The sequence below is a fragment of the Lactuca serriola genome, chromosome 6, assembly GCF_051521515.1.
Source record: "Lactuca serriola cultivar US96UC23 chromosome 6, Lser_US96UC23_V15, whole genome shotgun sequence".
Classification (NCBI taxonomy): domain Eukaryota; kingdom Viridiplantae; phylum Streptophyta; class Magnoliopsida; order Asterales; family Asteraceae; genus Lactuca; species Lactuca serriola.
Window position 1 is genome coordinate 144,763,788 of NC_136413.1, and position 72,089 is coordinate 144,835,876.

Here is a 72,089-nt window from a genome sequence, read left to right on the forward strand (position 1 = left end):
ATTTCATGAAAAGTTGTTACCATGTTTTATAATAGTTTTTATAAATTCCATTTGTACTTAAGTAACTTCCGATTATCATACATATATTTCTTTATACTTTCTTGTTTCCCCACATTTCACACGTTCATTTTCATTGTTTTTCATTAAAACCGAAATCTTAAAATTAAAAATGATTTACTAAACATTTAAATTCAAATTAACGATTACAAAAAGCAGTATACGTGAAACATATTTGACTCGTGCTATAAAAAGAAAGTCGCTTTCGATTCATCTTGCATTTACAATTACAATTAATCTTATCTTCAATTATTTTTTAGCCTTTTTTAGAACAAAGCACATTACAATTTACAAATCGAGAAAGGCTGCTTCAAAAGTAAAGTTATCGTTTTGCTTTGCTATAATCAAAAGAAATATTATGTCTCATCACGTTTAACCTTTTATTATTTTTTTAAGAGATAGAAAATAAAAAGCACAAGAGAGAGTCTCGAAACTTGAAAGGAGGTCACGTTTATCTTACAATTACAATTAAACCACATATATTTCACAGTTTGCATATTTCATTAAATTCCATACATTCGATTTTACGAAAATAAAAAAAAAAAAAAAAAAAAAAAGGAGGGTTTTTGGTAATTTGATAAGGGGTTGAGAGAGAATTACGAATTAGCCCATGGCATACTTTTGGGTCCAGCTTCTTGCTGTGGTTTCGTACTTGTTTCTGTCTGTTTTGTACATGTGCGCTATTTCAGGGACCAACGGGTCATCCGGGTTTGGGTCGGTCAACAAGGAGCATATTGACAGCAAAACCTAATTATCATCATTATCATTACAAACTTTAGCTGCCGATATTTATTTAAACATTATTTTTTAAAAGATAAAAAATAAATAAATAACCTTGGAGATAGTTAGAGCTGGGCTCCACTGTTCTTTTAAAATATCAAGACAAATGCTTCCGTTGCTATTGATGTTTGGGTGGAAAACCTTCGTCCTGAAAGCTACCTATAAAAGGGCATAAATGTATGGAAATGACCATTTTACCCTTGAGGAAATGTGGAAGGAGAGGGTTACCTTAGGTGGCTTAAATGGATAATCCGGAGGGAAATGGATAGTAACAAGAAAGACTCCACCAGAATAAGGACTATCTGGAGGACCCATGATTGTTGCTTGCCAATGAAACATGTCTTCTGCCACTGGGCCTAAAATTAAATTTACAAAGAGGTAAGAATGCAATCAAGAAACAAGAATTGATGATTTTCTTTTTTCATATATAGAAGATACATAAAGATGATTAGATGATACACCCTTGGAGATTTAAACAGAAACAAGAGAAATGATAGGGATCAGAAGTGAAGAGATTTAGGTGTTGTTTCTTTTTGACTTGATGGACTTAATAGGGACATGACTTAATGGAGATGGTAGACAAGAAGGTTTTTGGATGATCTGATTCTGATCTAGAAGCTAAATGACATGGTATGCCCATAATGATAATCCATTTCGTTGGGGATTCACAGGTGAAAACCTTGATAAAGCACAAATTGATCATGATCTATATCATATATCATCAAACGAGCAAACCTAGATAAAGAATTGATTCTCTCACACCTAAAACAGACGACTTTTCTCGACATATTAGACCATCTACCTCAAAATTTCAACAGAATCGCGAAGCAAAAACCTGTAATTTAGCTTTTCCACCAAATCAAAGCAAAATTCGAGCCACAGAAAGCTAGAAGACTCTCAACACAGAAGATTAAAGATCAAAAACATACGTTCACCAAAAATAAAAAGAAAAATAAATCGAACACAGGATCTAACAGATCGATATCTATGACGTACCTGCGCTGCAAGAGGTAGGAGGATCTTTCTGAAGATCCTTGAGCTCTTTCAAGATCCGCTTCGAAGCCATCGCTCAACACCACAAGGAAATCCTGGATTTTCAGCAATTTATACAAACCCTAACTCAAATTAGAAGACGTAATAGCTACTCACGTTATATACATTAGAGATCGAGGAGATAATCGAAAGAAAAAAAGCAGATTCAATCACCTTGAAGATCCCCTCACCCCTGGTTATCAAGATTCCGTGAATAACCGGAGGAAAATGATTGTGTTTGTAGAAAATGGCTTTATATAGATACCCTCTTTCAGAGGGTGAGTAAAACGACGGAATGTAACGTTGATATTGTTATTTTCGGTAAAAGAGTTATACATGTGTGTAAGATATAAAATCTGTTACTATTATTTTCTGTAGTTGAATAAAAAATAGTTAATTTTTAAAGATATTAACATAAATTACTACATGATTTTCAACTAAATTATGTATTGCTGTGTTGTTTTATCGAAATTGTATTTCAGTTTTGGTATGTTTATTTATTTTTTGTTATCTTCCGGTTGTTAGCATTTTTGTGTCCAAAAGCGACGTTTTTAACATTTATACTCAAATCAACATTACACATGTTTTTCTGTGTGCTATGTTTGATGGGTTTAACCCAAAATTTTATTTCCAAGCCATATGTTATGTATGTATGTAAGAGAAATTAAATATCCTTTTGCTTTTTTTTTTTCCTATTTATCTTCCTATCCATTTGAAATTATAACAAATATATTAAAATATGATTAATATTATTCAAATATGGTACTTGTCACTATTTCACCTAGGAGAATATTTAATTTCTCTGTATGTAATATATGTGTCTCAAATGTCGGATTTTGGATGTGTTTAGTTTGGATTTTGGATATTTTTAATTCTTTCAACCTCATACATTGGCTCATTATAATTACTTGGTTAATGACTAAGAAGACGTGTCATATGAAATGAGTTCAAAATGTACTACGTGATGGATAAAAGGAGTTTGAAATGTCATCTAACTGAGATTCCAAAAGACACACACAAAAAATAATAATAATAATAATAATAAATAATAAATAATAAATAAAAAAAAGATAATGATTTCATGCAGTCATTTAGTGTATATCCATACCTTTTATATCTTTGTGTTTCTAAATATATGGATTAAAATGAGTTTGTTAAGAGGATATAAGGAATCAAATTATTATAGATAAATTAGATAACTATTTTAGATCTTTGTGTTTCTAAATATATAGATTAAATGAGATTGTTAAGAGGATATAAAGAATCAAACTATTATGGGAATTGATTCGTACACAACAAAAAAAAAATTCCGTACACAACAATTTGTGCATTAAAGTGCTGTATTTTACAACTCCATAAAATATGAATTATTGTGTATGGAGAAAATTGTTGTGTACAAATCACTTCCCTAACTATTATAAATCAAATTTGATAACTATTTAATATCTTTGTGTTTCTGAATATATATGGATTAAATGAGTTTGTTAAGAGGATATAACGAGTCAAACTATTATGGTCCAATTAGATAACTATTTTATATCTTTGTGTTTCTAAATATATATGGATTAAAATGAGATTTGTTGATAGGATATAACGAATCATACTATTATATGTCAAATTAGATAACCATTTTATATATTTGTGTTTCTAAATATATGAATTAAAATGATATTGTTAGGTCAAATTAGATAACTATTTTATACTTGAAATAACTTTTGAATTAAAAGCTTTTTTGAACTGTGCGTAGACCATTGTTTTTTTTTTCTTTTTTGAACTGCGCCTAGATTATTGTTGTTGTGTAAAAAGAAATAAAAGTTCATCAAATGGACAAAAAAATTAATATATTATCATTATGGTGAAAAGTTTTATTCTTAAACTTTAAAATAGACTAACACGAATTGTTTTGTTATATATTTAACTTAATAAATAATAACTTCATCTGCTGTTCCATAATAATAATAATAATAATAATAATAATTTCGTCTTCTCATATTTATGTTTTAACCGGAGGTGGATATAGAATATAGAACACATTAAATTACGAATCAAATTGGATGTAGCTCCAAACAAATGGATCAAGTTGTTTGACCCTCATCATGTTATCTATGATGCCGGAGGTGGATATAGATCAGTAGGTAACAATATAATATAATAATATAACAAGGGTATATAGACTCATGATTAATAAATATTTTTGCATGAGTATGTGATTGTAAAAGATATTAAAAAACAGAATTAACCTTCCATTTTTTTTACAACAAATGCACTATTTTTTGTCAAACATGAGATTGAGTTTTCGTTATATTAACCTCGAAAATGGTTAGAAAACGAAAAAACAGAAGTAACTGATTTAAGTAAATAAATAACGGATTAAATGAAAATAAATAAATAAATAAAAATTAAAAAACATTTTAAGTAAGAGAAAATGTCATTTTAACCCAACGAAAAAACAGAAGTAACTGATTTAAGTAAATAAATAACGGATTAAATGAAAATAAATAAATAAATAAAATTTAAAAACCATTTTAAGTAAGAGAAAATGTCATTTTAACCCAACGAACTTGTCATATTTGTTTTTGTCATATTTGTTTTAAAAAGTCAATCAATTATCTTTTTTTGTATATTAAGAAAATAGATAAAACCGCCTAAATCTCACACGTCCATACATAACAGCGATTAAGAATTTGGACTTGATGCCTTCTCTAATAATGATCTTTCAATTTTTGTCTGATTTAGCATCCATATCACCCATTTTTTCATCCGGTCACATTATAATTCATTGAGTAAATTACAAGAATCGTCCCTCATACAGGTGCCAAAAGACACGTCCAGTCCCTATTTTTAAAAATTAACTCAGACTGTCCCTCGTTAGTTTAAAACTTACACGCTTCATCCCTCTGGACATAAAAAGACTATTTTGCTCTTATTTATTGATTTCTTATTTTCTTTTGCTTTATATTTAATATTTTTAGATTAAAAAAATGAAAATAGATAATCCCTTCCCCTTCCCCTTCCATAAATTCCTTCAACCTTCAATTCTTTTTTTTTTCACCCACTCTACACAGTGCTGCCACTTACCTCCATGAAACCGGCGAAATCCCAAATCAGTGAACCAAAATCGGACCCCAAACTACCATCCCTTATCTTCGTTATCCCCTCTGCCTTAAGAACACCAGTGGCCCATCGCCGCCTTCCCTGTCCTTTTGTCGCCTTCCCTGCTGCTAATGTGGCCTAAGTTTGTTCGATTTATTGGTCATCGTGTGTGTGGGTGCGTGAAATCGAGGATCATGGTTGCAACCTCCAAGAAGATCATGGTTCATGATAGTGTTCAAGGATTACAAAACCCAGTTCTGATTCTGCTAAACTCCTAGTTCTGATTTTGTTAAACTCTCAAACAGGAAGCACTAGGGTTTCGAGTTTTTCAATTTAGCATCTAGGTATTGTTTAGACTGTAGCTTATAATTGGGTGTTATGATTTCCTTTTTTGATATGAGATTTTGCATGTAACTTAAGTTTTGAATTTGATTTTTGGATTTTGATTTCAGATTTATTTTGGTTTTTGATGGCATAATCTGATTTGGTGTGGTGGGGGTTATCGGAGGTGAAAGGCAACACCCGGTGGTTTTCGGAGTTGAGAAGAAGACAAGGCAGAGAAAAAATAAGGTGGTGGTCGGTAATGGTGGTAAAAAGGGGTTTGTACCGGTGGTTTTGCATATCTCCGATGGTGGTGGGCTGATATGTTCCTCAACGAGAGAGAGAGAGAGAGAGAGAGAGAGAGAGAGAAGGGAGAGAAACTGTATATAAATGATTAAAATATTTTTTAATAATTAATAATAATCAGATTTGTCAAAAATAAATAAAAAATAAATTTAAAAGGGCATTATAGTCATTCTATGTCCCATAAGGGATGAAGCGTGCAAATTCAAACTAATGAGGGACAAAGCGTATAACTTTTTATGATGTGAGGGACTGTCCGAATTAATTTTTAAAAATAAGGACTAAACATGTCTTTTGACACCTGCACAAGGGACAATTCGTGTATTTTACTCTAATTCATTCCCTTAATGTAAAATAATGTGCAGACGATTCGTGTATTTTACTCTAATTCATTCCCTTAATGTAAAATAATAATAATAATAATTGACCTTTTAAAACAAACATGACAAGTTAAAATATAAAAACTGAAATTTGCCTTTTTTTTTTAATCTCTAAACCACAAAAGAGAAAAATGATAAAAGTATAGTTGGTGGTACTCATACAATATAAGCAAGTCTCCCACCCACCCTAGCACACAAATGATAAATATCTTCTCCATAAATAATAAATAAAAGCATAAATGGGATTTTTGTTAGCTTTCCCTTTTTAACCATATATCTTACAATAATCACTTAATTACCATATTTTCAATTCATAATTTTTTCAAATCCAACAAAAATAGAAAAAACAAACCAGAAATAAATTAAACTGACCCACACCACACCACGACACCTAACCCATGGCATACTTTTGGGTCCAGCTTCGAGCCGTGGTCTCATATTTGCTCCTATCGGTCTTATACATATGGGCAATCTCAGGGACCAAAGGGTCATCCGGGTTAGGGTCTGTCAATAATGAGCATATCGACAGCAAAACCTAATAATAATACAAAAAAATGTCAACCTACTTTATTTTTTTTTTAATCCATAATAACAATATACTTACACATTTATTTTAATTTTTAATCACACTTTCTTGCTTGATAATAGCAATATGTAACTCATAATTGCATTGTACATACAATTGCAACATGCTTGCAACTTTACTCGAGTTATCAATGATTTTATGATACGAAATATTCAAATTATCTTTACAACCCTTTTAACTCTTTTTTTTTTAAAAAGAGTGAGTTGTAAAAAAGTTTTTGAACCTTTTTAAACCCTTTTATGAATCATTCTTTTTAAAGATTTTTACTTACGTTTTAGCATTTTTTAACCTTTTGCTTATGTTTTTTCAACCTTACTAGGTTGTAAAAAAGTTTTAAAATGCTTGTAAAAAAATTGTAAAAAATCTAAAAAGTTATATAAAATAGTTTTAAATGGTTGAAAATAAGGTTATAAAAAAAATGTTGTAAAAAATTTTAAAAAAAAAAACTGTGTAAAAAGTCTAAAAATTTATAAAAAAGATGTAAAAGAAGTGTTTTTGTTAAAAAAATATTGTAAAATAAGTTTAAAAAATTGTGTGAAAAGTCAAAAAATTTAAATAGAAAAAAGTTTAAAAAAGGGTTGTAAAAAAGTTTACAAATTCATTATAGTACAGTATTTAAAAAAAAAATTAAGACTTTGCACAAACTTTTTATAGACTTTTTATAACTTATTTTATAAATTATTTCAAAACCTTTTATAAAAAAAAATACAACTCTTTAACTAATTTTTACAACTTTTTTTAAAACGATTTTTTTACTATTTAAACATTTTTAACTATTTTTAAACTTGATTTAAACCATTTTTGAACTATTTTTACAACCTTTTAACTCTTTTATATAAAAGAGTAAACTGTAAAAAACTTTTTGAAACTTACTAAACCTCTAGAAAAATCATCGTTTTTAAACACTTTTACTTACATTTCAACATTTTTCAACCTTTTGCTTACGTTTTTTCAACCTTCATAGGTTGTAAAAAAAAGTTTAAAAAGGTTGTAATTTTTTTTTAAAAGCCGTAAAAAATATTGTAAAACAAGTTTAAAAAACTGCGTAAAAAGTCTAAAAATTTATAAAAAAGTTAAAAAGGTTGTAAAAAAGTTTTCTTTTTATTTTTTAAAGTTTGTAAAAGAAGTCTACAAAAATTTTGTGCAAAAAGTCGTTTAAATTTGTAAAAAAAGAATAATTTTGAGACAATTTTGTAAAAAAGACTATAAACCAAATTTGTAGAAAAGTTTAAAACTTGGGCCGAAAGTGTAAATAGGTAAATGATTTGGTAAACTTGTAAAAGCAGGTCAAAACAAATAAACCCTAAGTTCATTACCATCTTACACAATAAATGTGATTTGTTAGCAAATTGAACACAATTTAAATAGTTTGTTTCATAAAATCAGTGAGAACCCTTTTTACTCATAATAACACACTCAAAATTCTTTATTGGTGAGTAGGTTTCTATTATAGGTTAAAAAAATGCATTGCTATTATTGCTTGGTTGTGATTCATTGGGTAGATGGTGACAAAAAATGGAAAGAGCCCACAAAATAGAAAAATATCATGAAATAGGGCCCCACTTACCTTGGAAATGGTGAGAGCTGGGCTCCATTGTTCCTTCAAAATATCAAGGCAAATGCTTCCATTGCTGTTGATGTTTGGGTGGAAAACCTTTGTCCTGAAAGCTACCTATCAAAGGACATAAATGTAACAATGGTGAAAAGGGCATTCACGTCTTTTGCACATACAATAGAGACAGAAAACAAGTCTCTATCACAATAATTGCAACTTTTGTTTTATCCAATGCGCGTCTCTAAGTCAAGCACAGTACAACCTGTTCTGTTCTGTTATGTCTAGTGAGACATGCTCTATTAGAGAAAATTGACAAATCTTGAAAAATCAAAATTATTTGAGGATATAAAACAAAGATGATTACCTTAGGTGGCTTAAATGGATAATCTGGTGGAAAATGAATAGTAACTAGAAACACTCCACCAGAATAAGGACTATCAGGAGGACCCATAATGGTTGCTTGCCAATGAAACATGTCTTCAGCCACAGGGCCTAAAATCCCATTACACAATTAAGGGATTTCAATAAAGATCCACATGTATAACTCACATTCATAAAATTTTCAATTAAGAACATATTATTTACTTAATAGTTAACACTCATTGTTCTTTAATAAATCAGGTTTTGTACATTCTACTTGTGATTTGCCTCTGAACTTTCAGCCCAGTGAAAGAGACAGCTTACTTATCAAGTTATCATCATTTCAATTTTCATGAAAGAGACAGCTAATTTAGGGATATCCAATAATTGAAAAAAACTCAAACTCCTGCTACTAAAATTTTCTAACCACCATTCCAGAAAAGTCTCTGATTACATTTATAAACCCTAATCAAGGTGGATTGGGAGGATCTCATCTAGAAACTAAACATAAAGAGGGTGATTGGATTCTGTAATCATTTTAAACCTCAAAGTTGAACTAAAAAGTTAGTTACTCCGCAGCTTTTATCAACAAACTTATACATCAATATCCTTCACCTAACTTCATAAAAAAGCAGCTTATTTACCTAACGATCAAACCATGGATCCCTAATTCTCAACCTAAATGGATAATCGGGAGCATAAAGCTACGTACATAACAAATATAAACATATAGGACACGAATCAATATCCAAAACTTCACAAAGCCGCTAAAATCAGGATCTAAACAGATCGATAGCGATGCAATACCTGCGCTGCAAGAGGTGGGAGGATCTTTCTGAAGATCCTTGAGTTCTTTCAAGATCCGCTTCGAAGCCATCACTGATCAGGACAAGGAATTCCTAAAGTTCACAAAAGTACAAACCCTAACATAAATCAGAATACATCTAACAACGATGAAATTGCGTACATAATATAGCAATAATTCTACATTAGATACGAAATAGAAGATAAAGATCGAAAGAGGAGCAAATCACCTTGAAGATCCTCCACTTCCTGTCGCTATTAAACTTGTAACTATTCTGAATAATCGGAGGAAACTACGGTGTTTATAGAAATGGGGTTTTATAAACAGATATTCTTTTCTCTTTCAGTGGGCTCCCATCGTTTGATTCCACAAAACTTGTTTTTGAACGGAATCATGGATTTTGGTTTTAATTTTAATTGATTCGAGCGTGAATATTAGATTAACTCCAATTTAATAATTGTTTTTAAAGAAAAGGATTAACCTTTTTTTTTAATAATTAAAATTTTATCAAATCTCCAAAATTGTTATCTGCAAAATAATGATATAATCTGTAAAATTGATGAAGGTAGCATTATTTGACCATTTGGCGTATGAATTGATAATGTTCTATGTGAAAGGGTTAAAAATTTATTATTTTTCGGTAAAAGTCATCTTGAAGATTATAGAATTTGAGGAAATTTGATTGACCCTGAAAAAACAATATACATGTTATAATTTCTCGAAAGTTAAGTTTGTAATTAATGTAACAACAATTTGTCTTGTTTTCATTTGAGTATGATCGGTCTGTAGGATTTAAATGCACAGGACAAGCCGGAAAAAAAAAAAAAAAAAAAAAAAAGTCTTTAGATAAATTTTACATAAACTAATTTTTTTTTTTAAAACGACGATAAATTTTATAGATAAACTTATCTAGAGCATCAACGTCAACCTTTCTTTTTTCTTCATCTAGTTTTCTTTTTTTAGGTTTTCGAATACCGGATGGTTATTTAGACTTCATCACTACAAGTTCATTAGTTTTAACTTTTAACATTCAACATTCATTCAGATTTTAGAATTTCAACACTAACTATTAATTATAATATGATAAAGTGATTTTGATGATCTATTCATTCAAGTATAAAGGTAACCTATTCAAATTCAACATTCAATTTCAGAATTTCTAATAACATAAAGACATTATACATTCAATTTCTAGATAACATTCAATTTCTAATAACATAAACTAGACAATTTATGAATTTTGCATTTTGGAACAAAAAGAATTCTGAATTCTAAAACAAAAAGCAAACAAGATACATGGATGATTAAATGTTGAATGAAATTGTAATACTTACCTGATTAGTAAGTGTCTAGTGGATTAACAAAGGGTGATTTATTGGGCTTGATCGATTAACATACTTGTTGATTCGCTGAATGATCGGTAATCGACAGAATACAATTACAATCGCTTCTGGCTTCGCTTCTATGTTGTATTCCCAGTCCCAATTCTCATGTATCTGCTTAAATTGTCGAGTGGACTTGAACAAACCTAGCATGTATTCATTTGTTGTGTCACATAGTATAAACAAAAAAAAAAAAAAATAGGCCCAATTAGAAAAAGGGTCATGTGTGTATACCTAGATTGCATCCGCTCTTCACCGGCCATTTGAGTAATAGGTTTTGCAATTTTATTCTATCGTATTGATGTTACTTATGAAAATAAAAAAATAACAATAATAATGTCATTCATGGTTTATTTATCACTTTCTTGTTATATATTGTGTTACACTTTTAGAGTTTAGACAAAAACAATTCTATCTTGATAAAATAAGATTTGCAAAAGATCCTTAATATATACAAGTAATCCTAAAACAAAAAGCATGTGGCTGCTACATGCGGTCGGTAAGATCAAATGATGGACTGACACCAACTTTTGTAAAAGAATATACATGTCGGCACTATAAGCAAACATTCGCCATGTAATTGATGCTACCTAGATGTTTTGGCGACTTCATTTTAAAGGGTTAGGTGTGGGCAGCTAGATATAACATTATTTTGGTGTCATATCACATGTCACCTATGATGTTATAACACCAATTGGGAAAATGGTCATCATGTTGTATCTTGTTATGACACCAACTTTTTTTTCCATTTTATAATTTATTTTTTATTTTTTCGATTTTTTTTTTAAATATAGACAAATATTTTTTAAATATAACATAATAAATAAACATAATGTTTAAAAATTATAAATAACATATAAAAAATTTAAAGATTAAAATTAACATAGAGACTAAATCACACATAATATTCAAAAAAAAAAAAAAAAAAAAAAAAAAAAAAAAAAAAAAACATCCAAATTCAAAAAAAAAAAAAAATACAACGCTATTCGTTATCGTTATTGTTGTCACACCCCAAAACCGAGAACGGCGGAAACATTCTGGGACGGAGGACGTCATGTATGTATCACAACAATGTGAAGTAGTAAACAAGCAACAACATCGTCCATTGCATTAATAGTAATAGTTTAATACATGTGTGTTCTTTCATAGAAATAAGACATTACAACAAGTAATCAAAATAAAAGACAAGTCTTGACTGCCTCGTCTTCGCAAAACCTGGTCATCGTACCTGTCTACTGGTGACCTGAGAATACAAGTTATTTTGAAAGTGTAGGTCAGCATTTAAGCTGGTGAGTTCATATGTATTTAATGTCATTGTTCATATAAGTTTGATGATAACATTTGAAATCGTTCAATGTAATCGTTTGTATATGTTTTGAAAACTCCTAGAAAATCTCATATTTTCTACTAGTATAAAAAGTAGTCTTCTACCAAGACTTGAATGTTTTGAAAACTCCTAGAAAATCCCATATTTTCTACTAGTATAAAAAGTAGTCTTCTACCAAGACCTGAATGTTTTAAAAGTAGTCTTTAACCAAGACCTGACTGTTTTGAAAGTAACAAAGATGGTTTTCCCCTTTATGACTACTATTAACAATATATATAGTCTACTTCATCGTTTACGTGAATGTATCACAAAATAAAAGTAATAGAGAAAATATAGCCATATAAGTATTATCCTTTGGTATTAGGATAAACACGACATCGCGACTGTCGAAACGTTCTCACCGTGAATATCCGTAGATGTTCATTTTCCTATGTAGCTAACAGCAGGAATGGTTAGTTCCTTAAATGTCTTCCTAGTATAAGTATTAACCGTAGACATCCGTAGATGATCATTACCTCTGTTGCTAACAGGTGGGTTCCGGAATGGTTAGTCCCGTAAGTATACTTATAATGGTACCAACCGTAGACATCCGTAGATGTCCATTTACCTCTGTTGCTAACAGCCGGGTTTAGGAATGGTTAGTCCCTTATTGTTTCTTACCACATAGTATCTATGTAAAAGTATCCCTATAAGTGTATCCATGTAAGAGGAATCTCTATAAGAGTATCCATATAAATCTATCCATGTAAGAGGAATCTCTGTAAGAGTATCCATATAAATGTATCCATGTAAGAGGAATCTCTGTAAGAGTATCCCTTCATATAGCATGTAGTCTAGACTCATGAATGAACTGACTCTGGTGTAATTTCTTGTAATAGGGATAATGTTTTGTATCCCCTAAACTATTCCTATAATAGTTTACTAGAATGTAATTGATGAGTGTCCAAGTAGGTTTATACACCCTTGCTACCCAAGAGTGTCGGAACTGAATTAACTGATGGAACATTTATGACTATATATGTACATATGATATATAACTAGTATTTAAACGACTTTCGGACGAGTACCCAATATCCCATCAGACCACATCCAAATCGAGGAAAAGGAAACAGGGTGGATAGCCTTCCTAAGTCTTTTAAACATTTCTTATATAACTATACATATAGAGACATGCAATTTATAATATAAAAGCATAAAAGAAGTTTTGTAAAACCTTTGAAAAGTTTAATATATAAGAATTTATGACTTGATGTCAGTTTATAAATCAAATTGACAATCGTTTGACAAAACAGTTTAAGTGTGAGAAAACCTTTGTTTGAAGCACAACTATAACATATTCAAAAAGGAAACCTACGGTTTGTAAGACAGTTTCTAAAAGTATTTCAACATGTAAAAACGTTTGAGAAAACTATTTGAAGTACATATGAAAATGTTCGTTTGTTCTTGTATATGAATGTATCTCCTTGAAATAGTATTTCTAGTATGTAAAAGTTCGTGATGTTCTCGTAAAACTATACCTATTATAGTTTTCTTTAAGTGTGTCTTGTTTATATAGTAATCTCTAGTAAAATGTTCACTTGTTATGAAAAGTATAATTTTTATAGTGTCTAAGATGGACACATATACATACAGTATAAGCAGAGTGTTTGATTTATACATATATAACAACATTTTTAATTTCAAAAGATATGATGTTATCGTGATACATTTTGCATATGAAAGTTTCCTTATAATAGTTATAAATCACATATGATTTCGTTCATAAAAAGTGTATAATGAAACTTTATATAACACACGAAAATTATCGTGTGTTTTACTTGTATTCCCCCTTAAAAGCATATAAAAACATTTATAAAACATTTAAAAGTGTGGATTATAGGGGTATGAACTCACTTGATAGATTGAAGAAAGCGGGACGAAAACCGAGCAGAACTTCTACTCAAGCAAGCGGATTTCTCGGGATTATCGGGAATCTCGGGAGCGTAAAACTTCCTTCCCAGCTTAGATATGAAAACCGGGCCTTTGGGATGACTCTGAGGGTTAAAACGCAGAGCTTCGGCGCGAGAAAGGGAAGAATTGAGCAAGAATGGCCAGCATCCTCGCATCCCTTTTATAAGGGCTGAAAGCCTCGCGTACGCGGGGCGTACTAACGAGGGTACGCTGGGCGTACGCAGCGTCAGGCATGACCGCATCCTCGGTTGAAGCATCGGAGCGACGTGGACGAGCCGAAGCCTAGCATCTGAGTACGCTGGGCGTACGAGGGTATGCTGGGCGTAACCTGGATTGGTCCGATGACTCCTCCTTCGGATAATACCGGATTTTGAATTTAATTTATATTTTAATTATTTAGTAAACTTCAAAAATTCATATCTTTCTCATACGAACTCCGTTTTCAACGTTCTTTATATCCACGCGAAGGTGAGACTACGATCTACAACTTTTGTTTAGACTTCGTCGGCAAATCTTGACTTTATTTTTAATATTATATTTTAATAGGTCGGAACAGGAAAAGTCCGTTAAAGTTCCATAACTTCCTCATCTGACGTCCGTTTCAGTCAGACTTTTTACCATTGCGCTTCTATCGTTGAGACCTTCGATTCTCATTTAGTTTGTGTCGGCTAAAAGTCTCTCAATTTCTATTTCGAGTTTTTAGTTGTCTATTTATATATCCGTAACTTAGAAAAATCATAACTTCCTCATTCGAAGTCAGATTTGGACGTTCTTTTTATGTACATTTACGGTTTAATGTTATCTACAACTTTCATTTAGATATTTAAGGCTAAAAACTATTGTATTGAAACTTCGCATTTTTCGTTTAATCGTTGTTGTCGGTTTTGCCGAGAATCTTCGGTTGGTCATAACTTCTTCGTTATAACTCGGATTTTAGGGTTCTTTATATGTATGAAAACCTTGATACGATTCCTACTACTTTATTTAACCCAAATAAGATTTTAGGAAAGTTAAATTTTGATCTAAATTTGACTTGTGATCCATCATATTGTCTCGAAATATCGGGTTGTCACAATTGTTATCATAGAAGATATAATCCGTCAAGTCCTCTCGAAGTTGTCTGTGTTTATTTGCGTCATGAATGTCAACAACGCGATGCAAATAATCTGTTGTTCCTGGTTGAAAATGAACGTGTCTGGGCTCCGTTGGGATATAGTGTGCAATATTTCGCCATTTATCTTCTACTACCATGTTATGCATTATGATACATGCATACATGATATATCGTAGACTTTCTAAATCCAATGGTCGTGCTGCATGTTCGACTATATGTCACTTCGCCTTCAGCACTCCAAAAGCACGTTCCACATCCTTACGTGCTCCTTCTTGTCTTCTCTTAAAAAATTGTCTCATTCTTCAACCGGGTGGCGGAATGCCTTCACGAATGTGGAATACTAAGGATATATTCCATCTGTAAGGTAATGCCCATATTTGTATTCGTTTCCATTCACCGTTAAAGGAGCATCCGGGGCTTTTCCATTCAAAAGATCGTCAAATATTGGCGACTGATCAAGAACGTTGACGTCGTTGTTGGAACCCGCAACCCCAAAAATTGCATGTCAAATCCATAAATCTTGAGAAGCGACAGCCTCTAAAACTAACGAAGGTGACCCGTGATGACCACTTGCGTATTGCCCTTTCCATGCTACCGGACAATTTTTCCATTTCCAGTGTGTGCAATCAATGCTTCCGATCATTCTGGGAAACCCATGGCGTTCTTCATGCACCGCATACAATTCTTGCAAATCATGCAACGAAGGTTTCCGCAAATACACGTCTCCAAAAGTTTCAACAACACCCCTTGACAATGTATACAAACTCTCTCTTGCGGTTCTTTCGGACATTCTCATATAGTCGTCCATGGTGTCGAGCGACTCCCTCATAGCCATCAAACGAATGGTCGCAATATATTTCTGCAACATTGTAAACCCTCGTCTACCTCTAGCATCATATCTTAATTGAAAAAATTCATACCTAAACATAAATTAACTATAGTTTAAAAATATATTGCATATGTTGTAAAATTAAAGAAACATGTAGTACATTTTTATTTATTTTGTATAAAAGTATAGTAAAGAAACGATACCGGATTTCCAAGGCGTTGACGATTCATAAGAACACATCTCTACTCAAACGAAATTAGAAAAATGTACTAAATTGAAAAACTCGACTTGAAACTACTAAATTAGAAAAAGTTTTACTAAATTAGAGCCTCAAATTACACAATAAAAGCTCTACTGGTTGGCACATGTCACTCACCTCAATTTGATTCTCCAAAATTTCAAATTTTCGGTTCTATTTTCGGATTTTTGGTTATTTCCGGCTCTAATACACGAATCTGGTTCCAATTATGAATTTCCGATTCCAGCCAATTCCATACCCACTTTACCCGGTCCGAAACCCGGAATCAGTACCGGTATACGGGTTCGGTTCTCGATTTTTATAATCTGTCAATTCCGGTTTTCCAGTTCCGGGTCAACCGGTTCGGGTTTGGACACATTTTAATCCCTAGTGCTGCCCAGTAACCCTGTTGAAGCCCATAAATGACAATGTACTTTGAATATTGAATAAATTCAAACAAGTGTACACTCTGCACCACCCTTACTTGTTCAATGTTTATCAAGACTGCATTGGTCAATAATTAATCCATTTCACTTAAATAATATTAGTGATACAAATCATCAACATAGGCTTGGGCATGTGATTGTGAGTGTGGGGTAAGGTAGGTGTATTCCGACAAACATACCAGAGAGATGATATTGCACAACTTTAAGTTTTTAGGTTTATGGGAGATGCATGCATTGGAAGGCAGTTGCGTTGTTGATTATCCTCTAACTGATATATATTGTTGGGTTGTAAAGGCTAATTGCTGATTGTTTTTTGTTCCACTCCCACAAAAAAATAATCTTTGTTAGAAAAGTCGTTCTTTGCATGGTCTGGGTGCAACCCAATAGGAAGAAATTTTTTGGGCCCAGCCCATAAACACTTTAATGGTCAAAATCTAATACTTTACTTTGGGTCAAAATCAAGTAACCTAAATTTATATATGTAATCTTGATATAATTGTAAACATTGTTTTGAAATTAATAATAAACCCTTTTTAGTTCCTATGTGAATGTAGCATGATTATATTAATCATATGAATCTCAAAAATCTTGTGTATTCTCTTTTACTTATTATATTTGTTTACATACGTAACATCTTTTATGTCATGTTTTGAGCAATTTGGCTACCACCTTTAACTTTTATTTTTATTCTAGTGTTGAAGGAAAATATTGTACCAAAAATTTTAATTTCTCAACAAAGATAATTGTTTAAATTAATGGCAAACGACATATATTAAACCACTTAGTTTTTATCCAAATTAACGTAGATAAGTGACTCATTTATTCAAAAAAGAATTCGACTTATCACTAAATTGACTATCATCTTGTTTTTTGTAACGTGTCATACTCATAAATTCAAAAAAAATTGACTGTGTCAGTAAATTTAATACGTAAAAAGAAATAGAATAAGGTCAGTAATTTAACATTTAATATACCAATAATTCAGATATTAATATGTGAAAGATGTAGAGTAAAATAAAAACAACTCATGCACAAAAATAATAATATAATTAACAACCAAAACAAATAAAAAAGTAGAAATTAAAATCAAATCTTGCATACAAAATAATATCATAAAAACTTTGCAAAGATACAACTACAACACATTGATGCCATGAAGTAATCAAACTCCAATTCATTGAGATAATGAAAGAAACTCCGGCCACCGGAGACTCATCAAACACCCGAGGCCTCCATCTCCAAAGCCTCAGGCCTTGGCGGTGTTGAACTTTCCGGGAAGCCTGTCCGCCTAACACCCTCCACCATTTTAACCACCTCCACCATCTTCGGCCTCTGATCCGCCACTCTCGCCACACAAGACATCGCAATCTGCAACATCTCCACCATCTCCTCCTCAATGTTGGGGTATTTTAGTAATTCAACATCAAAAACTTCACCCGTCCACTCTTCCCGGACCACCGAGTGGACCCACCGGACCAAATGGATGACCTCATCGCCGCTAGTGGTGTGCACCGGTGACTTTCCGGTCAAAAGTTCAAGTAAAAGAACACCAAAGCTATAAACATCCGATGGTTGAGTGGCTTTCCGGGTGTCGGTAATTTCCGGTGCCCGATAACCGGCTGCCCGAGCAATTGGGGCAGCAATTTGGGACATGATTGTGGATAAACCGATATCGGAGACACATCCGTAATTTTGGGAATTTAGAAAAATGTTTGATGATTTAATATTGCCGTGAACGAGTTTTCCGCCTGAATCAGTGTGGATTCGGGCAATGCCCCGGGCAGCTCCGATAGCTGCCCGGAGACGGGTTTCCCATGTTAATGGAACCCGGTCTTCGCCTCTTTTACCTATAAAAGTTGAAGAACAATTAGTCGACGAGGAAAAAAGGTTATGATTTGACTTTTGAGGGTAAATGGGTAAATTTTATATATTTGAAATTGACAATAGTGGATATACGACAAAGGGAAAGAACAAATGGACCAAAATATTTATAGTAAAGATTCCCTTATCTCTCACATGGATTGATTCTTATCAATCAATAACTTATTTCTCTCTATCATGGATAATGCAATATTCCACCTAATAATAAAAACTAATTAAAAAACAAAAAAACATTGTTTTTTCATGGTTTATTCTTGAATAAGACTTGTGAGGTTTGATCTTGAGCCTTTCGGTTTCAATAAATTCTAACATGGACAGGATTATTTCGACTTGAAAAATCATAATCAAATAATTATCCATTTAATTTATTAAAATAAAAAATAGTCACGTAATTTTATACTTATCTTCATAATCAAACTCAACGCAAATGCATGTTACATGCTTAAAATCTAATTATTTTGTCATTAAATAATCAGAAAAATTATTGGATTATTACGACACCCTTCTAATCACCATAATTAAAGTATCATAATGCAAACATAATTTCATAATTAAAACAAACACATAGTTAAATGAGTTCAAAGATATTTTATTATTTTAATAAATAATCATAAAACCATAAACTATTTTTGTCCAACAATCAAACCGATTAATCAAGCACCCTTCTACAAAAATCAAGAACCATTACTAAAACAAGAACACAATCAAACGAGTTCAAGAAATCTAATCATTTCAACCCTAAAGCAAGAACACAATCATATTTGGACCCCAAATAATCAGAAAATCATAAACATCTTTTGTCAAACACTCAAAACGTTTATCAAGCACATTTCAAAGAAAATCAAGAACCAAAATCAGCATTAACAAAACATCAAAATGCAATCATAATATCATAATCAAAACAAGAACAAGAACAAGAACACAATCACATAATTTCAAGAGAGAAGAAAACATACCATGTAACATTGCAGCAATACTTCCTTCACCATAGTACTCACAAACAGTAAGTTTTTCATCTTTTGAATAATAATAAGCCCTCAATTCAACCACATTCTCATGTTTAATACCCCCAACAATCCCCATTTGCTGCTCAAATTCCCTTTTCCCAACACTCAATTCCTTCAATCTTTTCACCACAACCGAAGTCCCATCTTCAAGAATCGCCTTATACGACATTCCGAAAGTACCCTTCCCCAAAACCTCAGCAGAAGCTCTCAACAAATCCTCCAAATCAAATGCATAATTACACCCCTCAAAGAAAACCAATCTGTTATTCGCATCTTGGGTCCTTGAAATCGCTTTCTCGGGTGACATGTTGCCTTTTTCGAGTTTTGAAGAAATCCCATCTCGATTCGTCTTTTTTAAACAATAAATTATCCAAAAGATTGCGAAACCAGTGAAAACGACGGCAGAAATGGCTACGATTATGGCTAAAAGTGCTTTTTCGTTTAGCTTTCCGCCGTTTTTAGAGGGGGGATTTGGTTTATGCGTCGGCATAACAATTGGGACTTCATCGGTTGCATAGATTAAAGACAAATTGTTGCCGGAAAACACTGATTTTGGAAACTTGTGGAGTGATTTTGGGACGACGCCGGAGAGATTATTGTTTGATAGATCGAGAACTTGCAAATTTTGCATACCCAAATCAGGGATTTCACCAATGAGTGAGTTATTAGCGAGATTTAAAGCAGAAAGATGGGTTAAATTCGAAATGGAACTTGGAATTGACCCTTTAAATTTGTTGTTTGAAAGATTAATAATGGTTAGATTCTTCCAAACGGAGAAATCAAGAGGTAATTCACCAGAAAATTGGTTAAATTGAAGGTATAATAACGACAAGTTCTTGAGGTTATAGAAGTCAGAAGGAAAAGTGCCAGAAATACCATTGGATCTGAGGCTCAAGATCTGTAAAGCTGAGAGTCTGCTAATGGTGTTCGCCGGAATGTCGCCGTGAAACCCAACTCCGGGAAGCCGGAGAGCAACAACACGTGACCCATCTTCACTGCACGTGACTCCAGTCCATTGATTACACACAGTACTTGAGTTTGAATCCCAATTTAGTGAACGTGAGTGAGGAAAATTGTTCATGAAATCCAATAATGCTCTTTTGTCATCTTCAACAACAATGGCGTTTGCTCCAAACCAGAGCAAACCCATTAAACAGAGCTTGAAAATCTCCATTTTTTATAAACAATTTCTGAACGAAACTCACAGAGTAATAAATACAGCTGAAAAAAGATAAAAAACCTAGTGAATCAAATCGAAACCCATTGAAGGGAAAGGTGAAAAATGTCGACTTTTTTTCAAAAATGGCGAAGAACACAACAAACCCACATGTAAAAAGGTTGTGAATATTAAAAAACAAGTGAAGAAAAAGTGAGCGATTGTTGAGAGAAAATGGGGTTTAAAAATTGGAGGATTGTTGAAGGTGAAGGGGGTCTGAATTGGGAGGGGTGATTTTTAATTTAAAGTAAAAGGGTTTAGAAACAGCAGCACAAAAAACAGAGCTTTTACTTTTTGTTGGTTGTATTTTTGTTTGTTTCTTCTTTAACTTTTGGGTAAGAGTTGGAGAATCAAGAATTTCATCTGGAGGAGGAAAAACAGTAAAAAAACAATCAACTAAAATGGAATTTTTTTTAATACATTTGGAGCTTCAAGATCGATTCCATTAATATGAAATGATATAAATACCACTATTTGTTTTAAGGTTTAATGTGTAAATAAATAGAAACACTTTTCCACCATTAAACATTATTGTTCACAAAAAGAAACAATTCATAATCATAGGAAAGACAAAAACACTCGAACTTTATTTCAAAAAATATTTTTACTTTTGGTTGTTGTAGTGGTATCCGTATTTGTGAGCAACTATTTATTGTAGTATTTAAAAAAAAAAAAAATAATGGTATTTTATAAAATACCATGTAATTTACTAACCATAGTTTTTTTATTTTAACACTTTTACCATTTGACAAACAAAAAGGGTAGGTTGAGGAGTACTCATTGCCATGAGGACTTGGTTGGAAAGAAATCATTGCCCTGATAGTAAAAGAGTGGTTCTTATCAAGTTTTCATCATGAAAACTGAAAAAAAGTAAAGAAAATAGTACATACATGTATATGGCACATTGGCACTAAGTGATTGATGTGTAGTCCATATATTAATTTCTATTCAAGTCGTATTAACTTTTTTTTATATTTTTTTTTTGATGGTTCACCATGTGTATAGTTTGTAAAATGGTATCGACCAAAAGATAAATTGCATACATATGATTATGATATGTTATCTATATCTATATCTATAAATTTTATAAAAATAGTTTTTTTTAATCTCATATATTTGAAATTTCCATGTATTTTTCCTTTCATCACATTCATTTGAAACTCTCATTACTTTTCAATTTCTTTCTAATAATAATTATAAGTGGTTAATAAGATTAAATAAATATCAAACCTAAAGAATAATCATATATAAATTAAATTTTAATATTAAAATAATATATTTACTTCTACTTATAAAGTTATGTTTTAACTTTTAACATATTATACTTAATAATTAGTTTTAATATATTGTTGGATGTAAATGATTATCATTTTAAAGATATAATTTTGGAATAATTTGTATAAAATATTTAAATTATTAATTTAAATATAACATTACAAAGTCAACTTAAATATAAATTTATGTTTATCTTAAACAACCCAAAAAATATTTTGTAAATAGTTAAAATTGATAAATTGTAGTGTCTTTCTAATAATGATTATAAGTTGGTTAATAAAGTTAAATAAATATCAATTCTAAAGTATAATCATAAATAAACTAAATTCCAGTTTTAAAATAATATATTTACTTCAACTTATAAAGTTATGTCTTTAACTTTTAACATATTATATTTACTTTATTAGATTTAAAATGTTGTTGTATGTAAACAATTATCAGTTTAAAGCTACAACTTTTGAAAATTTTAGACAAAATACTTAAATTGTTAATTTAAATATAACATTTCATTGTTAACTTAAATATAATTTTCAGTTCCACTTAAAAAAATCAAAGAATATTTTGTAGATAGTTAAAAGTGATAAATTGTAGTGATAAATGTAAAAACTAAATTGTAATGTCAATTTAACTAAAATATTTGCTAAAGATATTTTTATAATCATTAAAATTTTTCAAATAAGTAGCTTAAAATAAGTTACAATAACAATAGTTGAAAATAATTATATATAAATGATTATATTGTTACCTTTAAAATAAAAAAACAATGTTTGATGTTTTAAATAATTATAATGATAGAAATTAAAACATTAAGCAAATAAGTTTTAAAAACTTTATTAACAATAACAATAACTATAAATAACATTAAACCATATATTATATTTAATTTTATAAATGTGTAAATTGCAAGTAGAAATCATTCAAACGATTGAGATAATTTAGTTATAATAGATTTATATATTATCATATAATTTAAAATAATCAATTTATTATATCAATTTAGTATACGAATTATGATATATCAAATTTAACAACAACATTGTTGTTATATTTTAAAAAACATATATTTGTAAAGACTTCAACTATATATGTGTTTCTGCGTAACACGCGGGTATTCGTCTAGTATATCTAATAATCTAACGTCGTGCATTTGCTTGTAGCATAGACGAGATTAGTCGACTCTCAAGATCATCTCAAACCCTTCTATATAAGGTTCAAACTTTACACATATAAAATATTATTAATATTGTTTCACAATTGACGTTCGGTTAAGACGGATTGATATGGAATGCTTAGAATGTATGGTTTTATCATTTTTAAGACATCTTTAATTTTATTATATTATATATATAAATAATATATTTTATCAAAAACACTACACTTTAACCACTTATGTAAAAAACCAACTACTTAATATTTTTTAGAAAAATCACTAGTATAGTGATATTTCAAAAAGTTTTTAGAAATATCATTCATATTTTTTTTTCGTAAAACATCATTTTTAAGAATTTTTTTTTATCAAAATACAAAGTAATTTCTTATCATGGAACCGAGTTTGTTAACAACAAGGCTGGAATGGATATGTTTTTAACTAAAATCAAAATCGAACCGAAAATTTCATTTTCTAGCTTTTGAAATATCAAAACATTGATTGTTTAAACTTTAGAATTTTTTTTGCTCGATTTTCATATATAAGAAATCGTTTTTTCTTAAAGGCAAATATAAAACAGTTGGTATTCTCAAAATGGTTTTATTTTTCGGTTTCAAAATTTTTATTTTATTTTCGCTTTTTTTATAGTTTTAGTTTTTTAAACATCTATGTTAACTAACAACTTCATATTTTTTTTTCAATTACAAAAATCCGACATACCTACAAAATCGAATCGCAGTGATTTGAAATTATATAAAAATATCTTAAAAAGGATAATTTCTATATAGCTCGAAAAATATCTTTAAAATTTGGTTTTAGTCAAAAATCAAACTAATATCATCCTAGTGCTTAACAAACTTGGTTCTATGATCAAAATTTGTGTTGTGTTTTGATAAATGATATTTTTCTTAAGTAAATATTTTTTTGAAAAGTTATTTTTAATGTTAATAGGTTTTCTAACAAACTTTTATAAATATATATATATATATATATATATATATATATATATATATATATATATATATATATATATATATATATATATATTGTTTTGTTTTTTTAAACTCTACCTGATTTTACTAACTTAACATACAAAAGCTTTTAGCCTAAAGTGAAAACTTGCATGAATTTCTTTACAAGTATTCCCAACCAATGTTTATTAATTCTTTTTTCGAGCTCGAGAGTGTGAAAATATATGATATCAAGTTTACAATGTAATAAATCCAAATATGGATGCAACATTTTTTTTGGTACTAGTATAATACATAAAATAATTATGGATTTTACAAATTAAATAAATACAAGAGGATTAAGAGTGATGTGAAATACTTCGTCCCTATCACTGCCTTGCACCGCCTGACCCAAAGACAACTTGAAGTCACTCTAACTTTGGTGCAGAGATCAAAACACACAACAGACGAAGTCAAGTTCGAGATCACTCGAAAAATCCAATGGTTGGGAGAAGTTAGAAAATTATGGTGGTTGCTGATAAAGTTTTTGAAGCTTAACAAGTGAGAAGGTTAAAGAGGTCACGTAGGGGGAAATTGTTGAAGCAAGAAGTGACCCTCTTGAACCTCCATCCGTAGTTCCCTCTCTACCGCAATGCAGCTACTGATACCGCAACGTGAAGCAGAGATGTCATCCACAACCTTCTTTCAAAACAAAGACTTTGTATTTTTTATCTTATGTATTTACTATGTTTTGTCTAGTGTACTTTGCATGGACACTTCTTTTAATCTTTGTTCATTCTACTGTATTGTTCATGAAACTCTATAAATAGAGCTTATTTCTGTTGTTTTTGGAGTTGTCAACACATTCGCATAGTAATCTAGTCCTTGTTAAGCAGGAAAATGGAAGGCAGTTACGTTTATCTCTAAATGCACCTAAAACACAAACGAACATAAATGAACAAAAGATAAATAAACATAATTTAAACATATGTGAACATAAATGAACATATGATATAGTAATGTAATCAAATAAAATTAAACATATATGAACATAAAATGAACTTATATGGATGAACATAAACAAACGTAAACAAACAACATAAATGAACGTTCACGAACATAATTGAACGAACAAGACCATTGTTCATGTTTGTTCGTTTAACTAAACGAACAAAAAATTGTGTTCATATTCGTTCATTTATTAAATAAACGAACATAAACGAACTTTCCGCCGAACGGTTCACGGACAATTCGTTGAATGTTCAGTTCGTTTACAACCCTAGTTATTGTGATTATCATAGTTTTAGTTCTATTTGTTTATTTAAGAGTAAAATACATATGATGCATGCAATTCGTCTGAATTTTGTGGTTTATGAAAGCGGTGAAGTTGAGAAAGTTTTCAGTATGTAATTCATCTTCAATGGTGATGGAAAAGTGAAAAATAAAGAATTTGACTTTATTTATATCAGGGTGGGTGTTACACTAAAAAGAATAAGAAAAATATGTCAATACCAAATAATCTAAAATGACATCTTGTTTTAAATTATAGAAAAATATCACATAAACCAAAAAACTATAAACGTTTTTGGTTATGATATATCAGGGTGGGTGCCACATTAAAAAGAATAAGAAAAATATGTCAATCCCTTGTGAATCCTTCTGCTTCTGCTTTTTCTTCTTCACATATTGCTACACAAATCTTCACAGATTGCTGATAACTACGTACTATGAAGATAAACACTTCTACTTTGAGTGTTTTTACAGCTTTAGAGATTTCTTCTACAAATCTTGAGCCATTGGTTTCCAAGGTAAAACAATTAGGGGTGAGCATTTGGACCGGACCGGCTCTTGGACCGAACCGGTTATGGAGAATTTTGTGGACCATGGACCGGACCAGATGAGTCGTGTCCGTGTCCGTGTCCGTGTCCGGGTCCAGGTCCGGGTTTTCCGGTTTTTGGACCCGTTTGGACCGGTACAACTTTAATTGCATAGAGTATAATAAGTAATCTACATTGATGTATAATATTATAACTTGCAAAATTAATATGTTTCCGTTTCATGCCTAACTAATCTACATTGATGTATAATATTATAACTTGTAATTTGCAAAAATTAATTTTCCAAATAAAAGCAACTAACATATAAATCAAGTTCACCAACAAAAGTTAAACAATTTTAAGACAAACATACAAAAGTATTACGTAACAACAAAAATCATAGTTTAAACTTTAAAATCAATCAAACTAACAAATTTCATAAACTCATAATCTAATCTTCCATTGGCCTCTTCCTCATATCATTGTCATCCATATGTAACATATTTAAAGCTTGTGCAATCTCTACATAAACACAAATGAAAATGTTGTTAGTATTTAATAAAAAGTAATAATTGTATAAAAAAAGAATAAAGATTGTAATTGTTTTACCCAAAGCTATATCATCATCGTTCAAGATGTCACCAACGTTGTCAACTATCGGATTTGTAAACTTTATCACTCAATCTTGGGTGTATAACAAAGCTTCAACTATCAATGTCGATAAACTAGTTTGATACTCACTTACAACTCTACCACAAGTGCTAAACGCGGACTCAGAATTATAGTATAAAATAATACTAAAAAGCTGAAATATTTCAGCTTTGATAGCTCTACTTTGAAGGATTGTAACTCAATGAATATAATATCAAAATAAACAAAATTATAGTCTAAATTCATCTACAAATTGTAAACTAAATTTTGGAAAAAACCGTAGATCAATCCGACTTAAAACGAATGAGTTATGGGTGTTTAAAAAACGTCACAGATTATAAAATCTTGCTAAAAAGCTGAATTTTTTCAACTTTGATAGCTCTACTTTAAAGGATTGTAGCTCAGTGAATATAATACCAAAATAAACAAAATTATAGTCTAAACTCATCTACAAACTATAAACTAAATGTTGGAAAAAATCGGAGGTCAATCTGACTTAAAACGAATGAGTTATGGGTCTTTAAAAAACGTCACAACTTACAAAATGTTGCTGAAAAGCTGAATTTTTTCAGCTTTGATAGCTCTACTTTGAAGGATTGTAACACAGTGAATATAGTACCAAAATAAACAAAATTATAGTCTAAATTCATCTACAAACTGTAAACTAAATGTTGGAAAAAACCGCAGGTCAATCCGACTAAAAACGAATGAGTTACGTGCATTTAAAAAACATCACAAAAATCTTAATCATGTCCAACCGGTTCTAAACCCGGTAAAAACCGGACTGGACCGGGAAAAAAACCGGACCGGACCGGCAATAAATCTTAGAACCGAGAACCGGCCCGGGGGTCCAAAAAAACGGTCCGGTCCGGTCCACCGGTCCAAATGCTCACCCCTAAAAACAATAGTCACAATTCTATGTTTTTTTTGTTTGATGTGTTATAGTCTAATAAAGATTATATTTTTATTGCATGAATTTATTGAAAGAAGTTGAAGTGCTGAAGGGATCTCATTTGAAGTAGACCACAGAAATCAATCTGCTAGAACAAGCACTTGGACATAACTACTATAAGATGAAAATAGAAAACACAAGTGGGAGTGTTACTCAATCAACTGGTGTTGACAATAATGTAGAATACATCCCCTAAAAACACAACAAAACTCCCTCTCTCCCATTCTCACTCAATCTGTGTATGTGTGTTTGTGGCAGGGCACAAATTTGTCTGTGTGTTTTGTATGTTGTTGTGTATGTGTGATCTGAGTGGTTATGTATTTGTTTGTGGTTGTTTCTATGATTGGTCAAAAACACAACAAAACTCCATCTCTCCCATTCTCTCTCAATCTGTGTATGTGTGTTTGTGGCAGGGCACAAATTTGTCTGTGTGTTTTGTATGTTGTTGTGTATGTGTGATCTGAGTGGTTATGTATTTGTTTGTGGTTGTTTCTATGATTGGTCAAAAAATGTAAGTGTGTTGCTAAATTAGGTAAAATATAAAGTACATTACCCAAAATGGTGTGAGTGTTTGTATGTGTATGTGTGTGTTTTTTTGTATTCATATGGCTATGTCTGTGGTGTTTTTAATGTTTATAACAGCAAATAAGAGGCCAACCACCTAAGCTTCTTGAACATTTCCAATTGAGAAATCCAACAAATAAACGCATGCATCATCAAGGAAACCTTTAAAGTTCACAACTGAAATAAACCCAAGGGCAAAATGGTCAAGTTGAATACCAAATGTGCTCAAGCCATCCGACTATGTTTGCCAAAACTTTTATAAATGACACAAATAACAAACAATTTTGTCAGAATTAACCATGAAATCTACAAACTAAGTCAGTGGCAAAATGGTGCATATTTCATATCATTTTTATTAGTGTTAAATGGATGAAATAACAATTTATTTCTATTGATTTGTGTATTGTAACATCTTATGCTCATTTTTATTTTTGTCTTATTTCAACATTTTATTTTGATGACAAGTAACAACTAACAAGAGTAGTCTTGTAATTTGTTTAAAAAAAAGACTTGAGGAATACACCTAAAAAACAACTATCAAGGCTACAAATAAACTTTCTTTTAAGTTTTTTTAGTATACATACAAGAGGATATTACATAAGTCAAATTTTGAGTTTTGTGTATCATATAAAGGTCTTAATGGATTAAGACCTTGAGTTAAGCTCTTAATAGGCATGTAAAGTCATAAATTTGGTAACTTTATGACTCTAAAGTGTATTTTGGCCATGGATCTGAAGTTGGGAGATAAGAGCTTAATTCATTAAGCTCTTGATGAGGTTTTTGGGCTTGCGAGGGTATGACGGGCGTACTTGGTCAACCATCTCGATGGTGGTCAAGTTGCGAGGCCTTGCATACGCGCTGCGTACCTCAGGAGTACGCCCCACGTACGCACCCTGGGTTGACTCAGTTGGGTTGATTCGGTTCGGTTGACTCAGTTAGCTTAGTGGGTTTGACCAGTTGACTTTGACCAAGTTTGACCTTGAGGGTATTGTGGGATTTTGATGGAATTGGTCAATTGATGAAATAGATGTCGGTTAGAGAGCTGAGATTTGGAGTCGAGACCTCATCAGCTTCTGTCCATTTTGCGAGATGAGTTTTCCTTACTGTACTTGCAGGTCGAAGGCATTAAGGCTGGCCCATTGGTTTGATAGTCGTCGATTTGTTGAGTAGGGGATATATATGCATGTTTATGCTAATTAATGATATGCTAGACTGGTAGATCTGTAGGACTACCTGTGACTCTGTTGCATAATTATATGTTTATGTTTATTTTCTGGTATATGTCGACATATTGTGTTGGATTGGGTTGAGGTTGTACTACTCTATGTAGTAGCCAACAAACCCTAGAGCATTCCAAATATGAGCCGATGGCTGGGTAGGGCATGCCAGACTCATACTAAGGGTTCATGATCATTCCAGATACGAGCTGTGGGTCGGGTAGGGCATGCCAGAATCGTATTGAGGGCTTGATGGTATTTAGTCCAAGGATTGATTTGGTCGGGGAACAAGCCAAACATAAGTTGTAAGCCTCGAGGGTAAGCCAGACTTATGATGCGGGCTCAGGGGTAATCCAAACTTTTAGCTGTGGACCCATTGCATGTTGTTATTGTATATTTATGTTATTTGGTTATGTGTTGGTATTTTGTGGGAACTCACTAAGACCATCTCCAACCTGCTCCCATGTTTCCCCCAAAAATAGAGTAATAAATGTGGTAAATAGTGTTTCATCTCCAACACTACTCTATTTTTTACCCCATTTTTTCCCCAAAAAAGTATATTTCTAGTATATTTCATTCTTCCAACTTACATAGATTGTCAAATACACCCCTTCTACTATTTTGGTTTTAAGAAATATATAATCTATAATTTTTTCATTACAATAATACTAAGATTATATTTATAACACACTTATAAACTTTTGTAAAATACGTTATCATTTTTTAAAATTTCAATATGTATTTAACTTTTTGTATGAATTTGATGAACAAAAAACAAACTTTATATTTATAATTAATTAATATAATTTAATATATAAAAAATATTATAAGTATTAAATATTACATTTAAATTATAATTAGTAGGTAAAAATAAACTAGAAATGTATAAATATATAAATAGAGGGACTAAAACCGACAACATAGTGTTCATCCCCATTTTGGGGGATATAAATAGTATTACACCAAATGAATAGTATAACACCATATTTCGTGTAGTACTATTCATATCCCCCAAAATGGGGGAATAAATGGGAGAGGGTTAGAGAAGAATGGGGAAAATGGGGGAAAAATAGAAAATGGAAGTGGGTTGGAGATGCTCTAAGCGTTGACTTATAGTTTTGGGTTATGTTTCGGGTACTTCAGATGACCGCAGGAAAGCGAAGACGTGACTGTACACATCCTTACGTTTTGGACCTATGATTTGGGAACTCTGATGTTGAAATGGTTTTGAAAACTATATTTGTAAACAATTTATGAAATTGATGGATTTTAAAAAAGTTTTAATTTATCAAGATTTTATGAGTGTTATAGGGGAGGCTCTCAAGGACTTAAGGTCCTTTAAATAGGGTCTAAACCCTGAAAATTAGGGTTTAAGCACTACGACCTTATGCCATGTGTAGAGACCAAGTACGCCCTACAAAGGGCATTAAAACTCGGCCTCTATTGTTCTTGTACATCCTGTATAGAGGGAAACTCTGCACCGTACGTATGATTAATTTTGCCAAAATGAAATATGGTAAGGTTCAAACTGAAAATACCCGAAAAAAGAGCGTTACATATTTATAAGCCAAAAACCACATGTAATCTCCTAATCAATCGAGTGGATTTTGCATTAGGGTTCCATTTGATCCGGTGGATCTTCAGATCTTCAGAACACGCATTTATGATTTTTCTAAGCGTTTCGGTCGAGTGGAAGCCATGATAAAGGCGCACTCGGTCGAGTAATTCTTTATTTGCAGTTGATTTTGAAAAGTTTTGACTTTTTCGTTTTTGTTCAATCTTCCCAAAATTTGCACCGTAACTTCTTGACATGATTCATTTTTCAAATACCCATACAAACACCAAAAAATGTGAAATAACACGATTTCACAAAACTATATAAAAATGTCTTAAAAATAACTAAATGCATGAGATATAACACTAAAATGCAATGCAAATGTACAAAGTGAATATGCTAAAAGATGCATGAAGTGCATCTGACAAATTTACCAAAGCTTAAAATCGTTTCTTATCCACAAGGAAGAAAAGAAATGAAACAAATTGCGAAGATAAAAACATAATTAAACATTAATGATAAAAATAAACTTTCAAGGATAATCTTGACATTAAGCAAAAACAAATTTTGATCCATATAACAAAGGTTTATTTTTAACAAGCGATAAGAATACATTCTTTAAATGCTAAGCATCAAAACAACCGCACTAGATGCATTTAGGAAACACAAGTACTCAAACCATATGTTTGTACTTAACAAACTTATCTCTTCCTCTAAAAAGACCGAACAAAATCACAAGTTGCGAACATTAACCTCAAAATAATAAATGATAGAATCATAATTTAAAAGAATGTATGATTTTGTATCAAAGATTGCTCTGATACCATGAGAGCGCAGGCAATTTCGCAATGAATCAGTTGATGCCTTAATTTCATTGATATATCCAACTATTTACAAAGTGGGCTACATAAAAAGGCTATACAACATACAAAGAGAGATGAGCCTATACTAAATACAATACATACATACGTACACACTAATAAAATGACCTCAGAACATAAACCTCTACATATTTCAACATAAAATCAATAAAACCCTCGTTCTTGCACAATGCATACATGTTTATGCTCTTCCACACGTGAAACATTAAAAGTAGTGTTTCTTGCAAAACTAGCTAGGGAAGCAAAAACCTTGTAAATTGTAATTTCCCATCCAAATGGAGCATAAGCTACATTTTCTTTGATAACCCAATTTTTCATTTTAGTATAATTGTTTAATATCTATTTTTAAATGTCGATTTTAAAACTACTTTTCTTTAGATAAAAAGGAACTAAAAAAATATTATTTTTATGTAAAATTCATCTTTTAAATTATATAAAACTTGTGATTTTTATTTCCACACGAATGGTGGTGATTTGAGAGGAGGGCCCTATCGAAGGAGACAACTGAACCCTCTAACCACCCAATTTGGTTCTCAACCACCCTTCTTTTTTTTAATGGAATCCACCCTTTAATTATTAAATGGATATGTTTACAATTATAAATAGTTTTAGCATAATTATAGCTAACTCGTACTATAGATAGCATCATATCAATACGATTAAAAGTATATATAATTTGTAATGATATCAAAATATTTTAAAACAAAATGATAACATTAATAAAGTTTTCTAATCAACTCATTAAAAGTTGAAATAAACAAAACAAAACTAATTACTAATTCATATATAAAATGTTTAGTTTCCAATCTCTATTTTTTATAAAGCGATCTTTATAATTTCGTGTTTAGAGGTTATATAAAATAAAACGCAAATTGTAAACAACAATCAGAGTGGCGCAGCGGAAGCGTGGTGGGCCCATAACCCACAGGTCCCAGGATCGAAACCTGGCTCTGATAAAGAGTAGCTTCCCATTAATTTTTTTTAATGATTCTTCACACAAAAATTCTACAAGAATAACAGCATACTTAATAAAAAATCCAACTTTTGTATTGATATTTTAATTTTGTAAATGTGAACATATTTTTGTGTAAAGGAACGACAATCACGTAGTTTTCACAAACATACTTATTTTCAGCGATTTTTTTTTCATGTGATGGTGTCCTTGTATAAATAAATAAATAAATAAATAGACTGCACATTTTTATTATAGATATACCAACAAACTTTTTTCACGTGGTGATGTTTTGTGTAATATCGTAAAGTTGTACAGCTTCTTTTTATAGACTTGTCGATTTTATTCACTTGAGAATTTTTTTTATATAAAATAAAAAAGAAAGATGGTGAAAATAAGAGTTGTTAATGTTTTGGAGCAAACAACAGTGTAACAATTTCGATTTAAGTTGTATTTTATTTATAACATGTTAATGTGTTATGTATCATGTATCATGTGTAATTGAACTTAACTAAATATAAAATGGATGGATAGTGATAGTTGATATTCAGGTAATAATAAAAATAAAAATTGTTATTTAAAATATTATATCTTTTAATCATATTTAATACGTTAAATATTTCAAATAATGAAAAAAGGACAAAAAGATAGTATACAAATGAACACGATTGATATTAAACTTATCTATTTTAATTATTATCCAAGTCACATGACTTGAAATTTTGCCATCTTCAATTAATACAATGCAACATTTCAATTAAACCTCTTCGCTTGTAATTATATGGTCTATAGGAGAAGTGACAATATATATATATATATATATATATATATATATATATATATATATATATATATATATATATATATATATATATATATATATATATATATATATATATATATGAGAGCTTTAGAAGTGTCTTTTAATTGTATATATTTTAGTTAATAAATAACTTAAAGACGTGAATACAGGTGTGTATATAACTATATGTATATTATAATCATTTCAAAGTAAATTAACTTAAAGCATGTAATAAGTTGTTTCTAAAATTTTATTCAATAAAAAATGAATTGAAAATACATACCATTCTTAAATTTTATTATTTTGAATGTCTTTATTGTTTTCTTAAATCGAAGGGAGGACAGTGAGCTCTAAACGACCTGTCCATTCTTCTCCAGGTTTCAGTGTAATTGACTTCTCAACCGCAGCACCATCAACACAAATCGTTTGTCGGTACTCTTCATCTCCCATATCTGTTATCGTTTTCGCTTTCTTCTCCCATGGGTTCCAAACCACTACCCATTGTTTCAATAAAATTATGTCATTAAATAATATTAGATATATGATAAATGTTATGTTTGACAGACTGGCTGAAAACTAATGAATAGTTGAAAAATTAATTGTTAGCTGATAGTTATAATTCATATGTAGTTCATCAAATATAACATAATGTTATATAAAAAGTATATGTACCAGCATCAGGAAGACCTTCCTTACGAATAAGAAAAGTCCGTTTCTTTCCATGATCAAAAACCCCGATTATATGAGGAGAGCCAATGTAGACACGATCCACCTGTATGATGATAGTTAGTAAGATATCATTTTAACAAATATTGTAACATCTACATACATATCCTTTAACCTTAATTATAATACATAAACCTTAATTATAACTTTTGTTACTTAATGTCCAACCGATACACTTATAATTAATTTTTATTCTGTTTAAAATTTCTAAGAAATATAAGAATATATTTCATTCTCTAAAACAAACTAGACCATTCAACTCAAATTACAAATTCTATGATTTGATATATAAATATGTCAATACTAGTTTTTATCCAGAGTGGATAAAAATTTCAATTTTGATGTACTTTGATTTTTTATGTGAAAGGAAAATCTGATTTTTAACTTTTATTAATTGTAATAAAAACCAAATGAACCTGTTTGTCAGTGATTGGTCGGCACGTGTCAAATCGTTGCTTTCATGTCTTTTACTTTTTCTTTTATTTTTTAGTTTTCTAATTTTTCCTTTTTGAACATCCAAAATACAGTATAAATTTTTGTGAAAGCTTTTCAAAATAATAATAATAATACACTATTTTTAGTTTTTAAAAAATTAGAGGATACGTTATTGGTAAAGTCAAGAGTTTTTGACAAGGTAACATTATTCTATTCATTTATCTACTACATATATGATTAGTATTGTGAGACACTGAAAACTATATATAAAAGTTCATTTTTTTATATAAGTGTTTGTAATGCTTTAGTAATATAACTATGATGTGGCATTGAAAAAATTAAAAGACTTTGTGTTTTCATGGATTTTTTATCGATACATAAACAATTAGAGTTTAACCTCTGATTCAAAGGTGAGAGTGTCTCCTTGCTCCGTAAATCGTTCCTTATGATTTAAATTATCAAGATAATCAAGTGTCTCCAAGCCTTCTATCCTTACTTCACTGATATCAGAAACCGAAAAATACGTGTGATATGCAATTGAAAAACTAAATGCCTTGGAACCGATGTTCCTTATGCGCGATATTAACTTTAATGCCCCATCCGAAGTCAATAACACCCTTAGCCGAAATTCGAAACTAAAAACAAAGTATTAAAACATTAGTCTTTACTTAATTACTTATAAAAGTTTAAAATAGTTGGAAATGAGCAACAAAATGTCACCTATGTGGCCAAATTTTCATATCTTCTTCTGATGGTTTGAGCAATAAGTCGATAAAAGAGTTGCCATTACAGTTGTTGTGATGGAGCACTGGAGGATTGTTGTCGATTTCCCATATCTTGTTTCGTGCAAAACCATGTTGCTCGAGAGACCCTCGATTTCCAAACTTCAAACGTATATTAGTCATGAAATTAATGTCTTTTACACGAACATTTATAGGAATATGTATAAAAATAAAATAAAATAATATCAATATGGTTTTAGGCTTTTAGCAAATGTTTATATTTTGTGGAATGTTTATTCTAAAAACTTATAAAACATCTACAATATATTGAATTCTAATATATTGAATTCTATAACATTTGATAGAGGAAATATCATCATTTCATTTTTTCAACAACTTTTCAATCTAATTCTACATTGCATAACTTTACAAAATTGGATAAAACATATTTTAAAAAATACTAAAAAAAAGTTTGTTTTTCCTATTTAACTCTGTTTTTCTCTATTTATACTTACGTAATGAAAAATAAAGTTAACAAAATAATTAAAAAGATCATACAGAAAAAATATAATATAAAAATTAATAAATATATAAATAGAAACCATAAAATACCTGCGGAAAGCATATGGGAATTCCACCTCTCACCGCTGCAGGTGGCTTGCAGTTTGCCTAATACCGTAATAGATTTAAAAGATATTATATAGTTTAAAATACCATATAAATATTAATAATAAAAAAAAAATCAATATTGACTAATTTCATAGAGGACTATAAAATATTACATATTTTCGATTGTCACCTTACTACTTCTAAACAACAGTTCTTCACCACGTTCGTTTTTCCAAGAAAGAACTTGACCTCCATGCAAACTCACCTAAATAACCAACAACCATAACAAATTTATAACTTTTTTGGCAATTAAAATACTTTTTAATAGAAAAAAATAACATAAAAAAGTAACCTGTACGGAAAACCCTATGGGGTTCTGGAGTGTAACAAGATCAATACCATTTTTGTCTTTTGTTATTTTAACCGGAGCGTTTGTATCTTGATCTCCTTCTGACCAAAAACTGTTCATTTCAATTTCAAGTGTATATATAATATAGTATGTAAAATAATCAAGAAAGATATATAAAAAAAAAAAAATAGTTTTCTTCTGAAGAAGAAAGATTTTGAAGACATATATTCCGCCCAAATGAAAGCATAAATAGAAATTAAAAAAAGATGGATTTGTGAATGTGAACTTTTGCTTTAATGTTGATGTCTTTCTTTCTTGTGACTTAGAAGCTCATTTCTTGTGAAATTTTACCAACATTCCAACCACCCAACTCATATTATCGTTTCTATTTTCTAACTCGCTTTAAAAACATAAATATCGGAATTAATGTTTTTATGTATTTAATTCATAAATCCATTCTAATTAATACTTCTACAAACAAAAAAGAAAAAAAAAACCCATGAAACTTGTCTCAAATTACTCAATTTAATATAATATAACATAATGTTCGTTTACATAAATTCCGGATTTTGAATCTCAAATATAACATAATTGAAGTCGATACAATAATGAGTAGGAATTCTCAAGAAGCAGCACATATAGCCCCTGAAAAATAGATTTAAAAAAATGTTAGGGAGAATAAAGAAACAAGAAAAAAAAAAGGAATGACTTAAATTTTTTTTTTTTAGCAAAAATTAAGTTAAAATGAAAATATGAAATGAAAGACCTGAAGACCAAGATGAGCAACAAAATTTGCCTTCATCAACATGCTTCACATCAAGTCCGATGAACCATGACCCAGCGCTGACGTCATCATGAGCATATGTACGAAGTATTGATCTAATAATAATAATAATAATAATACATAATAAGGATAAATTTATTGAATTAATTGTATTTAAATCAAACAAAAGTATATGTTAAAAAAAGAAGTGCTAACTTGTTGATTGAGATGAATTGAACCAAGGCTTGTGATATTGCAAATATTTCCCCAGAAGCATGTCGGAAATATCTGTATGCATAAATAAACTTTAATTTAACATTAATATTTTTTTAATCTAAAAATTAATAATGTTTTCTATTAAAAAGTTGCGTTAGATTGAATTATAGAAAAGTATAGATAATATTTAATATTTATGGGAGCTTACGATTTTCCATCTCCAAATTTCCACCACTCTGGTTCATACCATCTGTCGCTTCTGAAAATTATCAAAGGCAATAAAAATAATAAAATTAATTTCTAAACAAAATTCATAATTTTAAAAACAATACCAAAAAAAAAAAAAATTAAAAAAATTAAAAACTAAACCCACGGTTTGGAGAAAACACCACCGGATTTCATACACCCAATATAGGCACGAGGCTTGTTTACATGACTTGCAAGAATAGCACCAAGGGCATCTACGTAATAAATGAAAAATCCATTCTATAAACATAAATAAATAAATAAAAAGAGAAATATTAAATTACACTAGTTTTTTTTTTTTTTTTTTTAAATATGTACCAATATTTAAATAAATGTCATCATTGACTTTCACATAAAACTCTGCATCCCAATGTTGTAATGCATCAACAAAGAACAACTTAGTTTTTTTTGGCTGTTCTTCGGGTGTCTCCACATGATCATTCTGTTATTACAAAAATTATACTTTTTTTGTTATTTGTAGAAAAACAAAATTGAAAAGATTAAAAAAAAAAAAAAAAAAGTTTAATGAAGATATTTGAACACACAAGAATAAGGAAGTCATTCGTCTTTTTGTTCTCATTGCTAATATCCTTATCTGAATTATCTCCATGATTCGAGCTGCAAATTTGCAATACACAGGTCAAAATGTCAAATTACATACAACTATATATATATATATATATATATATATATATATATATATATATATATATATATATATATATATATATATATATATATATATATTTTAAATTGGTGTTGATTTGTAAAAGAAATAAATACCTTCTGCCTATAACAAATCGAATAATTATACCCTTTTCGTGTTCCAGTTTTTTAAGAGTTGTTCCTACATATGAAAAGTTTCAATGTAATCATTTGTTGTGATATACCTCACAAAGTAGTTATATTCATGTCATTTCCTTTTTTTTTTTTTTTTTTGCATTAAAATATTAAATGAAATGATATTTTAGAAGAAAGGAGGAAGAGTTAGGATGAAACTCACAAAAGGAAAGGGAATTCTACCAGTAGGCATCCATGCCTTACGGATTGCATCTCTGTTGTGTCTTCTCCCAAATCCTGTAAGAATTCCTACAACAGCTAAAAGCTTCTTCTTCTTCTTTTCATTTGTGTCTTTAGTTTCTATCAGATGCTTTGAAACATATCCTTCTTTCTTAGCTTTGTTTAGCTCCATTTGAAGCACAGATAACTTCTTTTGTTGTTCCCTATGAATAAAAACCAAACCAGATTTTAGTTCGCTGGAATTTTTCTCTGTAAATGATGAAAGATTTGAAAATGCTAGAAATACTAACCTGCAGTCTATGATTCTTAATGTGTCATCAACAGATATGGCAGACTCTCCCTGCAGACAAAAGATGAAGTCTAAGATGTCAGAAGAAATTAGGAAATCAACAACAAGAAGCGTTATGTAGTCTGATAAAATGTTCAGACTCGATGAATTCAACAGAATTTTAAACCTACAATTGCTGTGAAAACAATGAATTTTTGCCAAAATCTTGTGTTTCAATATGATTAGAACAGCTTGGAGCCCTTATTACAGGGATAACATTCTTAAAATGACTCTAACCGATACTTAGAATCTTACGCTTCGAAATCCGAAAGTTTATCTGTAAAATCGTAGTTATAAAACTGTTGATTAAGGAAGTATCACCTGACCAGTTCTCCTATCAAGCTCTTTAACTAGATAAACCCTAGATTCTGCCTCCTGCCACAATCTAGAAACATAAAAAGAAGATTACTCAAACAAGCTCGCAAACAAATTAAAGCTAAATCAATCTGAACAGTACGCATATATATATATATATATATATATATATATATATATATATATATATATATATATATAGAGAGAGAGAGAGAGAGAGAGAGAGAGGGAGGGAGGGAGAGAGCTGAGTTACCGGCAGGCGACGAAGAAGGCAGCCATGGTGGCAAACATCGATAAAATGAGAGATGAAATTCGCCATTGAAACAACGAACGAGAAGAAGATAGCCGGTTGTTGGATCCCCGGCTACGCATTTCTTCTTCGACGAAAACGCTAAATCTGATTATGATTCGTCAGTAACGATGGTCGGGGATTTCTATGGTGAGGATCTGTGTAAGATCGGAATCCGAATTCACAGATAAGACTATAATGAATTGATGTATCGATCGTTATGCGTTTCTTTGTCGATTTGGTAGAATCAGGTGAAATACAGAGAACAGTTGGTGCGGGAAAGTGACAGAGGGACAAGAAGAGATTGGTGTCCCAAAGGGCTTGCCTTTCATATAACATAAATTTGTTAATTACTATACTAGGTTAATTATATACTTAGGTGTTTGATTTAGAAAAAAAAATTGAAATAATAAGTATTTTTTTAAATAAAATTTTGAATGAAAGAAGAAAGAAAATAATTATCATAATTAGCATTTATTATATTTAAATATTTAACATATATAAATATAATTATTATGTGTCTTTTTCATTTTAAAAATTAAAAAAAAGAACATAAATTAACATATAGATATTATTTATTTCAAAAATACCATAAAATGATAAATGTTATAACTCATGAGAGATTGACACGATCTTTTATTTATAATGAGATATTGACATGTGACAAAAATGATATTTTATTTATTAGGATAGATAAATGGTTTCTAAATATAATATATCAATCATTACAAAAAAAGTAAATTACACTAATAGTCCCTGTTGTTTAGAGTAATTTATATGTTTGGTCTTTAACTTAGTTTTTAGCTCTGACCACCCTTATAGTTTGATTATGTTAGGCGCTTAGTCCCTACTAGGTTAAGACTATATTGCCCTTCTTTATTTTCTTTTTTAGTTTCTATTATATTTCTTAATCATTAATCTACTAAAATAATTATTATATAAAAGTATCATCTGTAACATCCGGAATCTAGAAGGTCTATTATGGAAATAAAACATCATTTCTAAAGGCCGACTCGTCGAGTTTAGGGGAAGAAACTCGATATGTTGGAAGTGTTGGTCGCGCGTGTTCTTGAAGACCAACTCGATGAGTTGGACGTGGTTTGGGAAAACCCAAATTTCAGGGTTAAACACCTTATTTAAACAACGCAAACCCCATATGTTGGCCTCATTTCCAGCCACCATTGTCCTAAACCCTAACCTCGAAACCCTAAGGCTTTTTTGAGTGTTGTAAGCCATTTTGAGTGCTTTGTGGTGTGTTTGGAGCCATTGGAAGGAAGGGAAGCTTGGTGAGAGATGGTGATACAAGAAGGAGTTGCTAGATCTCGAATCCTTGCTTCATTTTCGACACTTTTCTGTTAAAAACTCTCAACCTTGCTTTGTGAATTCATAGATCTCCTTCTTAGGGTTCTTTTGCATGTTTTGGTCCAAATGGAGTGGTTGTTGGGAGTTGGACGTCCCATTTGGACAAACCCTTTCAAATCTAGGTTCCTAGGGAGCTCTTTTGGCATAAAGGTGCCAACTTTATGGTCTTAAGGGATCCATGCATCCATTAAGCCTTTCTTCTAGCTTATTTTGAGCTTTTGAGCTTCTTTTAGCCTTGCATAAGAATAACGTTGGAGACTTTACTCATCAATACAACCTTAAGGGACCAGATCTACAATTTGAAGCCTTGATGATTTAGTGGTTTAATAGATTAAGTGGATTTGCTTACTGAAGAGCTCGACAAGTTCATAGGAGAACTCAACGAGTTGGTTTGGGGTGTCCCGGTTCTAATGAAAAGGAGGGGGAAAACTCGACGAGTTTACGGGAAATCGAAGAGTTGGATTGATTCTTCGCGAGTCTGCGGTTTGATGAGAACTCGCGAGTTGAAGGACCAACTCGGTGAGTTGGGTCACATGGACCGTTGACTTTGACTTTTGACTTATGCTTTTGACCACGTTTGTCCCAAGGGGTGTTTGAGGTAACCTGAATTGTATTCGAGGAAATTATGGGCTTAGGATAAGACCCATATGTGTCACACCCCAAAACCGTAACGGCGGAAACGTTCTGGGGTGGATGACGTCATGTCAAGTATCACAACACATGCATTATAGTAATCAAAGTACAACAAGACATTGCATTAATAGTAATAATTTTACATGGTTACATTAATACACCAATTCAAAGTAATACAAGTAATACAAGTAATACAGACAGTTATATGTAAGTACAGCGAGGCATTAAGCCATCTTCATCAACAGCTCCGAGATGTACCTGTCTAATGCTAACCTGAGAATACAAGTTATTTGAAAAACGAGTATTAGCATTTTTACAAATGCTGGTGAGTTCATAAGTATTTAGTGACATTTCATTCAAATAACTTTATAAAGTAATAGTTTAAGTGTTTACAGTGTATTAGAGTTCTTTCCAGAAAATCCTATATTTTCTTTAATCAAAGCAGCCTTCTACCAAGACTGGTCAGTGTTATGTGGTAAAAAGTGGTTTTCCCTTAATTGCTATCATTATCAAAATACTGAATTTGATTATTAAAGAAAGCAAGAGACAACAGGGAAATAACATATGCCTCAGCAGTGAGGACTGTTGACTAAGGCAAAGGAATCATAGACTCCAGGAGAGTATCGAACGAACGACACGCCTGGTTCAGTCTAACAAATAGAGACACAGACCCCAGAAGGTACCAAATGAAAGGTACAGCTGGTAAGGTCCAAAACAGTGAATACAGACCGCAGATAATATCAAATGAAAGATATGTCTAACAAGGTCTAAAACAGTGAATACAGTGGATACTGTGAATACAGTGGATACAGACCCCAGACAACATCAAATGAGAGATACGTCTTGTAAGGTCAAAACAGAGGAGACAGACCCCAGACAGTATCAAATGAAAGATACGTCTTGTATGGTCAAAACAGTGTGACTCTGAAACTGAATTACCAGCATATAGTGTGAATTGCTGACGAAATACCGTTACCTTAAGGCCATGAATTATAAGGCAACCTGGGATACTCGTAACCATACTGACTAGAGTTCCAGACGCCCTACAAGCGTCTATAAGATGTGACATTTTTCACCCGTTGGCTTGGTAGGCCGGGACTGTAGCTAGCAGTCTGGGTGCGGGGTTGTCAATCCCGTATAGATCTATACACACAATGTCCGCTCTCCCTACAGGAGACTCTGGTTACAAACTAGACTACGGAGAAGGTCGTGTCCTGAAGATGTATCCCAAATAGTGGGTAGAGACTTCCAACTAGTGGGTTTCTAATGTAAGTGCTGAACTAGAGGTAGAGACTCTTAACTGAATTGACTGAAGTAAACCCGTATGTCTATGCTTGTGTACATAATATATAAGTAATGAATCAAACGACCTTCGGATGGACATCCGATCCCACCAGACCACATCTCAACGAAGAAAAGGAAATAGGGCGGACAAGCCTTCCAAAGTCCTTTAATCATTATTTATATGCATCTATACAGGCACAGACATACATCTAACTACGACTGAGTGTGTATCAAGTAGAAGTGGTTCTTGTGAAGTAGGAGTGTCTAATATATTGTAACAATTGGTAAAAATAGGAACGATCTTACGATGCTATGTTTTGATTATTAAACAATATGAGTATTTTATCAAGAATGGTTGAAAGAATTTAACCTCTTTTATTTAAATAAGTTCTTGTGAAATATAAAACAAGTAACTAATGATAATTTCGTTATGATGTATGACTACGAACCATCACCGGTTTGTGAAAATTAGCATATAACATCATTTGAACGCAACAAACTTAATTTTTGTATCAACATATATCTAGTTGATAATTAAGTTAGGTTCTATGTAAAACGTGTGCTTAATAGTTGTGGAGGATCTAAATTTGACAAATATACGAACCAAAGTGACAAAACGTGTTTAACGATATGGTTAACCGGTTAAATGTCACGAAATTATACATTGCTCAATAAATTTTATATTTAAATAAATTAAAATATAAAATGAATTATTATAAGGTATAATTAAAATGTATTTAAGTGTTTTTGAATAAAAAGAATAAAACATAAACATTAAAGTTCAAATACACAAAAACTACATTGTTATTTTATACTAAGTATACATGTATGTATTTGTATATATGTATTATTATCTAGTGAATGACTAGTTATGGGTCATGACTTAAAGTGATTTCATGTAAGTTTTATGATGTCTAAATCAATTAAGATAAGAGAATTGGTGGAGATAAGTGCCAACTTAACTAATAAGTGCTTAATCACTTGAGACATTTTACTAAGAATGCTTATTAATCCCTCTTCTAATTTTCGAGATTAAGACCTTCCCTCTCCTTAACTAGAACTCCTAACTAACTAAATAACTAGTAGTTAGTTAGTTAACTAACCCTATCTCTAAGCAACCACCCAAGCAAGTGGCTAGACAAGATCACATCACTTAAACTCACATCCCATCACAAGCTAGTCTAGGTTTTGTCCCCTTATCCTCTTCCACCCTTTCCTCCTTCATAATCACGAAATTTCCTCTTCATTTTACCCTCATTTGACCAGCCAATACTCCAGGGAATTACTCTCAACCTTCATCTCATTTTCAAGCACAAGAACTTCCTTCCAAAGCCATGAAAACCATGAACTAAAGGGCTGCTGTCCTTTTTGTGTTTCAGCCACCATTTCACCCATCTACACCTTCCTTTTGCTTGATATTTTTACCACCAAATACCCCTGGAAGTTACTTGTTATGATACTCAAAATTATTGATTCAAAACAGTGAGTAAACTACCCTTTTTCTTGCTCTTTTGCTGTGAAATTTCGTGACAGCAACATAGCCAAAAGAGTGGTTGTTTTGGAGCATCAAACCAACAACCAAAAGTTCATCTTCAACCTTCCATTCTTCAAGTATTCACATAAGGTGAGTTCATACCCCTACATTTTCATGTTTTATTCAAGTTTTAAGGGGGGGAATACAAGTTAGAACACTAAACATAACTTAAATTTAAATGACAGCTTTCTACAGAAAAGTTGAGTCCTGTTCACGGACTGTTTTGACCATCTTAAACTTAATATCTTTCAAAACTGTACAATATGCAAATAGTTCAAGTTTATACCTTTCTAAGGACTACTCGCACGCGTTCATACGATTTTTCTACAATTTATGGCGATTTTTATAAAACTGCCTATCATTTCAGAAGTGATTTCGGACCAGTCTCTGAAGATGTTCATTTTAACACTAGTTTGAGACCACTAAAAATCATAATAAAAATTAGGAACAAAGTAAACTCATTTTATAAACTCTCAGAGGTGACGGATTCAGTTTTTGACTTACGATGATTTTTCTATGAGTTTTCTAAAAACAGGGACAGTAAAGGGTAAAACTGTCAAAAGTGGTTTATAGATTTATTAACACCTTCTAACATTTTTGAGCAATGTTTATACATTAAGGAAGTTAAAACACAACCATTTAAATATGTTTAATTACCATTTTTACAAAAGTGATAAGTACAAAAAGGTCTTTAGTATCAAACTTAAGGATTATTTCATGCAAAGTTTCTAATAAAAACGTAAGAATATGAACAACAATTACGAAACATACAAAATCATCTTTTAAAATTTATACATATATATATATATATATATATATATATATATATATATATATATATATATATATATATAACCATATACATATATATGTTTTGTTTACAAACTTGTCTTCTACATCAAAAATTACACTTTTCATAACAAGTGAACATTTTACTAGGGATTACTATGCAAACGAGACACATTTTTAGAAAACTATAATAGGTATAGTTTTATGAGAGCATTACAAACTTTTACATACTAGAAACACTATTTCAAGAAGTTTACTTTCATATACAAGAACAAACGAACATTTTTTCACGTAAATCTATTTTATACTAAGTTTTGTGAGACATCAACTTCACGTACGTTCGAGTACGCATTTCAAGTCCTATATTATATACCAGAATCCCTTGGAGGGGGAGCATGGTGTTTGTGTATAGATTACGGGCTTGACAACCCGCACCCTGACTGTTAGCTACAGTCCACCATTTGGGGTGACAAACGTCAGAACATTCCAACGCCTGAAGAACGTTGTGTATAGGCATTTCTAGTCAATAGCATGGTTATAAAACTCACATGGAGTATTAAAAACACATTGATTTACGAGGTTTTCAAACATATTGGTTATTTTACACTTACATACATTTTTAGAAACAAACATTGGTCTTGAGAGAAGGCTATTTTTATACTAGTAGAAAATATAGGATTTTCTAGAAACAAACAAACAAGGACAAAACATTTCTTTTCATACAAACATTTTCATTTAATACTTATGAATCTCACCAGCTTAAATGCTGATCTACTCTTTCAAAATTACTTGTATGTCCCAGGGATTCAGTAATTTCAGGTACTAATATGCTTTTGAAGAAGAGATGCTGCGGCGCCAGTTTAATCTCATATTTTGACATCATATTGTAATTGGTTTTGAACATGTAACTTTTGACAAATGTAAACTTTCAATTATATATATGATGGTTGTATTGCTTTCTTTACTATGTATTCATTTGTTACGTTACCACATGAAGTCATCCGCCCCGAACGTTTCTGTCGTTCAGGTTTGGGGGTGTGACATATATGAAGTAGGAGCGGTCGCAAGTGAAGTAGGAGTGTCGAACAAGTGAAGTAAAAGCGGTCGCAAGTGAAGTAGGAGTGTCGAACAAGTGAAGTAAAAGCAGTCGCAAGTGAAGTAGGAGTGTCGAACAAGTGAAGTAGAAGCGGTCGCAAGTGAAGTAGGAGTGTCGAACATGTATAAGCGTATCACGAAGTAGAGACGACTATAAGTGAAGTAAGAGCGTCTATCGGTATAAGCGACTACAAGTATAAGTGGAAACGTTACTAAGTAGGAGTATAAAATAAGTATAAGCGAAGCAACATTATCTAATAAGTAAAAGTATACGTCGTGAAAGAGAAACTTTGATGAAAAACCTTTATATTCGGAGAAAATCACAATTTGTATCCTTTTGTAAAAACATGTTTGAAAACCTTTGGAAATCTTTCATAAATCAGTTTAGAATGAATTTATACAAAACAGTATAAGTAAGAGTTTTGAAACGAATGAAAGCTTTTAGAAAACCATTATAGTGTCCTACTCAGTAAAATAGTGTACAGTGTCGTAAAATCTTGTGCATGCGGGTTATCAATCACATGTGATTGATATGATAACTAGCATGTTTAACTTGTATTCCCCCCCCCATAAAACATGTAAAAACATTTAAAAGGTTCATTCAGGGGTATGAACTCACCTGGTGTAAGTAGGTCCGACAAAGGTGCCGTTTGGGCATTTAGTGTCACGCAAGGACTCGAACACACACAATGACCTATTTAACATATGATTGTTGGATTAATGTCTAAGTCCATAACTATAATTGGTAAGACTTGACCCGACCCGACATGTTCCATTTGGGTTGCATGGCATCATGCACTTGGATAGACTAAAATGAGAGAAATAAGACACTTATGGTTATTAATATATTATAAGTTCTAGTATATTAATAATAAGAATAATAAGATTATTTAATTAGTATTGATCAAGAATTAATCTAGGATTAATTAAGTGATCAAAAGAAGACTAATTAAATATATGGGTTGATTGTGTAAATCATCCATACTTGTATAGTGGGCTAATGCTCCATGGATTATCTAGTTGGGCTAAAACCCATATGATTCTCCATGGATGCTCCATGGTGTTTTGAACCCATAGATCGTGGAAATGAAAGGCCATGTCAATTAGGGTTTACATGGTGTAACCCTAACTATATAAGCATCATATTATTCACCAAAATCGGTCACTAGATAGAGTAAGAAAGGGCTAGCCGATTTTTATGAAGTGTAGAATTCTCTCAAGTTATTCCAAGTGTATTTGGTGTTGTGTGAACCATTTGAGGTGTCACACTTGGGGCACTTGGCACTCAAGCTTCATGAAGACTTTCTACATCAAAGAGGTATGTATTATATCTTGTTACATTCATTGTTTTGTATGCTAGATTAGGATAATACCCTGGAAGTTCTTATTTGCATGTATAATAGAGAAAACATAGATCCAAGGTATTTAGGGTTGCATGTTCACTTAGTAGTGTTAGAATGCTCAAAACCCAACAGTGGTATCAGAGCCTAGGCTTGTTTTCTTGTTATACTTGCAAAACTGTTTAAAAAATCAAAATTGTTGCTGTCTAATCATCAGACTCGGCGAGTCCATCAGGAGACTCGGCGAGTCCATGCCTAAAAAGTGATCAAATCGATCCAACTCACCGAGTTGGTTCATGCACTCGACGAGTTGGACCCCCAGACAGCATAAATTCGACTTTTTTGGCTGGAATTGGACTAGGAACATTACCCTAAGATGTTTTTGGACTTATAAACTTGTTTTTGATGTGGTAATGTTCATGCTAATCCAATTTCAAAGATAATTGTCAATAGATTCATGTTTTGTATTAGTTTAAGGCTTAGACTAATTACATGAAAAAGTTTGATTTGAATTATCTTGTTCTTATGAGTTGCTTAGATTAATAGAAAGTTGAGTGAAATAGTTGTTTTCAATCCAAATTAATCTAAGAGTTGATTCTAAAATGTGTTTTTGTAACTTGTCCTCAAGTTATATGAAAAGTCACATTTAAGTTTCATAAAACTCATAAAAGTTGGCAAAGGTTACAAAAATGAAGAGTCTAGTTCTAATTAAATGGTTTTATGACTCCATAACTTGTCCTCAAGTTATGGAGGACCAAGAGTCTCTTAATTAAATAATAAATTAAAAAAAGTGCAACCTTAATTAATTCCATAAGTTATAAAATAAAGAAAAGTTAATTCTTTTAGTAGTTTAAAGTCTTCCATAACTTGTCCTCAAGTTATGGAACTTGAAGAGTTGTTGGATTAAAACTACTTTAAACACATAAGTTATGGAATTAATTAGTTTTGAATTGTTTCAAAACTTTCCCTCAAGTTTTGGAATTTGTAAAGTTTTCCCATGAATACTTTAATTCCAAGTTAGCCCTTAGAATTTTAAAGAGTTAAAATTCAACCCTTATACTTTAAAATATTATAAGTTAATAATATATATATATATGTATAAGAGTAAAGTCAGTCTTACCGCTAGTACGCCTCATTCACGAAGCCGGTCTATAAGGTGGGTATAAGGTTGTTGCCTATAAAATGGCAACTTAATGGGTGTCCACTCTCACCCACCGCTTGCTTGACTGGTGGAGGGTCGTTAGCCGAATGGGTTTGACAGGACTATAATTCTCCCTTCATTAAAAGTATTAATGATAAATTCTAAGTAACTAAACTCTTAATAATACCCAATCTTAGTTACTTAGGAAAATGTGAATAAGGTGCTAATCCATGAAATTACACTTTGCACTTTGTTTAAGTCGGTTAGTGGAGCGTGTGTGGTTAACCGGCACACTAACTCGTATTTAACAAGGTAGGTAAAGGGTAACTTAATGTTTATCATAGTATCGATGGAGCGTGTGTGGTTAACCGGCACATTGATTGAGGGGTAAACACTTAAGGGTACCAAGTAATTTTCATGGTTACTTCACACGTTGTTTTGTGATCCTCGGCATCCCAGTCACAAAACCTGAAGGGCACACTCGAGATTGAAACATGCCATTGAACAGTTCAATGAATCTCAAAAGATCTAGGAGTTTCAAAACCATTTAAAACCTAATAATACATTTCATTTATCTTGGTGGAAATTGGTGAATCGTCATTCACCTACCTTCAAATATTTTATAGCTTGGATTACGGCATACCTCTTCTAAGTTATAAAATAGTTTGTTGGGTCCTAGCCTTAATATTTCATACTGGGTGTCATATTAAGGACTTAAGATCAACTATCTTGAATATCTACCAAAAGATGTCTGGTTTAAACATTTATGATCTTCCCAAATCTCTTGAAACAAGCTTTCCTAATGAAGATGATGTCCCATGGATATCATACTTCTTCACCTCTTCAAATTATTCTCCCTAACCCACAAGTTCTTGAAAAGTTTAAGGTCACTCAGGCCCTATTGGCAAGGCAAGGTCTAGGTGTGGTCACATCTTGGAGATGTAGTCACATATTGACAAGCCGGGAGAGTTGGGTGTCAAAGTCTTGAGAAAGTTGGTGGTTCAACTACTTTCTAAGTCACATAGTGAGTTCCTTTGGGACACCTATGAAACAGACTATGAAAAGACCCTTAATGATCTTATATATTTTTTAAGATCAACTTCCTTAAAACTTGATGGACATTGAGAATAGTGACACAGGAAATCCAGAAAAGCATTCTCTTCCCAATGGAAAGGGATCGGCCATAGTCAACTCGGTTGACCAAATGGTAAAGAGAAAAGCTAAGTCTGTGATAGTCCCGTGTACCATTATCAAAGGGTCCATATGTTTATATTACCAAAGAAAGGGGCATTGGTTGCGAAGCTGACAGATTTACCTAAGGATGTTAAAGTCAATAAGTTTGACTCTACTTCAGGTAAAGTCCACTATCTAACTCTGCTAAGTTTCTATTCTGAGATTCTTATTACATGATGTGACTGGGTCACATGTTGATGTTTTAAGAATCAAAGAAAAGTAAAGGAACTTAAAGAAAGAATATGTTGAATCTGATCGCGTAGATGGATTTCTATCGCGTGGTTTGAAGATCGGATTCTTGAGCTACTTCTTAGGAGTTATGAGATATTGTTTAGGAATAGATAACAACAAGTTTTCATATGGATTGTAAGGATAAGTTTTCCACAAAATTTTAAAATAAAAGAAAAAGGTTTTGATTTTATTTATTTTAAGTATCCTTACAATGACATTTGTGAAAAGTTGTTGCTTATAAGATTCCACTGATAGCAATTTTGGAAAGTGAATTTGATTCTTTCATTTGTGGTAGTGTCTAAATTTACCAAATAAGGAAAGATTCTCATCACCCAAGTTTCAGTTGGATAGAAACTTGGAATCATGCAAGTTATATAGCATGATGAATGAGAACTTTCAAGTATTGGAAAATTAAGACTAATTACTTATTCACATGGATGTGTGAGTCATGTAACGGACTAAGGGATCGAGTACACATTCTTGTGCACTGATTAAGTCCACCACAAAAGATCGATAGGATTATTCGTCATAATTTACTAAAGCTTAGTAAATATGGTTATACTTACAGGCTAAAGTATAATTCTGAGACATTGGAAAAGTTTCAATGTAAGGTAGAATTCTCTCAAGTTATTCCAAGTGTATTTGGTGTTGTGTGAACCATTTGAGGTGTCACACTTGGGGCACTTGGCACTCAAGCTTCATGAAGACTTTCTACATCAAAGAGGTATGTATTCTATCTTGTTACATTCATTGTTTTGTATGCTAGATTAGGATAATACCCTGGAAGTTCTTATTTGCATGTATAATAGAGAAAACATAGATCCAAGGTATTTAGGGTTGCATGTTCACTTAGGAGTGTTAGAATGCTCAAAACCCAACAATGATAACATATGTTCACATACAATTAGTATATTTAATACTAATTAAACAAGTATACGCACTCAAAGGAGCGTAAAACACTTTGGATAAGTGTTTGGGTGTCCCGGGTAGCGTCTAAAGGTGTGTATGACTTAGGAGTGGAGCCTACTATCCGAGAGTAAACTCCCAAAGTTGTGTTTACGGCCCAGGGACATCTCACCATGATTTTACGACGCTAAACTCATGGTGAGGGTATATAGTGTGTTTTAAGGCTTCTACTTGTTCATGGGATTTTTCTAAGTACTTTTCCAAGAGGCATAAGTGGGTTTAAGGCTTCTAAGGGCATTATATTTGAGTTTACGGCCTAGGGACAACTCCTAAGGGAGTTTACGGCCGTAAACTTTCATCCCTTTAGTCTGGTGAAGTTTCAAGCCCTTATATCACTTCTAGTAATTTATTCAAGGCTATAGGGGTGTTTGGTGTTCCAAAAGGGGTCTCCTTTAGAGTTTATGGTCCAAATGACCAACCTTTGAGAGTTTACGGCCGTAAGCTCTATGGCTTGGCCGTGAACTCTCATACACCCTCCATTCTTTGAGTTTAAGCCCTTAAATCCTTCCTAGCATTTTATAGAAATAGTCTAAGGTCATTTGGGGGGCAAAAACCACACTTTGGGCATGTTTTGGGGTGTTTACGACCTTGGTATAAACCTGGGCCATAAACTCCTTTTTTCCCTTCATTTTGATGTGTTTAATTGATCCAAACCCCAAATACTAAGTCCCTAAATTATGTATGAAGCCTAAGGGTGTTTTAGGAGTGTGTTTGGGGCTTTTTGACATGGTTTTGAGGGGTTTACGGCGTAAGCATGTGCTTGGGCCGTAAACTCTCTTTTATGCCCTAAATCATTGTGATTTAATGTTTAAACACTCCTAGGCAATTCCCTTGATTTATTCCCAAGCCATTAGGGACATTCTTGAGTCATTTTGGCTATCTTTTGGGGGTTTACGGCCTAAGGAGGCACTTAGGCCGTAAACTCCTTTTTCATGTCTCAATCTTGTGATTTTTAGGCTAAAAAGACAATAATTTACGCATAGAACAAGTTAGGGTTGATAATCTTACGTTTAGGAGTCGGAAATCGCGGTTTTTGAGTCGAAAACGAGCCTAGAGAGAGAGTATAGAGAGAGAGGGTGGAAAAGCTCCAAATGGAGTTTACTCCCCCTTATATATGGGTGGGAGTTGGAGCTCAGTGGAATTCTACCCAATACTGCCGTTAAACGGGGCTTTTGGTCGCACCCGATTTAATGGTCGTAACAATAAAACTTAACATTTTCCAAATTAATGGAAATGGGTGTTATGTGTTTTTATTTCTTTTTATCACGACTTAACGGCATATTAAATGTAAACAAATGGAATGTTTATTAAATTTGACGACCTCTAATTAACGGAACTTTATAAACTGGCATATTCCGTTAACGGTAACGGGGAAATATAACGGAACAACTTGGGTTGTCACAATATGGGATTGGGCCCAATTTTCTGTGGTGTTTATGGATCTTATAGTTTTGGGCCTTGTTAGTTTTGGGTTTGGGCCTTGTTGTGAGTCTTGATGGGTCAGGGATAAAATGGTCATTTTACCCCAAGTTTGGATTATGGATCATGGTTTGGATTTCAATTGTTAATTGGATTTTTTTGGGTATTGCTAGTTTGGGAAGCCGTCAGGCCAACAACTAGGGTTTCGTGCAGTAAGCTTCAGCATTCGAGGTGATTCCCCTCACTATTCGTATGTGTCGAAGGTGTAAGTCCCGAAATCTCCTACATATCAATCGGATTCACTTTGATGGTACAGAATCCCAATCAAAGTGTATAATGCAAGGTATAAGATAAATAAGAACACAAATGAATCTTCAATGCACACGATATATTGATTAATCGTCCGGTACATAAGATTCCGATTACACACTGTTTTCTCCCTAGATCTCTCCAAATCATGTTCTTAGAATATGGCAGCCCCAAGAACGTCCAATACCCATTACAAGGCCTAAATAATACTATTTATACCTAGACCTAATAACAAATCCCAAGCCCAAAACCTAAACAAAACAATATTAAGCCTAACTAAAATCACATGTGATTTTGGTCCAAACAACACCAAAACATGGTGTTTTCGGTCCTAGACCGAGAACTTTAATAGCTTATGAAAAGCAAAGTATAAACCACAATTTATGACATAACAATCTCCCCCTTGGTTTATAGCTTTCTTTTCACTTAGACTACACCATAATTTAGTCCTAACAATCTCCCCCTTGGTTTATTGCTTTATTTTCTTTTCAGTCATCCTTGATCTTTGGCTTTCAGCTCTAATCTTCGATTTCTTCACAACTTCAAGATGAACATATGAATTTCTGCATGAATGAATCCACCTTGAGAAGTTGGACTTCCTTCTAAGAATTTGACTTTGAACGCACATTGTGTGTAGAGGCTTCTTATAAGGATTCTTGAAAACCAACACTTTCAGCTTTGAAACACTTCAGAGAAAATAACAGAGAGACCAATTATCTTGGATCACTTCAGCAAGTTCATAGATAGCAACAAATTGATTAAGGAGGATTCAATGCAATTTGTCACATAACTTCAAATACAGCTTCACCTTGCTTCTGGGGTTGAAAAATTGAATGTTGAAAAATAATCTTCATTTCTTGTTCCTTCGAATGAGAATTTTTTAATGATCACCGTTGCGACTTGAAAAGTAATCATGACTAAAAATTCCTTGTGGAGCACAGAATCATAAAGATCCTTCTCACCACAATTGTTCAAGGATCCAACTTTGGCTCAAAAGGAGACTACTTATGGCCTTTTTGATGTTAGCCCATGCATATCGTAGATCATAGACATCAATGCAGTTTTTCAAGTTAAACAAGTTAGCTTGGCCCTTGGCGAGAAATCATGCCTTACGAGGTGCATCACCCTGGTGCCATGACAATTTGTACAGTTTCAGACTTTTAATTCCTTAAATACGTCAGTTCTTAGAAAGATACTGCCTAACTGACAATTTGTGCAGTTTCAATCCTTCAATTCCTTGTGAAAATATAGTGAGGTGTAATAACCATTAACTCCTTTACAAGTTTCTTCTCCCTGCTCATAAAATTTTGATATAGTCTCCTTGAGTCTCTTCTTCTTTTTAATTCTCTTTGAGTCTCTTCTTCCTTTTGAATTCGCTTTTTAAGACAAACAAAACTTTGAGATAAAAAATAAAAGTAAAAATAAACTTATCACACAATAGAAATAACTAAGAAATAAAAATAAAATTAAAAATATACTCAAAATAAAAATAAAATATTTGTGGATTTTTGATTTTTTTGGAAAGGAAATAAAACAGAAATAAACATATTTTTGGATTTTTAATGATTTTTCTATTTTTGTTTGATTTTATAATTCCCCCTAAATTTGTGAATAGAGGAAAAATAAGAACAAATTTAACAAAAGCAAAAATAAGATATAAAATGTACAAAACATAAACTTTTGGGATCAAAGTTGTCAAGCAATTCAATATCGTTTATCAGCACACACCTGCATGTTTAGCTTTGGTAAATCACCAATATTGTGGTCTACTTAAACACAAAGAATATTGACAAGTTGGACAGATCATAAGTGACCGGTCATTGTAATCTTGTTCCTAAATAGACCATTTTGCTGACGAAGACCAAGGATATTGTTGTCCACTTAAATTCGGCAGCGAGATCTACAGTCAGTCTTTAGTTAATTCAATTTTAAGTTCACTCGAATGTGTTCCCCATTTCACGACATACCCTAGCAATCAATGAATTCCAAAAAGCTCTTTAATTTAGGTAAGTGTTCAATTATTTAAGAGAAAAGATAGATATAGAGATGCATATGTCGTATCCCATGTCGGATGTCTTCCAATCACGCAAAGGGAACAACATATGACTAACGTAGATAGAGGGTTAGAGAGATAGAAGGGTTCATATGTTGTGTCCCAGGTCGGGTCTTTCGATCATGCAAAGGGGACAACATATGACTGTCATAGATAGAAAGAGACAAGCATAGATAGAGAATTAGAGATGTATAAAAATAGAGGTGCATATGTTGCATCCCAGGTCAGATCTTCCGATCACGAAAGGGGGCAACATATGACTGACAGAGAGGATAAGAAAGAAAAACAATTTCACACCGACATACTTTATCAGAACCCCCAGTCACCCTATCAACACCAAAATTAAGGACATAAGTTCGTACGCTGAAGAAATGTTGAGCCACAATTCTAGATGATAAGTAACTTTGATGTATCTCATAGGCTCCCTTGTTTATCTCACTGCTCAATCTATCCAAGCATCGTATAGTCAGTTCAAATGTAACTATCTAAGTCCAGATGAGTTAACACATTCAAGTCCTTTCATTGTCAGCTATGTCTAGTCCTTTTGAATCCTTCGTGCCTACCAGCACATTGAACATAGAGTCTAAACAATTCAGCTTCAGTGCATTACACGCGTCACATATTTCCCTTTAGCACTAGACTTCATATCACTTCCCAAAAATACTTATGAAAGAAAACATATTTTTGTATTTTTAATTTTATATTTTTTTTGTATTTTGATTTCTCCCCCTTAATTTGAGCATGGGGAAGAAAGAAAATAAAACACATGCGTAAATTTTTAAAAATGTCTTCAAACGAATCATTTTAAGAAAAACTTAGAAGTGTCGAGAAGAAAACTCAAGTCGTAATTCATGTATTGAAGTTGCATCCAGATGATCTGAGAATAGCACACAGATGTAACAACATGTTAAGCCTCAACTATGTTTCAACTCTGGAACGAAGTTAAGATATTCAACACGCTTATAAACACGATCCCCATTTGTTATCCTTTCTTTCTTCCTTCCTGCAAAGGATACATGCTCTCAATTAAAGTTATGAATGTAATGTAGTTGAGAGATGTCTCATACCATGTGCCTGGAACAACCACTTTCAACAAACCGAAGTCTGATGATATTCCTCCATAGTTGTTCCGACACAGAGTGCATAGTTGGTCTTTGGAACCCATTCCATTTTGAATTTGGGTTGACCTTTATCATCTACACAAGTTACTCTCTCCCATAACATATCCTGTTTATCAGACGCAGAAGATGAAGAAGTGTTAGAATCATTAGATGATTTGGGAGTATGAACCTTTTGTACCCGTCTGTAGTCGAGTTTAACCCATTTATTGTTTGATCGGATGGAAACCTCATCACTTGCTTTAGAACTTGAAACCGACCGCCGAGATGACATCGAGCTAACCGATCTTCTTCTAACAAAACCATCTCTTGAATTTGGCATCTTGTCAAACATTCCCTTATTGTCCTTGGGAGTTTGATTCTTTCCTTTATAAGCATTCCAGTCACCATTGTTTGAATGTGACCTCTAAGGGTTTCTTTTGGAGAATCTTTATCTTGGCACGTTATGCCAACCTTGTGCATAGTAAGGAACATATACACAATATGGGCAATTTCTGGCAATGTGACCGGGAGTTCCACAGTTAAAGCAAGTCTGTTTTTTCATATAGATGAGATTGTGACTTGGTCCTTGTCCAAAAGAATTTTGTTTCAAGGGACTTCCACAAGCACAAGCACAAGAACATTTAACAGATTGATTAACAGACTTTTGTGGCTTAGGTTTTTCCACAGTAGGAATATCAACATCACAAGATTTTGAATCATTTTCAGCAGACTCAAAATTGATTTTATTCTGCTTACTCCCATCTTGCACTACTTCTTTATCTGCACATGAAGTAGAAGCATTAGAATCGCTCACCTTATCACAAGTTTTTGAATCATTTTCAACAGAACAAGAGTTATTTATGTTCTGCTCATGGCCATCTTGTGCTGTGACCTGCTCTACACATGAGGTAGAAACTTTAGTATCATTCACCTCAATATTCTCAGTTGGGTCAGATTGTTTAGTCTTAACTGAAGTTGGTACATGGGTTTGGCCATACTGAGCAAGTATATCTACCTCATTGGTTTCAAGGGGTGGGGTATAGTTGTCATTGAAGGGAAGTGGAACATTATGATACCCTAAACCCTTATTTGTATTATCTTTAATTTTTAATTGTTTTTCTGTCATGGACACAACTACCTCACTTGACACATCAAATTTCTTAAAGTTAAATTCAACATCTTTGTATTTAGCTTTTAATGCATCAAGTTATGTAGTTAATTCGACAATTTTTACTTGAGCATAATGATAATGTTCACATTTTGTGTTGTATTCCTCTTGAAGTTTTCTAAAGTCTTTGGTTTTGGCCTCTAGTTGATTTTTTAAAGATTTTTGGCCCTTCCTGAGAGTGTGTCCTTCATACCTAAGGTCCTCATTATCTCTACGTAATTTAGGGATGTAAAAAAAAACCCGAACCCGATTAATCCGACCTGACACTAACCCGAATAAGGTAATTAGGGTCGGGTTCAATAGGGTTAGAATTCCAAATCGGGTTATTTGGGTTAACCCGACAAACCCGATTTGTAGTTAGGTCAGATTTAGGGTTGATTTTTACAAAACAAATCGGGTTTTGGGTCAACGCGAATAATCCGGTTAGGAATTCACAACCTTTACATATTCCACCGCTCTCCACTTGAAAAGTACAAAAAGACTACAATCCCTTTGAAAATGTAAATTTTTGTGACTCTAAAAACATACGAGGGTGAAGTTGAAGTCCAAAAAGATATAAAATCTCAAAAGTACTGGAACGGCTGAGAAAGTAAAGATTTTATTTTGATAGTTATATCTACTTTAAACTAACTATAAACATGAATAAACTACATGGTGTTGATCGTTAACTAGAGATTGAAAGTTCATGTATTTAATATTTATAATGGAAGAACTCTTTTAGCTATTGTGGTATGCATGCTTTCTCATATGTTATAATAACCATGAGGTCCATGATCTCTTATTTTTAATTTATTTCAATTTGTATGTATTCTTGATGTTAAGAAAAAGAGTAAAAAATGGTTTGAGTTTATATCAGATTGCACTCTTGAATTAAGTGTTTAGTGTATTAACCTGACTAACTCGACCCTATTAACCCGAAAACCGATTAACCTGAACCCGACCATCCCATACCTTAATAGGGTTGGCTGTCGAGTTAAATTATTTTAGTGAAAACCCGACTAACCCGAACCAATTAACCCGAAACCCGATCGGGTTGACCCGATTAACAACCCTATACGAATATATCAATTTGATCAAGAAGAAGTTTAATTGTATCACTACAGGCTTGAGAACAGGAAGTTTCATTAACCTTGGTGATTGAAGAACTCATTATTCACCAAAAAGAGTAATTTACCAAATATAGAATTGATTGTGAAACCAAGAAAAATGCCCTTTGACTTGAAACCTTGAAAGTCAAACTTAAAAAGTCAAACTTGAAAGTCAAACCTAAAAGTCAAATTTGAATGTCAAACGTGAAAACTTGAAAGTCAAATGTCAAATTTGAAAGTCAAAAGTCAAATTTGAAAAGTCAAAGGTGAAAGTCAATCCTTTTGACAAAAAAAATAACCGTGATTGAAAACAAAAGTTTCTAGACCGAAAACATAATTTTAATACAAAAAACAAGAGAATTGTAACTTAAAAATGAGGGTATTTTATCAAATACGAAGGTATTCGACCAAAAACGAGGGTATTTGACCAAAAACGAGGGTATTTGACCAAAACCAAAAGTCTTCGACCAAAAACGAGACTTTTGGACCAAAAATAAGTCAAAAATGGAAAATTCGAGATTTAAGCTGTGACATCCCCAAAATCACGGCCAAAAAAGACCGGTTTGTTTATGCTTTGTTTAAAAATCAGAGTTCTTCTTTTAATAAAAACGTTGCGGAATTTGTTTCCAGAAAAACATGATAAATACGTTATTAAAACCATTTTCGAATAAACGTATTTATTTAATTTTAAAACGTTTGGGATGTCATCGTTAATATAGAAACATAAGCATAAACAGAACTTACATTTATTTACACTAGTGATCTACATCTCTTTAAATCTCTCAGTGTAATGTGACTTCATATCAACACATGTGATATAAATAAACTGAGTGGGTCAGGTTGGGAAACCTGATGAGCACATAGGGTTTTCAACCCACAATAATATAATTATTATTTTTAAACATCAAACAATCAACCAAATTACCCATTCCTGTTATCCTCACATTACGTCCCTAAAACATCTAACACAAGGGACCTAGTCTAAGGACTATCATTGGGATGGACACTACTGCTAAGGGGATTCCTTGGCAATGAAAGTCCTAAAGGCAACCATGTGGGGGATGGGGTACATCTGATGAGCACACAGTTCACACAGTTCGAATAAACACACAGTTCGAATAAACACCTACAAGTTGCGAGCCTGCTAGTGTTCCACTAGACTGTCTAGAATAGTCCGTGGTCGTCATCTATACTCCGCTAGATGACTAGATCATCAAGAACAGCTATAACGAGGTCTGTCATTATTTTATTTTGTCACACAGCAACTATTACATCTACCCATGTTTTACCCAACACATTTTGTAGATATAAAATACATATACAGTCCAAATCATTGAAAACATGTATAAAACGTTCATCCAGCATAGATAGCAAGTATACAGATAATATACACACACAACACGTAATTTATATAAAATACTTCATATCTATGTGTAAGCTGAAAGTAACTATGCACTCACTTGAAAGGTGATGACTCAGCACTCGGACAGCGCTTCGATACTCTCAAAACAATTTCCTTCGATAAAACCTAGTACCAATACCACTAGGGTTTAGTCTAACGATAACCGCGACAAATTAATTAGTCTGGCTATTATTATTATTATATAAGCGTTAATAACACTCAATATAACTCATAATAATAACCCAAATAATTATTTTAAGGACCTAATAACATTCCTATAATTATTTGAAAGCTATATTAAAAATTGCGTAAGCGTAGCACACTTACAGCGAATTTTATCGAAAACCGGAACTTAATTGGAGCAGCGTTTCGAAACCGAAAGACTCTTTTTCTCGGGACTCCGGGAGCCTCGGGGCTTCCCTCGGGAGCTAGGGATTTTATCTAGGGATTAGGGGTGGTTTGGGATTGTAGAGAGAGAAATTAGTGAGAGAAAGAAGAGATTTTGGAGTGAAGAATTATGGCAGCCTCGGCCTTCTATTTATAGCCCAGACTTCGGACCTTACGCTGGGCGTACCGAGGGTACGCTGGGCGTACTCCTCGGATAAGATTGCCAGCCTCGGTCCAGCTGTCTTGCACTCATCTCGGAAGGATCAGACCGTAGTTACGCGGGGCGTAATAGCGAGGGTGACGCGTCAAGATCCGAAGCGAAGCCTTGGTCAGCAAGCAACGGCTGAGATTTGGCCACGTCATCTCAGTTCGTAATTTTCCTTCTCGACTTCTAAAAATCATAACTTTCGCATACGAGCTCCGTTTTCGACGTTATTTATATCCACGCGAAGGTGGGAACATACTCTACAACTTTCGTTTAGACCCCGTTGGCTAATTTTGAATCTATTTTAAATTTTATATTATTAACAGGCTGGGACAGGATTGGTCCGTTAAATCCTCATAACTTCTTCATCCGACGTCCGTTTTCGCCCATCTTTTTCTCGTTACGCTACTCTTAATGAGATCTTCGATTCTCGTTTAGTTCGTTTCCGGTAAAAACCGCTTGATCTAATATTCGAATTTCGGGCTGTACACTACTAGCTCGAAACTTCGAAAAATCATAACTTCTTCATACGAAGTCAGATTTGGGCGTTCTTTTTATCGATGTTCTTAGTTTGACATATTCTACGACTTTCATTTAGACCACTAAGGCTAAATCTTGCTCTATCGTAAATTCACTATTTACGCTTCCCGGTGCCGTGCCGGTTCCGTCACGAAACTTCGACGGGTCATAACTTCTTCGTTATAACTCGGATTTCGGCGTTCTTTATTTGTACGGAAACCTTGTGACATATTCTACAACTTGGTTAAGATCATTTATTCTAAATAATCTTTTCTCGAAAAGTCGTTTTCGACTCCTATTGCCTCTAATTGACTAGCCCGGATCTGCGGGCATTACACAAGCCAAGAATACGAAGGCTGAAGATCTGAATCCGAGAACAGCTGAACCGAAAATACGAGGCTATGACGTTCGACCGAAATCAGGCGAGACCGTGAACTTCCGAAGCCAAGTACCGAAAACCAAAGTTGCGGACCGTAAACCTTCGCTCCGAGACCTTCACACTGTGAACCTCGCCCCCGTCCGAAATCGCTGTTGAGCTTCGAAAACGCTGCTGGCCGCCTAGGGTTTGACCGCATGCGAGGTTTGTTGCCTAGAAACTGGTTCCAGCTCTTCAATGATTAATGATCCTACGCAAAATCAAATCTGAAAATTGATTTTATTATGCATTGGTGAGCTCCGATCTTCTTCAGTTCACCTCTTAATTCAATTTGGTTACTTGCATATGTTTCCAAGATTGCTCATAAACGAAGTTAATTTGTTTCCTTGTTTGTTGGTTCTGGTGTAACTACAAATAAAGATACGAGTCAAGCAACCAAAATTGTGCTTCTTTATGTTATACCATTCATATTCATCCTAATCCCATGATTATTTGGTGCAAATTTGTCTCTGGGATATATCTTCATGATTGCTTTTCCTGGATCAGTTTTGTTGTTGATTGTATACTTCATTTACCAGGCATCCTCTACATCTATCTTTGTGAATATTATTAGATTAAATTAATAAGATAGAATTAGCTAAAGATTCTCTTATGTAGGTGTTTGAGCCTTCATTACAAAAAGAAGATTATCATACATGAAACACCAACATTTAGTTGTGTACATACTAAAACATCTACACGAACACATTGCAGATAAGATACTCAATGAAGATAGTTGAACAAATCTAGCAACTATAAAAGGGCTGGATTCTTGTTTCTTGTTCATTTTCATATTATCTATATATTCTTTATTTGTACTTATGCTTCCTGATGGATAAAAACTAAGAAGGAGCATTACATTATATGTGCAGTCTATTTTCCATGATTGATCAAGATGGTGACAACTACATATCTTTTCTTGAACTAAAAGCAATTCTACAGGGTATTAAGCTCAGGAAATTAACTTTGGGTAAGGATATAACATTGGAAGAAATAATGAAATAATTTGATACGAATGGTGACAGCTACATATCTTTTCCTGAACTAAAAGCAATTATATATGGTAATAAATTTAGGAAATTAACTTTGGGTAAGGATAGAACATTGGAAGAAATAATGAAAGAATTCGATACAAATGGTAAAAACTACATATCTTTTCCTAAACTAAAAGCAATTATATAGGGTATTAAGTTCAGGAAATTAACTTTGGGTAAGGATAGAACATTGGAAGAAATAATGAAAGAATTCGATACAAATGGTGATAGTAAAGTAACTATGGACGAATTCGTCCATGGATTCATAAATTGGCTTGATGAGACAAAGAATACGGTGAATAAACGGTTATTTCACTTAATTAACTCGTGGTAGGACTTATATCAGGTATTCAAAATTCAAACGAGAAATCTGGCATTTCATCACACGTCTTTTCAAAAAATTCCGACAATCTGTTTTCAAATTATCCAACAAAATTTTTGGCACACCCCTCCTAATCTCGTCCACAAGGTATTGTATTCTTCATTTTCTTTATCTTTCTACTCTTTTTTAGTTACATACCTGATTTGATGATTTTCTATTACCTGGTAATGTTAAGTTTAATATCCTCTTCAAATTTATGGATACACTTTGATTTTGAATCAATTACTGATTTAGCCAATCTGTGAAGCTATTGCATGCGGTATCTCAAAATGTGTTTCCATATTTTATTGACCATTGGGTCACTACATGGTGATATTGACTTTGGTATCCTCATACCGAGTCTTGTTTTACCCTGATTGCAAAAGGCATGACTAATTCCTCTATAATTATGAAATTTTTGTAGGTGATGGGCTTGTGCCTGATAACTACATGAATAAGGTACTTGTTGGCTATTCAATTCTATTCATCTTAATTTCCCCTTTCATGTATGTTTTTCATTAGTTCTTTATTTGTATAATCAACCACTTTCTCCCAAAGATGAAAGGATTGTGATATTGCCATATTTATACATATTTTTAGGCAATATTTATTTACATTTTTATTGATATTTTGGTTATTTGCATAGAATAATGGTACTTATAAGGATAAATTGTTATTTGCAGCCAAAGTGGAGCATTTTTGAAGAAAGAGGCCAAAATTGACAATACTTGGAGCATTGGAGACTTGGAGTACAAGAGTTGAAGAAATCCACGAAACTTACCAAAGTCACGACATGAACTAGAAGGCCACGACGTGGCATGAGCCTTCCAGAAGATAAGTACACGCGAAGTAAAATCCTTGCCCGATAAGGATTCCTCTCAAACCACGTCGTGAAACATCACGTCACGACGTGAAAAGGGAAAATCGCATAATTATAAATACCCTTGTCCCTTACGACTTTAGGGACTTTTTGGTTGATAGAGGGAAGACCTGGAGACGATTTTTAGAGGAGAATAAGTTCTGGAATAGGGTTTAAACACCAAGGGAGAAGAAGTTCATAGTTTGATTCATATTTTGGTACACTTTTATTATGTTTTTGATTATGGATGTTAATTGCTTAGTTTCTTGGATGTCCAGCTAAATCTAGCTACTTTTGTTAGCTAGATGAAGCTGGAACTCATGGAGTAATTACTTTAGCATTGATTTGCTAGTTGGTTAAGACTTGTGCTGGATTGATTTTACCTAGCATGTTTGTTTTAGTAGTTGACTGCTTTGATGTCTTATTCTGTGTAGTTGATGACCATCAAATTGCATGAATTAGAATACCTGGTAATTTAGTGAATCTTAAATTATTGGAGCTAGGATTAATCCTATCTTAGTTAAGCAATTAATTATTAAATTAGGCTGTGCTAGAGAACTCAAATTATGATTGTAATTATGTTTTATCAAATCAATCTTACATAGCTCCAAATTCATCTAATAATTGACTATGTGTTAAATATTGTGTGACCATACATAGATTTACATGAATTGATTAATGTTAGTAGATTTAGAACAAAATTGCTAATAATGACTTAATTGGTAACCAACAGTAATTGGCATAGCTAATTTATAATCCATTGAGTGAAAGCGGATTCGAACTAACAGAAGTGTTTGTTTATTGATTGAATTTGTATTAAAGAATTAAGTTCATCTAAACTTGCAAAATTAGATAAAAACCCTTTCTTTGTTAGTAATTAGGTTAATTTAGTAGTAGATAAATTAATAAGTCAAAATCGTTCCCTGTGATCGACACCCGACTTACCCAACTATTCTATAATTTTGACTAGGTATACTGCCTAGGTGCAATTTAGTTAGTAAGGAAGTTAGGTTATAAATATTAAAATTAGGTGTAGTTAATTGCACGCATCAATTGCTTCTCTAAATTCTTCTCCAGATGCAGCCCTCACTGGGTCCATAAGAAATATATCCAACCAATCAGAAAGTTTTTGCTCTAGTTTACTCTTACATTGATGTGAAACACTTCAATAGGTAACTGCAGATTCTAACCATGCTAAACTAGTTATATATCATATATGATTATATAATCTTTTGGATTATAAATTTTTAATATGGAACCTCAGCCTTCTTATGCATAAAGAGTGTTGTACACTAGGGAATGGGGAGTATGTTAAATCAGGGTTATCTAAAGTAGAAGCAGAGGCAAGCCTACGTTAATGTTAAGGGTGTCCATGGACACCCCTAATTTTTGAAGTTTTATTACAGCTTATTTAAGAAATTTCATTGGACAAAATGGACACCTGTTGTTAAATTTAAAACAGGACAACTTTTTTTTTACAACTTTTGGAATTTTTCAATGTTTACAGTGAATAATTTTTTTCTGTAATCATGATAAAGCTATAGAAATGATTATGAGTTAATCATATATGGTTACATATGTTTTAGGAGGTTAGTTAATGTGAAAAAAAATGCATTCTATAAATATGATAATTGATTTTTAATAATCTTGTAAATATATGAGACAATATAATATCCAAGATAAGAAAAAGAATATAAGATTGAAAAATGCAAAAACCCTAAAAGTCTAAGTCTATTGGTTTACCCAATGTTTGTATTTCGTGTGCAGAGAGATAAAGGAATATATAAAACCACTTAACTAACAAGTCAAAGTCTATTGGTCTACCCTAGTAAATAGATGTAGTGTGTGTCGTACGTTCTAATTGACAACAATCATAAGTTAAATTCCAAAACAATAAAATTATTTCTTGATCTTTTAATTCTCTTATTGCTTTTATTTTTTAATAATATTCAAAACATTATTTTATTTGATTAGTAATTTATTGTAACGCCCGTGTTTCTAGGCTAGACATTAATATTGATGTAATAGTCTAGGTTAACATTTGTAACTCATTTTGAAATAATAGAAATGTATTATTTGAGTATTATGTGTTTTATGCTTAATTGTGTGGCTTAAACAAATTAAGAATAAAAATAAGCGTAATAATAAAATATTTGATAAACCCAATATCTATGAATGAAGACGTGGTGGTCGTGGCAAGGTTTCCGAAAATATAAAGAATGCCGAAATCTGAGTTATAACGGAGTTATGACCTATCGAAGTTTTGCGACAGAACCGATACGACACTGAGTTTACGATAGAGCGATATTTAGCCTTAGTGATCTAAACGAAAGTCGTAGAATACGTTACACCGAGAGCGTATAGAACATCTAAATCTGACTTCGTATGAGGAAGTTATGATTTTTCAAAGTTTCGACTTAGCGGTATGCAACCCAAAGTTCGAATATGAGATCAAGTGATTTCTAGCCAAAACAATCTAAACGAGAATTGAAGATCTCGTCGATAGTAATGCAACGGTAAAAAGACAGATGAAAACGGACGTCAGATGAAAAAGTTATGAATTTCTAACGGAGTTTTCCTATCCCGACCTACTAAAAATAATATAATAAAAGTTAAAGTCAAAATTAGTCAACAGAGTCTAAACGAGAGTTGTAGAGCATAATTTCACCTACGCGTGGATGTAAAGAACATCGAGAATGGAGCTCGTATGCGAAAGATATGAATTTTTGAAGTTCGGGGCACAAACTTCAACCCCTGTTTCAGAGCTCATGACGTGAGCAGAGAGCTCACGACGTGAGCAGGTGATGGACGTCTTCCAGGGCAAGTGGCCATGACGAACGCAGTGACATCTTCGAGCTCATGACGTGAGCATAAGTGGCTCACGACGTAAGCATGGATTTTCAGCTCCCTATAAATAGAAGTCGAGTCCAGCCATATTGGTTGCTTAATCTCTTTCCTCTCACTCCATATTACCTCGATTTATGTGCATGTTATACCCCCGAATGTAACAACCCAAAAATCAAAGGTAAAAAAAATTGCATTTTTATTATAGCCAAACTTTTATATCATTTATTTCAATCATTCCAAAACATCGTTAATTAAAAACATTTATCATAGTTCCTCCCAAAATCTATCATTACGGAAATCATGGGTGTGTGCGCTGCAATCAATCCGAGCCCTTCTTTTCCAAATCGATGATTCCTGAAACAATAACCAAAACTGTAAGCACGAAGCTTAGCGAGTTCCCCAAAGCATACCCACACACAATCATGTATAACATATCATACTAGCTAATAATCTATACAGAACGCATAAACCATGCAAGCCAACACATAGGGAAGCCCTGGAAACCCTCCAGGGTCTTACTCCGGGTGCCATGGGAACCCCCACATGGTCTTAGCTGAATGCCTCAGGAACCCCCCCCCCCCCCCCCCCGAGGTCTTCGACCTAGGATTCCAAGGAAACCCTCCAAGGTCTTATACCTAAGCGCCTCGGGAACCCCCCCAAGGTCTTTGACCTAGGATACCAAGGAAACCCTCCAAGGTCTTACACCTAAGTGCCCCAGGAACCCCCCGAGGTATTTCATGCAAGCACAATCACAAGCATATAAATTCACAGAATGGCTAACACATATATCGTAACACATAATGGGCCGACCTTGGTGCCTTAGACTCATTGGTATGGTGAAGAGACTCACCTCGCACTGCAGAAGCTTCCCCCATGAAATCATTAGTTGCCGCCTCGCCAGCTTCCTGAGATGTCACTACCAATCAATATACCCAATTAGCAATTGGGTCCATAGCATAATCCTTAATCCATGCATTGGGTGAAATGACCATTCTACCCCTGGCCCTATATGATTCAAACTAAGGCCCAAGCCCAAACCAAAAGCCCAACACTATAATGTCCATAAATCCATCAATGGCCCAATTTTCCAAACTGGGCCTAAGACCATAGTGGGCCTCTACAAATAAAATATCAACCCAAAACCTGATGGCCCAACAACGCCCAAAACAACAAAGCCCAGAAGATGGCCCAAACCGAAGCCCAAAAACCAAAATCCTATTCTGCTGAGTACGCGGGGTGTACTCAACTTGTACGCTAAGTGTACTGGCTCAAGGGCTTGTACGCTGCGCGTACAGGCTTGTACGCCCAACGTACTCCTCTTGTTCACCAACTCTCACTCCTAGTTCTTAATCCACTAAGCCAAGACGTCCAACACCTCAAAATGGCTAAATATAAATGACTGGATCCATAAAGTCGAATGCTTTAAGCCTTTGCATGGCTTAATGAATCCCAAACACCAAAGATGATTTCCAAAAGGTCAAAAATCACTCCCAAAATGTCTTAAACTTCTTAATACCTTAAGACCTTAGTCCAAACTTTCAGATCTAATTTCAAGGGACCTCTTAAGTCATAAAGTTTCCAACTTTATGAATTAGCATAACTCAATGGGCCTAAATCTAAACCCTAAATCCCAAACTTTCATCAAATAACTGCCCAATCATGCATGGAAGGTTTACACTCCTCAAGATCCAAACTTTATGACTCCATAACCTTAGTTAGGACCAAATAAGAGGCTCAAAGGTTCTGGAGTAACTTCTACTCACAAGAACCACCTCAAAGGGACCAAAATCATAACAATGTACCACTTAGCTAGATCTACATAGAAGAGTTGTAAAGGTTGAGACTTTATACCTCTAGAAGATAGATCTGGGTGCACAAGGCTTGGATCCAAAAGCTCCAAGTCAAACAATGACTCTTCAAGAAGTTCCTTCTTCCTCCTCTAGCACCAAAACACACCAAAAATCACTTTGAAGCTTAATTCATTCAAATGGGGGCTAAGGGTCGATTTATAGGGCTTGGAGGGATGGAGGCTGAAGATCTTGGGGTTAGGTTATGATATAAGGAGCTTAAATAGGGTCCAAGACCCTAAAATGGGGTTCTGATCTGACGGGATTACGCCCAACATAATTTTGGTACGCCCTGCGTACTCCAGAGAACCTTCGCGACCACTCCTGGTCATTACGCCCCACATAATCCTAGGTACGCCTAGCGTAATCCGTTTTTCCCTAATACTCCCCGCGTACTATTTGTGTACGCCCCGCATACTCGGCTAAGCCTGAAAACCACGAAACTTCTGAAGGCCATAACTTCTTCGTTACAAGTCTGATTCCGATGATCCTTATATCCACGGAAAGGTGGAGAGAAGCTCTACACGTCTAACAAATCAAACCTTTCTTAAGACCTTTCGAACAAAAATCCATTTTCCACCAAAAGCCCGAACTGCCACTTTACCGAAATACCCCTAGGTTCCAAAACAAGAACTGAACACCTAAATCACTTCTAATACATCACCCGTACCCAAATGGGCATAGACCCTGCCTTTTAAAAGGCTCTAATCCTTATGATGACCGATATTCAGCCCATAGCCTCAGGCTAGGAATCAATGCAGAACAGGGTGTTACACCGAAAGCCCCGGTATCACCCCGAGACCCGAAGTGAGTCCCGAAGATCCCGAGAAGAAAAGAGTTTCCGAGCCAAAGCTCTGCCCACGAGAAGCCCGGTGTGTGAAGATATCCCGGTTTCATCGAAGATTATTATTTTAAGAGCCAAAGTGTTGTCTAAGCATCGTCTTATCAAGTGAGTGCATAGTCCCTTTCATATACACGATTTAATACAAGTATCAATTGAATGTATTAGGTATATGTTTTATGTGAGTGTATTATTGTTATCTTCTAAACACTTAGATATGATTTATTCTCTATGAAATACGTGTTATGTGTATATGTATCATCTGTTATTTGGATTGAGTATGAATGAACATGCAATATAGGTTTTAAACTATGTATAAAACAAGTATATTTTATCTACAAATATGTTGGGTAGAATATAGGTAGATAGTGATGTGTGATGAAATAAAAATAATGAGAGGCCTCGATGTGATTGTGATGTAGTCGTCCAGCAGAATATGGATGACGACCACGAACTTTTCTAGACAGTCCAGTGGAACGCTGGCAGGCTCATAACCTGTAGGTGTAGTGAAATTGGGTGTTCATTTGATGTATTCTATCCCCCTCATGTATGCCTTAGGACATTCATTGCTGAGGAAACCCCTTTGCAGTAGTGTTCTTCCTGATGAAAATCCTATATTAGGTCCCTTGTAATAGTTGTTGTCATAGGGACATAAAGTGAGGGTAACAGGAATGGGTAATCGGGTTATTGTTGATTGGTGAAATTAAATATAATTATTTATTGTGGGTTGAAAACCCTATATTCTCACCAGGATCCCAAGCCTGACCCACTCAGTTTCTTTTTCTTATAGGTAGTGGTGCGAGAACATAAGTTGGAGAACTTGTGAAGATGTTTTTGTTTATAGACCAGTAGTTGTATATAACTGTGTAAGGTCTATGCTTTATTGTTTATGCTTTTGTGTCTATATCGGAACATGACATCCCAAGTTTTGATATATAATGAAAATACATTTCTTTAAGAAATTCTTTGATAAACCTTATTTTATCTTGTATTGTTTTGGGGACAAATTCCGCAACTCATTTAAATCAATGGATTTACTCTTAAATTATTTTAAAAGCATAAATGAAATTGGTCTTTTCTGGCTGTGATTTTAGGGATTTTACATTTATTCTTATTTAGTTGATAATTATATTTATAACTTTTTAATAATGAATTTTGAATATTCTTAATTAATGATTGGTTTATTTATTTGACATTAGCAACAATATATTTTTAGATTGTGTTTGGGTTCCTACAAGTTGGTGCACTGATGGTTGGGTACCTTTAGGTCCCTGTGGTGCTGGTCGCGAGTTTTCAGGCTATGGATGTGATGATAGAAGATCGGTTTAGTACTATGAGCTTATAGTTTAGTGGATAACAGGTGTCATGGTGTATCCTGAACCAGCGGTTGTATGATTAACATGGATAAAGACCCGATAGTCTTTTGATTGAGACTCTTAGGTTTCTAATCGTTAGCTTTCCTGGCTTATTAGGATGTTTGTGCATTGTACACCAGTAGCCGCTTGAAGAGTGTTTGCATTATGAACTTTGGTTTCTTGAGGGTTGGCTATCAGGAGTTCGGTTACCAATGCTAGGCATCAATTTTGGAATCTTGAGCCATGAAGTCCATTGTGAATGTCTCAAGCGATTCGTCAGGGGGTACACTTGAGCCGACATGGGATTTGGATGCAACGTGAGAATTTTTGGATTGATCATCCTTAAGCTCATAGGATCAGCAGGTTGGTGATGACATGTCAGGAAGTAAAGCGCGTATTTGAGGTTGTCAGGCGCTACCTATAAATTTGGAATTTGTGTAATTCACCCTATCGATATATTTTGAGCATTCTTTCTGCATAGTACAATGGTATTCCTTGTCAGGGACTAGGGGTGGGTGTGATGAATGAACGATCAGTTGTTCTAGGGAGTAATCTTCTGGTGTTTTAGTTGATAGGTTCATGTTTTTGGGAAGTTCATGTTTTGGGTGGTTATCACTGTGTTATGAGGTCTTCTAGTTGGCAAGAGTAAGGTAGTTATTTCAGTTGTCAGGAAGGGCAGTTGGGTTTCCTTCTTTTGGGCTGAGGGCAGAGTATTAAGGTTCGTTCTTTCGGAGGTATAAGCAATTTATGCCAAGACGGGGCTTGGATGGAAGGTTTGGGAGGCGGTTGTCGGAATGGGATGAATCATCAATCTTAATCAGAATTCAGGAAGTTTGGGCAGGATTGTCTAGCGGCGGAGGAAGTAGTTAGAAATGATTTCGAGGATGAAATCTAATTTAAGTGGGGGAGAGTTGTAACGCCCTGTTTCGAATCATTTCATAATTCGGGTATGTGACCTGAAGACTGGTTATCATAAGGCTTAGGGACTTTAGGAAAGAGACTTAACCCCTTTGAGTGTGGATAATGTAGGTTAAATTATTTGGAAGTTCGGTTTGTGTTTTGGAGTCCAAGGGTATATCGGGAAAAGTGACAGTTCGGGCCTTTTATGAATTTTGAATTTCAGTTCGGAAAGTTTTATGGCATATGGGAGTTGATAGAAGTGTAGAGATTCTCATTAACTTTCAGTGGATATAAGGATCATCGAAATCGGATTTAGAATGAAGAAGTTATGGCTTTCGGAAGTTTGGTGACTTTAAGGCTAAGACTGGTATCCTGGGTGTACATAGAGTATATGCAGGGCGTACTAGGCAAGGGGATCGCGGATACCTCATGGAGTATGTTGGGCATACTGGGATTACGCAGGGCGTACTCCAGCCTCATGCAAACCCTAATTTAGGGTCTTGGACCCTATTTAATGATCTTAACTCAACCCCAGTCCCTCTTATCTTCAGCGTCCATCCCATTAAACCCTAGATTCGAAACCCTAGCTTCCATTTGAGCATTTTGAGGTTTTTCGTATGATTTTGGTGTGCCTTGGAGAAGGAGTTCTTGTTGGAAGTATTGCTTGGGTTGGAGCTTATGGATCCAGGCTCTATTCATCTTCATCAACTTTCAGGATGTATAAAGTTTCTAACTTGATGAATCTATCTGTTAGATCTAGTCTAGAGTATGTTTTAGGTTTATTTTGGTCTTAGATTCATCCTTGTGAGTATGAGATCCTCTAAGAGCTTAGAATGTTGGATCTTTGCACTTTTGAGGTTGTGGGTGCATAAAAATGTGATCTTGATGGGTTTGGGTGAGTCATGATTAAGTTATGGGTTTAAAAGGAT

General features: G+C 33.1%; 5 protein-coding genes across 5 annotated transcripts; all 5 read right to left on the reverse strand.

The window, feature by feature from the left end:
• Nucleotides 1–491: 491 nt before the first annotated feature.
• Nucleotides 492–2,180, reverse strand: LOC145057017 (SUMO-conjugating enzyme UBC9). The gene is made up of 5 exons (XM_079004768.1): nt 2,044–2,180; nt 1,834–1,925; nt 1,066–1,193; nt 892–996; nt 492–804 (listed from the first exon to the last, which is right to left on the reverse strand). The coding sequence occupies exons 2-5, from the start codon at nt 1,901–1,903 to the stop codon at nt 661–663; spliced, it is 447 nt and encodes a 148-aa protein (XP_078860894.1). The 5' UTR covers nt 1,904–1,925; nt 2,044–2,180; the 3' UTR covers nt 492–660.
• Nucleotides 2,181–6,165: 3,985 nt separating this feature from the next.
• Nucleotides 6,166–9,641, reverse strand: LOC145057019 (ubiquitin-conjugating enzyme E2 28). Its single transcript, XM_079004769.1, has 5 exons — nt 9,502–9,641; nt 9,275–9,366; nt 8,472–8,599; nt 8,120–8,224; nt 6,166–6,501 (listed from the first exon to the last, which is right to left on the reverse strand). Exons 2-5 carry the CDS (start codon nt 9,342–9,344, stop codon nt 6,358–6,360), a joined length of 447 nt encoding a protein of 148 aa, XP_078860895.1. The 5' UTR covers nt 9,345–9,366; nt 9,502–9,641; the 3' UTR covers nt 6,166–6,357.
• Nucleotides 9,642–17,586: 7,945 nt separating this feature from the next.
• Nucleotides 17,587–20,891, reverse strand: LOC145057020 (putative inactive receptor kinase At4g23740). The gene is made up of 2 exons (XM_079004770.1): nt 19,396–20,891; nt 17,587–18,405 (listed from the first exon to the last, which is right to left on the reverse strand). Exons 1-2 carry the CDS (start codon nt 20,618–20,620, stop codon nt 17,774–17,776), a joined length of 1,857 nt encoding a protein of 618 aa, XP_078860896.1. The 5' UTR covers nt 20,621–20,891; the 3' UTR covers nt 17,587–17,773.
• A 12,763-nt stretch (nt 20,892–33,654) lies between these two features.
• Nucleotides 33,655–36,488, reverse strand: LOC145057022 (putative glucose-6-phosphate 1-epimerase). Its single transcript, XM_079004773.1, has 7 exons — nt 36,270–36,488; nt 36,108–36,182; nt 35,921–35,977; nt 35,307–35,470; nt 34,984–35,221; nt 34,098–34,197; nt 33,655–33,919 (listed from the first exon to the last, which is right to left on the reverse strand). The coding sequence occupies exons 1-7, from the start codon at nt 36,384–36,386 to the stop codon at nt 33,750–33,752; spliced, it is 921 nt and encodes a 306-aa protein (XP_078860899.1). The 5' UTR covers nt 36,387–36,488; the 3' UTR covers nt 33,655–33,749.
• Nucleotides 36,489–36,772: 284 nt separating this feature from the next.
• Nucleotides 36,773–39,764, reverse strand: LOC145057021 (hydroxyproline O-galactosyltransferase HPGT1-like). The gene is made up of 12 exons (XM_079004771.1): nt 39,408–39,764; nt 39,161–39,224; nt 38,802–38,851; nt 38,515–38,714; nt 38,275–38,338; nt 38,037–38,109; nt 37,810–37,933; nt 37,619–37,706; nt 37,454–37,504; nt 37,246–37,317; nt 37,033–37,145; nt 36,773–36,911 (listed from the first exon to the last, which is right to left on the reverse strand). The coding sequence occupies exons 1-12, from the start codon at nt 39,524–39,526 to the stop codon at nt 36,889–36,891; spliced, it is 1,041 nt and encodes a 346-aa protein (XP_078860897.1). The 5' UTR covers nt 39,527–39,764; the 3' UTR covers nt 36,773–36,888.
• Between the last annotated feature and the right edge of the window lie 32,325 nt (nt 39,765–72,089).

Bases quoted from the DNA above. Each gene is read 5' to 3' on its own strand.
- LOC145057021 (XM_079004771.1), bottom strand. From the start codon at position 39,526: ATGCGTAGCCGGGGATCCAACAACCGGCTATCTTCTTCTCGTTCGTTG. The intron at 38,110-38,274 runs GTATTTATTTCT...GCAAATTTGCAG, and splicing joins CGATTTGTTATAGGCAGAAG to CTCGAATCATGGAGATAATT. The intron at 37,707-37,809 runs GTACATATTTAA...TTTATTACGTAG, and splicing joins TGACATTTATTTAAATATTG to ATGCCCTTGGTGCTATTCTT.
- LOC145057019 (XM_079004769.1), bottom strand. From the start codon at position 9,344: ATGGCTTCGAAGCGGATCTTGAAAGAACTCAAGGATCTTCAGAAAGAT. The intron at 8,225-8,471 runs GTAATCATCTTT...GTCCTTTGATAG, and splicing joins ATCCATTTAAGCCACCTAAG to GTAGCTTTCAGGACAAAGGT. The intron at 6,502-8,119 runs GTAAGTGGGGCC...TATTATTATTAG, and splicing joins CAGCTCTCACCATTTCCAAG to GTTTTGCTGTCGATATGCTC.
- LOC145057020 (XM_079004770.1), bottom strand. From the start codon at position 20,620: ATGGAGATTTTCAAGCTCTGTTTAATGGGTTTGCTCTGGTTTGGAGCA. The intron at 18,406-19,395 runs GTATGTTTTCTT...CAACTTTTATAG, and splicing joins TATTGCTGCAATGTTACATG to GTAAAAGAGGCGAAGACCGG.
- LOC145057017 (XM_079004768.1), bottom strand. From the start codon at position 1,903: ATGGCTTCGAAGCGGATCTTGAAAGAGCTCAAGGATCTTCAGAAAGAT. The intron at 997-1,065 runs GTAACCCTCTCC...GCCCTTTTATAG, and splicing joins ATCCATTTAAGCCACCTAAG to GTAGCTTTCAGGACGAAGGT. The intron at 805-891 runs GTTATTTATTTA...GATGATAATTAG, and splicing joins CAGCTCTAACTATCTCCAAG to GTTTTGCTGTCAATATGCTC.
- LOC145057022 (XM_079004773.1), bottom strand. From the start codon at position 36,386: ATGAACAGTTTTTGGTCAGAAGGAGATCAAGATACAAACGCTCCGGTT. The intron at 35,471-35,920 runs GTATTTTATGGT...ATACGTTTGAAG, and splicing joins TTCCCATATGCTTTCCGCAG to TTTGGAAATCGAGGGTCTCT. The intron at 34,198-34,983 runs GTTAAACTCTAA...ATCATCATACAG, and splicing joins CTCTCACCTTTGAATCAGAG to GTGGATCGTGTCTACATTGG.